The 72089-nt window shown below is 42.0% G+C and overlaps 2 protein-coding genes across 5 annotated transcripts in view; both read left to right on the top strand.

The window, feature by feature from the left end:
• The window catches only part of LOC116972068 (serine/threonine-protein kinase Sgk3), a 124950-nt gene extending 119034 nt beyond the window's left edge, over window positions 1-5916 (top strand). For all 4 annotated transcript variants that reach the window (XM_033019376.1, XM_033019379.1, XM_033019375.1 and 1 more), the window contains exons 16-17: window positions 4693-4782; window positions 4893-5916. In XM_033019376.1, the coding sequence (XP_032875267.1) occupies window positions 4693-4782; window positions 4893-5063 (261 nt within the window). In that variant the 3' untranslated portion in view covers window positions 5064-5916. The remainder of the gene's footprint in view (window positions 1-4692; window positions 4783-4892) is intronic.
• Window positions 5917-23243: 17327 nt separating this feature from the next.
• mcmdc2 (minichromosome maintenance domain containing 2) lies at window positions 23244-57810 on the top strand. Its single transcript, XM_033019374.1, has 14 exons — window positions 23244-23423; window positions 28334-28464; window positions 28607-28666; window positions 34761-34956; window positions 38671-38793; window positions 41326-41433; window positions 44770-44898; window positions 45708-45945; window positions 49991-50196; window positions 50286-50452; window positions 51800-51979; window positions 53478-53620; window positions 57257-57366; window positions 57519-57810. The coding sequence occupies exons 1-14, from the start codon at window positions 23324-23326 to the stop codon at window positions 57683-57685; spliced, it is 2058 nt and encodes a 685-aa protein (XP_032875265.1). The 5' UTR covers window positions 23244-23323; the 3' UTR covers window positions 57686-57810.
• The last annotated feature ends 14279 nt before the right edge of the window (window positions 57811-72089 follow it).

Raw genomic sequence — 72089 nt, 5'->3', positions numbered from 1 at the left:
CCACCTCGTAACTTTGTATCACACAACAATAAGTTGTATTTTCCTTTTTAATGGCCTGGATAAGTGATCGCTATTGAATCCAAGTAGGGTCAAGCCCTACGATAGACTTGACCATCGATTTTGCAGCAGAGAGGAAGTGCAGTATTATATAAATACAATGCTTGTCATTTCTGTTATCTGTTCAGATGCTTTGAATCCCCTTCTATTTTGAAATAATTTCTACATTAAAGTTTCCACCTAAATGCGTTATCTGTTCACTCAGCTGTTTTAGAAATTTTCTTGGAGATATCAATGTCTGGAAACTATGTCTGTTAACTCAACAATTCAAACCACGTCCTGAGCAATATTATTTTTGAAAGTCATAATTGACATTTATCAGGTAAAAGCTATTAATTATCACACTCTAATTAGGATTTCATTTAATGATTCTGAACTAATATGGTCAACATTTATTTATCTTATTTTTTTGACATCGGTTGGAAGCTGCATACTAAATCTCGTTGCACTGATGTGTAATGACAATAAAAGATATTATTATTTTTTTCTTATTTGTTATGGAATATGTGGCTTGGCTCTTCAAAGAAGCACTTTCTGACTGTGTGTGGGGGAATGGGGTGGTTTGTGTGGGGAGGGGGTGTTGTGGGGGGATGGTTGTGTGGGGGAGAAGGGTGTGTGGGCAGGGGGAGGAGGATGTGTGGGCGGGGGGGTTGTGGGAGGTGAGGGGTGTGTGGGAGGGGGGGAGAGAGCTCGGAGAAGGGGGGGAGAGAGCTCAGAGAGACGGGGGACGAGCCATGGGGAGAAGGGGGTATCAAGGGGGAGGGGGGCCAGTAGCTAGTGAGAGGGACCAGAGAGGAAGGGGCTGGAGCTGGCGGTGTGATGGGGACTCACAGCGGTCGCTGGTCGTTCTCCTCCGCCGGGATCAGAGTCTCCGCTTTTCGTTTGGCGACATCTCCGACTGCGCGCCGGGCCAGGCCTGTCTGGGCCGCTTGTGTCCGGTTCATGACCTCCGCCGGCCATCCAGAACTTGCCTCTGTTCCAGTAAAGACACAATGGTGCAGGAAGGGGCGGACCGTCCCGCGGAGTGACAGGAGAATAGACTAATCCGCGCGGCACTGACTGGCAGGCGAAGAGATCGATCTGCGCATGCACGGTTTTATAGATTTTGAAACCTCGATGAATTTTACATTTTGCCACCGATTGGAACAAAACTTGTTGCATTCGCAGCACAGGAGAATGGTGATTCATCGTAGCGCTATCGCATACTGTATTTGCGCAAATAGAAAAACTGTGTAAACCGGAAGATAACAAGATCAGAGTTTTAGTTATTTATAGATAGATAGATGATAGCCATTGGCAGCACCTCGTTTAACATTTTAATATATTTTGCCTTTATTTTCTCATAAAATGTAACTTCTATTATATTTTGTCTTAATGTCAGACATCTATTCCAATTGCCCCATTTCAACTGGAGATATGTTTTTTTATGCAAGGCAAAAAACTATTGAATATAATGGAATATGGGTACATATTTGAGTTCGTCCAGTAAGTTACAAAAAGTTATTGGAATTTGAAAATATAAATAGTTCTATATTGCTATTATAAAAGGGGTTTAAGAATGGATGAGGGAACAGTCTTTGGGAAGAGAATGTTTGCATGCCATAGAGTCATTGTCATAGTCATGCAGCACGAAAATGGGCCCTTCGGCTCAACTTGCCCATGTCGATCAAGATGTCCCATCTATGCTCATGCCACCTGCCCACTTTTAGCAGATATCTTTTTAAACTTGTCCTATCCATGTACCTGCCTAAATGTATTTTAAATGTTGTTATATTACCTGCCTTAACTAACTCCTCTGGTATCTCAGTCAATATACCTACCACCCTCTGTGTGAAAAGTTGCCACTCAGGTTCCAATTAAATATTTCTCCTCTCACCTTAAACCTATGTCCTCTGGTTGTTGATTCCCTTAATCTGGGTTAAAGACTCTGCATCCACCCACTCTAGTCCCCTCATGATTTTGTACATCTCTCTAAGTTCACTCCTCAGCCTCCTGCACTCCAAGGAATGGAGTTGGATTCATGGGAGGTAGTCTGGGAGGGGAAGATGCTCTTCAAACTGCAGAGCATCTTGGACAATGCAGTTCACCCACTCCATGACACACGGACAACCTGAGGAGTACCTTCAGCAACAGACTGGTTCCACCAACATGCAGCACAGAACGCACAGCACAGGTCTCTGGAGCTGTAAGCCAATGTGCTGCTCATATCTGTAATTTTTTTTCCTTTTATATTTGACCATGAATTTCAAGATTTTGATCTTCCAGTGGTGAACAATAATCGTCTTTGAAAGCAAATCTTGGCTAGAATGCTGGAATAACTCCCTATTTAAATACACCCACGGGATCTTTAATGTCGGTCTGAACCAGCAGAACAGCAAAAACGGTCTTGGTTTTAGTTTTATATCTCATCCAAAAATCATTAGATTGGAATTTGTGGTTATAATGACATAAACTCTCAGGTCATGCCATAGTTTGACTAATAGCAACTTCACAGGCATGCAAACATAGTTACACATGGAAAACTACATGTCGCCCTTCAAAGTGATGCTATTTGTGAATTGATAAAACTTGAGGTATTTGGCAAACTTCTCTAAAGCACTAAAATGTTTACACATTGTATGGTTTTTAGTGGTATGCCAAACCATAATTCCTGATCAGCAAACCTTTGTGCCTTTCAAAATAGGGGATGCGTGTGTTAATATTTTGTATATGTTGTAATCCCTATTTCATACCATATAATGCTTCAAAATATTAGTTTAAAACATATATTTTACTTGTTTGACTGCTGTCCTTGACAATTCTTAATTGTGATTAACTGCTCAGCTAGTTGATACCAGAGATGCTCTAGAACTGACACCTGACAACAAGTGAACATTGAAAAAGGGAAATCCACAATATAAAGATTAATAGATCTTTTTAGGCAACATAGTAATTGGCAAATGCTCCCACCCTCCCACTGAAATCAGTATCGAAGTACAGGAACCCTCAACTTGCGTAAAGATTACGTTCCATGAACCCTTGCGTAAGTTAGATTTTACTTGAGTTGGAATCGTATCCCCATCCCTTGGCTGAAGTAACTCGTTATACTATAGACGAGCTGAAGTAACTGAAGTAACTCGTTATAATATAGATATTACGATGACACCACGGTGGTAGGACTGATCAGCGACAACAACGAATCAGCCTATAGGGAGGAGGCCCAGAACCTGGCAGCCTGGTGTGCCAATAATAACCTCGTCCTCAACTCTAAGAAGACGAAATAAATAATTGTTGACTTCAGGAAGAACAGAGGGGGCAGACATACCCCCATCCACATAAATGGGACTGAGGTGGAGCGCGTCTCCAACTACAAATTCCTCGGGGTACACATCTCAGAGGATCTGTCCTGGTCCCTCAATACCACCAAATTGATCAAAAAGGCGCAGCAGCGCCTTTACTTTCTGAGGAGGCTCAAGAAAGCTCACCTGTCCCCCCAGATCCTGTCCAACTTTTACCGCTGTACCATCGAAAGCATCCTGACCACTTGCTTCACGGTATGGTACGGCAGCTGCACCGCAGCTGACAGGAAGGCACTGCAACGGGTGGTGAAAACCGCTCAGCACATCATCGGTGCCCCGCTCCCTGCCATGGATGCCCTCCACCGAAAACGGTGTCTGAGACGGGCCGGGAAAATCATCAAGGACCCCTCTCACCCTAACCATGGACTGTTTGCCCTCCTCCCATCAGGGAGGCAGTACAGGAGCCTCAGGTCTCGCACAAGCAGGCTGAGGAACAGCTTTTTCAACAACACCATTACACTGCTGAACTCGGAGTCCCGACGCTAGCCATCCTTAGACTCTCCCACTTGTATGCAGTTATCTGCCTATGTATCAGTTTTAATTCATCCACAATCCACACATTGTTAACCAGTATTTTTTTAAAAACTTTTATTGTATGCCGACTTTGTATTTTTATTTTTACTTCTACTATCTTGCACTATGACTATGACCAGACGCTAAACTGCATTTCGTTGTACCTATACTTGTATTTGTGCAATGACAATAAAGTTGAATTGAATTGAATATTAACTATCCCAGTAGCGTCCAACTGCATCTGGGGCATTTTTTCTGCTGCGTGCAGTGTTGTGGGTAAGCACTGTCGCTTCGAGTTCCGACTTGCCATTGGGGCACTTTCTGCGGCACGTGGCCTTCTGGGTATATGCCGCCACCATAGGCGGCTTGTTTCTGATGTAAACTTGAAATTCCAAATGCCTTGATTGCACGAGGGACTGAGTATAGAACTGCTTCCATAAATGCGAGCTTACATAAATTACCTATTGTGTAAGTTGGAAATTGCCTATTTCTGCAAGGCTGCACACCCTTTAAACTAAAGTATTGAACAACTACACCCATGGATCCTGAAGAAATGTTTGAATCCACACTATTCTGATTGCACCTTTTGAGCAGGGCGTGCAGCTTCCTTTGGCAAAAATATTTTGCAGACATGCAGGCTTGCTTGCCAGCTGACAAATGAGTTAAGATCTTAAAACTCCAATTGGCCATGGAACTGGATTTATATCATTCTAGTGGTTTAGTGAATGTTTTTCATGTGAGTGTTTAAAATTGCTGATGCATATTTGGGGTTTCACTTTTACAGGCTGAAATCAGATGCCATCCTTTTTTTGATGTTATTAACTGGGAAGATCTAGATCGGAAGGAAATTCCTCCACCTTTTAATCCCAGTGTGGTATGTAACAGTTTTAAATAATTGGTTTATAAAATAATGCAAATACAATGTAACTGAATATTGTAAACTGTTATTTTGCATATGTGACAACATTAGCTTTTGTATTTCAGGCTGGTCCTGAAGACCTGCAAAATTTTGATCCAGAATTCACAGAAGAACAAGTTCCACACTCCGTCTGTCATTCTCCTGACCGCTCTGTAGTTAATGCCAGCGTTATAGAAGCTGATGATGCATTTATTGGTTTTTCTTATGCCCCACCTATAGAAGATTCATTCTTATGAGTGTCATCATCACTGATTAGTTTCTATAGAGAACAAAACACTTAACAGGAAATGAAAATACCTTCATAAGTACACGTGGACTTTTGATTTTACACCATAAGCATCTGCATGTCTTAAATAAATCTTGTAGCGACTCGGTAAAGTTTAGTGCATCTTGAACCCTAAAATTCTAAAAATATATTGTACATTCCTTGTGCAACTTGTAAGTGATCTAATATTTGACTGCCTCGTCACTTTCATGTCTGAAAATTCCAAAGTGATACCTTTTTAACAATTGCTTGTGATTATGTTTTCCTTTAGAGTTTCTGAAATACTGATGAGGTGCTCTACTTTGTATTTTTTTAAGTAACATGGGCACAATTTATCAATGTTGGTAATTAAGGTTGGATTAGTATGTAGTGCAATGCTTCTCTTTGAACTGATATATTGTGGTCTAACTTGGCAACTTACATGTGTTGAAGTCACATTTTCACCCTATGTCCATCTATGTGCTAATAACTTGTCACGGTTTAGATTCTGGTCCATATTTATCACTTTACCAGAAGATCTGCCTGCATTGCCACTCAGTTTAAAACTGCATTTGTGATGTAGGCATTACTTGAATAATGGAGAGAGTAACATGGGCCACTCAGGTCAGATACATGAAAATGTTTTACAAGTTATTTAATGTGCACTGGCCACCAGCTATTAAACATGTCTTATGATTTACTGAAAAACTGGAAATGTACATAACAGAAAAATCTATAACTGAATAAGATGAAACAATACTTTTATTTTATAATGTATTTAACATGGTGCAGTGTGCTTGAGGTGGTATACAGTAAAGCAATTAAATAGCACGTATTTAAAAAGATACACTAACTGTTTTTACCATTGACAGAATTTTTTTTTCAGAGGCATGATTCGAGGATAATTTGAAAGAAAGTGTTATTTTAAAACTCACATTAATATATTTTGTTTTTATCCCATTGGTACAATATGTCTGTTTGCATACTGCCTTGAAGTTTTCATTTATGGTTCTTCCATGTCAGTCTTACAGCAGGGAATCAAGCCCTTCAGCCCAATTTGTCCATGTTGACCACAATGCCCCTTGTAAGCTTGTCCCATTGTTTGCATTTGGCCCATATCCCTCTAAAACTTTCCTATCTATGTACCTGTCCAAATGTCTTGTTAAATGATATTATAATACCTACCTCAAATACCTCCTCTGGCATCTTGTTACCAACTACCCTCTGAGTGAAGCCCCTTGGGTTCTGATTAAATCTTGCTCACTACACCTTAAACCCATGTCCTCTGATTGTTGATTCCCTTACCCTGGCTAAAAGACTCCTGTGCAATCATTGATTGTATCGATTAATTTTTCTTGCTAGATTGATAGAAGAGTTTTAGACCAGCATACCCTTTTTGTTGGCAGAGAACAATATTGTGCAATTCCTCTTCCAGTAATCTTCTATAATAATGACTGACAAAACCCACAGTGCCCCCTACCTATTCTTTTGGGGACAGAATAATGTATCGTGATATGGACTAAACATTATGCCATTATATAAAATAATTCTATACTTTCCTTTTCTATACTGGATCACTGTTAAAAATGTTGGCCAAAAACCTTTGTAACTTGGAGCCGGTATAAATAGAAGTAGTGTTACTCATGAGTAGGAAGACTACCCAGGAGAACTTAACAACTTCCATTCAGTTGATGGTGCAGTGCCTGTCATTTTCATGTGTTGCAAAGAGTTTAGAGTTTTTTTTAGAGATTTACATTTATTTTGTGTAAATGAAAGAGCATCTTCAATATCAAAGGGACAAGCCCTTAATTATATAAATATGTAGAGTAAAATTTTCAATTGAATGATCACCTTGTTGGAATTGTGCTCTGGACCCCAAATAGTCAATGGGAATTAGAGGAACAAATATGATAGGAGATTGCAGATAGCTGCATGACTAATAGGTTTGCCATAATTGGGGATTTTAACTTTCAAAATATAGACTGGACCTGCATAGTGCCAAGGACTTAGATGGGGTGTAATTTGTCAAGTATTTTCAGGAAGGTTTCTTCAAACAATATTTATAAGGCCCTACCACAGAGAAGCAGAAGTTTGATCTACTCTCATAGGGTTGGGCAGGGCAAGTGACTTAAGTGACTTGGGCGAGCCTTTTGCTACCAGTGACCACAGTTCTGTTAGCTTTAAAATAGTGGACACAAATCAATCAATCAATCAATCAATCAATCAATCAACCTTTATTGTCATCTTGCAAGCAACAGTTGTACAGTGCAAAATGAAAAGACATTTCCCAGGGAATAGCGGAGCATCGCACATGAAATTTAAAACATTTCACACATAATAACACTAAAATCAATCCAGTCCCTGAGAAGAACTGCAGATTCAGGAATCTTGTGTAGAACACAACAATGGAGTAACTCAGCGGGTCAGGCAACATCTCTGGATATGTAGATGGTCGACATTTCAGGTCGGGACCCTTCAGACTGATTGTGGTGGTGGAGAAAAAGCTAGAAAAGTGGCGTGGGACAGGACTCTGCTGGTGAGCTACGGGCCTGGCTCCCTGTGACTTGCCGTTGGACGATGGAGGAAGACTACAGGGCACCCTGGCCTGCAGGGAGTTGAGGTGGTTGGGTCGGAGCCACAAGGCAGTGTTGGGACGAGGTCGGGTCGGGCTGAGGACTGGGTCAGGTCGAGATGGACGAGCAGCATCGCCAAGTACGAAGGGGACCCGGCGTGGGGGGGGGCTTCCGAGGACTCCAGTGGGGGGGGGGAAGAATGGGATGTGTACTTTTTGTAACTTTGTCGGTGCCTTTGTAGCGACTTTTTGTGTACTTTGTATGCAAAAACAGAATTTCACTGGACCTAGTTAGGTGCAAGTGACAAAATATTATCATTATCATCAATCTTGCAACTGGATGGATACCAGTGGGTGGGGGGAGGGAGGGGGTGGGGTGATTGATAGATGGATGGGTGAGAAAGGCTAGAGATGAAAATAAAATTAAAAATAGTAATGTATAAGGTCAGGGCTGGCCTATAAGTTAAAGATCTAAATTGGTTCAAGATCAGCTTCGAAGATGTTAGGCAGGAGCTTGCAAAAGTTGAAGATAAACACAAAATGCTGGAGTAACTCGGTGGGACAGGCAGCATCTCTGAATAGAATTAATGGGTATGTGTTGGGTCAAATCTCTTCTTCAGACTGAGAGTCAGGGGAGAGGGAGGCACAGATATGGATGGGTAAGGTGCGAAAAGGAGACATCAAAGAGGACAAAGTTCAAGAAAAATGTAGAATAGATCATTGTTAGCTAGGGGAAGGAGACAATGAAGCATACAAAGATAAAATTTAATCAGGAAGTCAGACTGGTCGGAGAACTAGGAAGGGGAATTGATTGAGAAGGTTGTTAGTGGACAAAGGGACGTACTGAAAGTGGGATGTTTTTAAAAGTACAATAGTGAGAGTTCAAGCTATGCAATATGCCTGTTGGAGTGAAGGGCAAGACGGGTAAGAATAAAGAACCCTAGATGATGAGAGAAATTGAGGCCTAGAGTCAGGGTGAAATGGAGCCATAGGTTAGGTTTAGGCACCTGGGATCATGTACACCTGGAAAAGTGTATGCGATTGAGGAGAATACAAGGAAATCAGAAGGGCAAAAAAGTAGGCATGAGATAACTCTAACAGATAAAGTTAAGGAGAATCCAATGAGATTTTATATGAAGGGGGAAAAGGGTAACTAGAGTGAGAACAGGGCTCCTCAGAAACCAGAGTGATTATCCATGTGCAGAGCCCCAGTGTATTCAATGAATATTTCCCTCAGTTTTACTGCAGAGAAAGACAAGATAAGGCTGAGCAATTTTGGAACGTTAATAGATGTCTTGAGGACAGTATTACAGTCAGGGAGGTGCTGAACATCCAAAGACAGACAAAAATAGATAAATCTTTTGGGCCTGGTAAGATATATCCAAGGACGCTCTGAATCTGGAGAAGAAATTGTAGGAGTCCTGACTGAGACGTATGAATTGGACATGGGTAAAGTGCCGGAAAACTGGAGGCGGCTAATGTCGTGCCTCTATTTAAGAGGGCTGCAAAGAAAAACTTGGGCACTATAGACGAGTAAGCCTAACATCTGTGGTAGGAAAGTTACCGGAGAAGATTCTGCGATAAAATATACATGTGTTTGGAAAGATAGGGTTTCATTAGGAATAGACAGCATAGTTTTGTGCATGGGAGAGCAAGTCCAATAAATATTTTTGAAGTAACCAAGGAAGTTGATGAGGACAGGTTGTAGGCAGAGTCAATGTGGACTGAAAAAGTTCCATGTGGTAGGCTGAAGGTTAAATCAGCGTGGATCCAGGGAGAATTAGCTAACTAGATACAGAATTGTCTTCATGCTTGGAAGAAGGGGTGGTGGTGAAAGGCTTTTTCAGACTGGAGGCTGTGTCTAGTGATGTGCCTCAGGTATTGGTGCTGGCCCATTGCTGTTGTCATCTATATCAATGATATTGATGAGAATATACAAGGCAGTAAGTTTGCTGATGACACTTGAATAGTTGGTAATTGTAGGCAGTAAAGATGGTTATTAGGAATTGAGGAATCTTGATCAGTTGGGCAAATGGGTCGAAGAATGGATAACTGACTTTAGTGTGAGGTGTTGACATTTTGGCTGCCATTGACTTCTGTACCAACTTATAGCCTCCCACTGCCTCACTCCTTCATGGATCTTGTCTCAGCCAGGCCTTGTGCAACAGACCTACCTTCTGTACCTGCTGCTCTCTTCTGACTGATCATCCCCCACCAAAAGTATCCAAAATGTTATACATGTTTTGGAGGGGAATGGCTACATGGGATTCTTACACTCTCTGCATACTCCCTTTCCTGGTGGTATCCCTTGGAGGTGGAGCCTCGCGGGTCAGAACCTCACGGATCTGAGGTGGAGACTTACAGGTCGGAGGTCGAGCCTCGCGGGTCGGAACCTTACGAGTCAGCCCTGGTCTCGCAGGTCAGAGATAGAGCCTCGCGGGTCAGAACCTCGCTGGTCGACGAAACCCACGGCCACTGGTGCCTGGGTCAATGGAGCCTGCGGCTGCGGCCTGGGTAGGCTCCACGATGGCGTACAGAAAGGACCCAGCAGCATTAGTAGAGACGTCAGTGCAGCGGTCGAGGACTGACACGTGGAAGTGAGGACGCCGCTGCCGAGGGAAGGAACAAAGGAGGACCTGGCGTGGGAGATCAATCAATCAGTTTTATTCGTCACTTGCACATAAAGTGCCAGTGAAATGAATTTGCCAGCAGCAGTACAATGAAAAAGAACACACAAAAACGCAACAAAAAAATTTAACACAAACATCCACCACAGCATTCATCACTGTGGTGAAAGGTACAAATTTTGGCCAGTCCTCCTCCATTTTCCCCCGTGGGCGCCTGCGGGCGTCCAAATGAGTAGACAAGGCAAAAGTCCAGGTAAGTCTGGAATCGGTGCCTCCCCACTGGAAACCGCGGCTTCAGGTTGGTGTAAGCTGCAGGCCTGCGGTCGAAGATTTAAAGTTTCCGCCGCAGCCAGAAGCACCGCAGGGCTGGCTGGGGTCCCCATGCGAGGGACCCCGCTGATGGTAAGTCCCCACCGTGCCCGCGGTAGAAGTTGGCCGCGGGCCGGCAGTCGGAGCTCTTCTCCTCCCGGGTCCCCAACGAGGGATCCCAGGCCTAGGACGCAGCGCCGGCTGGAGCTCTGCAGACCCCGGCTTCAGGCTGCCGCGGGCCAGCGATCGGAGCGCTCCCCTCCGCGACGAGAGTCCACGCTGCGCCCGCAGCTGAAGCCCCCGGCGCGTCTCCGGGAGAGACCGCACCGATCCTCGATGTTAGGCCACGGGGGAGGCGACATGGAAAAAGTCGCCTCTCCATGGAAGAGGCAACCAAAATGGTTTCCCCCTTACCCCCCCACACAAGACACACAAAGAAACATCAAAAACATACATTTAAGCACACTAAAAAATTTTTTTTTAAGTTGAAAAAACTAACGTGCTGCTGGCAGGGCTGCCGGCTTGCAGCGCCCCCACCGACCTATGTCCACTGTGAGGGAGGGGGAAGAGCAATGGGGACCCGACTTGGGGGGAATGTTGTGGGGGGGGGGGGGAGGAAGGACAATGGAGCACCCGGCATGTGGAGTCTGCCATGAGGGATGGGGAATAGGGGGGAATAACAAAGGAGGAACTGGCGTGGGGATTTGTAACTTCGCAATCGCCCTTTATGGGCGAATATTTGCATACCTTGGCAAGGTATGCAAGCAAAGAATTTCAGTGACTTGTCACAATAAAGTAACCAATTCATACTCAGTCCAGAAAACAGTGGCAGAGAGAAAGGGTGCTGTACATGAAGGATTGGTGCACATAGGCATAGGTCAGCAACCAATAGCAGAGGGGAAAGATGGTGCTTATGGTAGATTGCTGCAAGAGTTTTAAATGTTCGCATGCCCACTGATGAGTATGACTATCCAGTGAAACTTCCTGCTGCATTGGATTGGACTATTTTTGGAGCCATGCCTTCCCTAGTAGATGTGAAATGACCTCCCATTCAGGACCATTGTGGCCAAGTTCTGTCCCATTTGTTCCCCTGCTTTACTGAACAACTAAACTAAACAATGTCAGCTGCTGGCAGAAGGAGGCATTAATACTGCTAACAAACACATTACTTTTTCAGTTTTGACTGTTGTCTGCAATACAGCATCAATGTTTTGCTCATCCTGTTTTAGGGATTGGGGTAGTAATGATATTAATTGGTTGTATGACAAAACATTGATGCAGATGTAATTTTCAGCAGGAAATGTCTGCACAATTTTTTAAATGGTATGAAATAACCTAGATTTATGTGTAATCAGAGTCTGGGCTGGGAAGCACAGACATGCAGATTTTAAAAACCACGCAATTGAATTTTCTGACCACTGTATGATTTTCAATCAATGAACATGGGAATTTGCAACTGGAGTACAGCAATTAGTCTCGAGCTTATTTTGCCATTTAGCAAAATTATGGCAGACAGATCCAATTGTGGAATTGTACTGGCTGACTCCCAGCTTAATTCTCCTGCACTTTGGGTTCCATCCTTTGATGATAGGTATATCGGACATGAGGAAAATGAGCTCTGAATAATCATGCACCACTATTATGCACGTATTCTTGGGTCCAATCTACTGGATTCCAGTCATTTTTTTCAAAATGGTTGGGGGGTAGTTGTTTGCAGCAGGAATTCAATGAATTGAGGTCAAGGTAGCTTGTTGTTTTTGTCATGATGTATAGTCTTCATCATCTTTCTGATGTTCTTTTCCAATGCCTTTTAACAGAGGAAACGCCTTCAAAACTAGAAAAGATCACAGGCAAATGTGCAGATCACTTTTGGAAAACGGATTTAAATTGTGCTAATCTGACAACTTTTACTTTGGTAGTACTGGATGAGAAGATTTTCTAGACCGTTGGATGTTACTCCCATAAATATCCATACACGTTTATTTACTTTTCATTGCATTGTGCAGTAGATAAATAAATGTTCCTGTAAATTTGGTGTGTTTAAACAAAGTAGGAAATGTACAAGTACTCCCACCACCTAGTGTTCTGAACACCAACCCTGGTTCTTGATGGCAAACTTAATGCTAGAACCCTGGCTATAGCTACACAATCTGGATTGAAGATTGCAATCTGACCACTGGCTCACATCTGGATTAAAGATGATACGGATGCCTAACTATCCCCATACTTGGATGTCAAATAATCATAAGTGGTCCTCGTATTGTTGGGCACAGACAAATGTCATGTATTTTACTGTCTTTAAACAAGCCTTTGCCCCACAAAAAGCCATTAACCATTCATTCCAGTAGTGCAGTGAATTTTACAATTGTGCTGTAGTTTCCTCTGAAAACAAGCACAGCTCCATGGTTTGATGCAAAACCTAAGTGCTGAAGGAACTCAGAAGGTCAAGGTGAACTTCAGTAAGAGCAGGACTGCGGGATGCTGAGGGCTCCATTAACAACAGCATGGCGGAAACTACATTGCCATATGGAGCCCCTATCTGTGTCTCCACTGTCCTGTGGTTCTGCTCTCCCCCCCTTTTTTCAGATGGAACAAGAATAGAGTTCCACTGGTCCTTGCCTTTTAGCCCACCTTACATTCAACACATCATTCGCTATCCTTTTTGCCACCTTCAATGTGATACCACCCTCAGTCACGTCTGCCCGTCCCAACCACTTTGTATTGTGCAAAGACCATTTCCTCACAACTCCCTAGTTTGCTCATCCCTTTTGACCCAACCTGACTCCCACCCGTGTATGTTTCCTTTGCAATTTCAAAAGATACAGTGCCATCTATAATGTTTGGGACAAAGACCCATCATTTATTTATTTGCCTTTGTACTCCACAATTTCAGATTTGTAATACAAAAAAAAATCACATGTGGTTAAAGTGCACATTGTCAGATTTTATTAAAGGCCATTTTTATACATTTTGATTTCACCATGTTGAAATTTCAGCTGTGTTTATACATAGTCCCCCCATTTCAGGGCACCATAATGTTTTGGACACATGGCTTCACAGCTGTTTGTAATTGCTCGGGTGTGTTTAATTGCCACCTTAATGCAATAAGAGAGCTCTCAGCACCTTGTCTTTCCTCCAGTCTTTCCATCACCTTTGGAAACTTTTTTTGCCGTTTATCAACATGAGGACCAAAGTTGTGCCAATGAAAGTCAAAGAAGCCATTGTGAGACTGCGAAACAAGAATAAAACTGTTAGAGACATCAGCCAAACCTTAGGCTTACCAAAATCAACGGTTTGGATCATTAAGAAGAAAGAGAGCAATGGTGAGCTTACCAATCGCAAAGGGACTGGCAGGCCAATGAAGACCTCCACAACTCCTGACAGAATTCTCTCTAATAAAGAAAAATCCCCAAACACCTGTCCGACAGATCAGAAACACTCTTCAGGAGTCAGATGTGGATTTGTCAATGGTCACTGTCCGCAGAAGACTTTATGAACAGAAATACAGAGACTACACTGCAAGATGTAAACCACTGGTTTGCTGCAAAAATAGGATGGCCAGGTTAGTTTGCCAAGAAGTACTTAAAAGAGCAACCACAGTTCTGGAAAAAAGGTCTCGTGGACATATGAGACAAAGATTAACTTATATCAGAGTGATGGCAAGAGCAAAGTATAGAGGAGAGAAGGAACTGTCCAAGATCCAAAGCATACCACCTCATCTGTGAAACACGGTGGTGGGGGTGTTATAGCCTGGGCATGTATCGCTGCTGAAGGTACTGACTCACATCTTCATTGATGATACAATTGCTGATGGTAGTAGCATAATGAATTCTGAAGTGTGTAGACACATTCTATCTGCCCAAGTTCAAACAAATGCCTCAACATTAATTGGCCGGCAGTTCATTCTACAGCAAGTAAATATCTATTCTAAATATCCTCTTTCCTTATCAGACACCCTTTAATGTCCTACGGCTGCCCTCGACTACCTGTAACTAAATAGCAACCCCACTCCCCTGCACTCGAGTTAAAAAGAACCATGCCGACCGATTTTTACTCGCGGAAAATGTTTCAACATGTTGAAAAAATTTGCGCGACCTATCTGAGGCCGCGAGCAGTCGGGAACTTCCCTCGAGCATGAAGGAAAGTTCCAGCGACCTCATAGGACCTCCTAGGACCACGTGTTGACCATGCTGCGAGTTTGAGTCGAGGGCACTTGCTGCTAAGCTCTTACCCAGGGCTGCCAACTCTCACGCTTTAAGCGTGACACTCACGCATTTCAGCCAATTCTCACGCCCTCACGCTGAAGACAGAATTCGCACGCTGACAGGCTGTCTTCAGTCCCTGCACAGCAAAGATTGTCTCTGCGCCACATGACAGCAATCTATCTGCACGGATTGGGGAAGCGCGTCGGTCCGGGGCAGCGGGTGTCAGCGCTTTTGTGCACCGTCTGCGAGCGCTGCGTTGCCGGCTGCCGCTGCAACCTCGCTCCCTCCCTCCCTCCCTCCCTCCTGCCCTTCAACTCACACGGCAGCGCCAACGCCACCAATCCACGCTGCACTGTGCCCGCCAGACTCCCCATTGGGTGGCCGGGGACAGAGAGGGAGGGATGGAGGCAAAGAGAGACGGGGAGGGAATGTAGTAAGGGATTGAAGGAAGGAAAGGAGAAAGGGGAGAAAGAGGAAGCGTGAGAAAAAAGAGGGAGGGTGAGGAAAGAGGGGGAGGAAAGACGGAGGGGGAGGAAAGAGGGAGGGATGGGGGGGGAGGAAAGAGGGAGGGAGGAAGGGGAGGAAAGGGAGGGGGAGGATGGAGGGGGGGAAGGAAAGGTGGGTGTGTGTCTGTTTCCCTGTGTGTGTCTCCGTGTGTGTGTGTGTGTGCCTCCCCGTGTGTGTCTGTGTCTCCCTGTGTGTGTGTGTCTGCCTCCCTGTGCGTGTGTGTGTCTGTCTCCCTGTGTGTGTGTGTGTGGCTGTCTCCCTGTGTGTGTGTGTCTGTCTCCCTGTGTGTGTGTGTGTGTGTCTCCCTGTGTGTGTGTGTGGCTGTCTCCCTGTGTGTGTGTGTGTCTGTCTCCCTGTGTGTGTGTGTGTGGCTGTCTCCCTGTGTGTGTGTGTCTCCCTGTGTGTGCGTGTGTGTGTGTCTGTCTCCCTGTGTGTGTGTGTGTGTGTGTGCGTGTGTGGCTGTCTCCCTGTGTGTTTGTCTGTCTCCCTGTGTGTGTGTGTGTGTGTGTGCGTGTGTGGCTGTCTCCCTGTGTGTGTGTCTGTCTCCCTGTGTGTGTGTGTGTGTGTGTGTGTGTGTCTGTCTCCCTGTGTGTGTGTGTGTCTCCCTGTGTGTGTGTGTGTGTGTGTGTGTGTGTGTGTTCCTTTGTGTATGAGTCTCCCTGTGTGTCTGTTGTCACATCCTGGCCTTAGACAGGGCTGCCAACTCTCACGCTTTGAGTGTGAGAGTCACGCATCTCACGCTGATGACAGAATTCTCACGCTTTCTTCAGTCCCTGCACAGTTTGTCTCTTTTGCGCCACATCACAGTGATCTGTGCGTTCTGTGGAAGAGCGTCAGTTGGCGGCTGTGAGTGACGTGGCATCTCTTCTCTTCACTTCTCTTCGAGCCGATCTGGGAATGGCAGCCAGTCCCTGGGATGGGAGCTGATCTGGGAACGGCAGCCAGTCCCTGGGATGGGAGCTGATCTGGGAACGGCAGCCAGTCCCTGGGATGGAGCTGATCTGGGAACGGCAGCCAGTCCCTGGAATGGGAGCTGATCTGGGAACGGCAGCCAGTCCCTGGGATGGAGCTGATCTGGGAACGGCAGCAAGTCCCTGGGACATGTAGAATGCCCATTATGATCATTATGGACAAATTGGGCCAGCCATGTACATGTTGTATAACTCTGACTATGAAGATCTGAATGGGCTTAGAATGACCATTTAAGTAAAATTGCCCTCACTTTCCCCATTTTGATTCTTGAGATTACCAGCATTAAAGTACTTATGAGGTAGTCATAGATTCATAGACAATAGGTGCAGGAGTAGGCCATTCGGCCCTTCGAGCCTGCACCGCCATTCAATATGATCATGGCTGATCATCCAACTCAGTATCCTGTACCTGCCTTCTCTCCATACCCCCTGATCCCTTTAGCCACAAGGGCCACATCTAACTCCCTCTTAAATATAGCCAATGAACTGGCCTCAACTACCTTCTGCGGCAGAGAATTCCAGAGATTCACCACTCTGTGTGAAAAAGGTTTTTCTCATCTCGGTCCTAAAAGATTTCCCCCTTATCCTTAAACTGTGACCCCTTGTTCTGGACTTCCCCAACATCGGGAACAATCTTCCTGTATCTAGCCTGTCCAACCCCTTAAGAATTTTGTAAGTTTCTATAAGATCCCCCCTCAATCTTCTAAATTCTAGCGAGTACAAACCGAGTCTATCCAGTCTTTCTTCATATGAAAGTCCTGACATCCCAAGAATCAGTCTGGTGAACCTTCTCTATACTCCCTCTATGGCAAGAATGTCTTTCCTCGGATTAGGAGACCTTTAATTTGTTAGTTGATTTTTTGTTGACTGCCATAATTTCTGAAATGGTCTTAAAGTAACTTAACTGTTATAAAGCAGGAATAAGTGATTTTTGTCCAAACAATTGGAACTTGCATAAAATGTTTGCATTATTAGCAGGGCAGCCAACTCTCACGCATTGAGCGTGAGACTCACGAATATCACAAAATTCTCACGCTGATTACAAAATTATATAATGAGAATAGGACCTGTTTTGCTTTACAAATAGTGTAGGAAGGAATTGCAGATGCTGGTTTAAACTGAAGATAGACACTAAAAACTAGAAAAACTCAGCAGGACAGGCAGCATCACTGGAGAGAAAGAATGGGTGATGTTTCGAGTCAAGACCTTCAGCCTGAAGAGGTTGAAAACCAGCCATAAAACACAATGACGGGCATGTGTAAGGGCAGAAATCAGAATCATGTGTTCATCTTTATTCACGTAACACCATAATAAATATATTACAGAAACAATAATTTAATGGGTGGCACAGTGGCGCAGTGGTAGAGTTGCTGCCTTACTACCACATGGGTTTTCTCTGGATATTCCGGTTTCTCCCATATCCCAAAGAAGTGCAGGTTTGTAGGTTAATTGGCTTCTGTAAATTGTCCCTGGCGTGATGGATGGAATTGGTGTATGATAGATTGCTGGTCGGTGTGGACTTGGTGGGCCGAAGGGCCTGGTTCCATATATATTTTTACATATATATCTTAATTTCATTGAACCATATATGATTGAATATGTGGCATTATTTTCATCTTGTTTCTATATTCAAAGGGTAAGGTTGAAACCGTCTGAAGAAGGGTTTCTTAGAAGAAGGGTTTCCCTATTTCCTTCGCTCCATAGATGCTGCCGCACCCGCTGAGTTTCTCCAGCAATTTTGTCTACCTTCGATTCTCCAGCATCTGCAGTTCTTTCTTGAACAAGGTTGATTGATTTATTTGTGCAGAACAGTGATGGAAGTCCAACTTTTGCTTTGTTTCTCTGTGTTTTTCTCTATATATATGCATCAGGAGGGATAGACAGAAAGGGAAAGGAGGTGGGGTAGCGTTGCTGGTTAGAGAGCAGATTAACGCAATAGAAAGGAAGGACATTAGCTTTGAGGATGTGGAATCGATATGGGTAGAGCTGCGAAACACTAAGGGGCAGAAAACGCTAGTGGGAGTTGTGTACAGGCCACCTAACAGTAGTAGTGGAGTTGGGGATGGCATCAAACAGGAAATTAGAAATGCGTGCAACAAAGGTAAAACAGTTATAATGGGTGACTTCAATCTACATATAGATTGGGTGAATCAAATTGGCAAGGGTGCTGAGGAAGAGGATTTCTTGGAATGTATGCGGGATAGTTTTCTAAACCAACATGTAGAGGAACCAACGAGAGAGCAGGCTATTCTAGACTAGGTATTGAGTAATGAGGAAGGGTTAGTTAGCAGTCTTGTTGTGCGTGGCCCCTTGGGCAAGAGTGACCATAATATGGTTGAGTTCTTCATTAGGGTGGAGAGTGACATCGTTAATTCAGAAACAAGGGTCCTGAACTTAAAGAAAGGTAACTTTGAGGGTATGAGACGTGAATTGGCCAAGATAGACTGGCGATTGATTCTTAATGGGTTGACGGTGGATATGCAATGGAAGGCATTTAAAGACTGCATGGATGAACTACAACAATTGTTCATCCCAGTTTGGCAAAAAAATAAATCAGGGAAGGTAGTGCATCCGTGGATAACAAGAGAAATCAGGGATAGTATCAAAACAAAAGATGAAGCGTACAAATTAGCCAGAAAAAGCAGCCTACCAGAGGACTGGGAGAAATTCAAAGACCAGCAGAGGAGGACAAAGGGCTTAATTAGGAAAGGGAAAATAGATTATGAAAGAAAACTGGCAGGGAACATAAAAACTGACTGCAAAAGCTTTTATAGATATGTGAAGAGAAAAAGATTAGTTAAAACAAATGTAGGTCCCTTGCAGTCAGAAACGGGTGAATTGATCATGGGGAACAAGGACATGGCAGACCAATTGAATAACTACTTTGGTTCTGTCTTCACTAAGGAAGACATAAATAATCTGCCGGAAATAGCAGGGGACCGGGGGTCAAATGAGATGGAGGAACTGAGTGAAATCCAGGTTAGCCGGGAAGTGGTGTTAGGTAAATTGAATGCATTAAAGGCCGACAAATCCCCAGGGCCAGATAGGCTGCATCCCAGAGTACTTAAGGAAGTAGCCCCAGAAATAGTGGATGCATTGGTGATAATTTTTCAAAACTCTTTAGATTCTGGAGTAGTTCCTGAGGATTGGAGGGTAGCTAATGTAACACCACTTTTTAAAAAGGGAGGGAGAGAGAAAACGGGGAATTACAGACCAGTTAGTCTAACGTCGGTAGTGGGGAAACTGCTAGAATCAGTTATTAAAGATGGGATAGCAGCACATTTGGAAAGTGGTGACATCATTGGACAAAGTCAGCATGGATTTATGAAGGGTAAATCATGTCTGACGAATCTTATAGAATTTTTCGAGGATATAACTAGTAGAGTGGATAAGGGAGAACCAGTGGATGTGTTATATCTGGACTTTCAGAAGGCTTTCGACAAGGTCCCACATAAGAGATTAGTATACAAACTTAAAGCACACGGTATTGGGGGTTCAGTATTGATGTGGATAGAGAACTGGTTGGCAGACAGGAAGCAAAGAGTAGGAGTAAACGGGTCCTTTTCACAATGGCAGGCAGTGACTAGTGGGGTACCGCAAGGCTCAGTTCTGGGACCCCAGCTATTTACGATATATATTAATGATTTGGACGAGGGAATTGAATGCAACATCTCCAAGTTTGCGGATGACACGAAGCTGGGGGGGCAGTGTTAGCTGTGAGGAGGATGCTAGGAGGCTGCAAGGTGACTTGGATAGGCTGGGTGAGTGGGCAAATGCATGGCAGATGCAGTATAATGTGGATAAATGTGAGGTTATCCACTTTGGTGGCAAAAACAGGAAAGTAGATTATTATCTGAATGGTGGCCGATTAGGAAAGGGGGAGATGCAACGAGACCTGGGTGTCATGGTACACCAGTCATTAAAAGTAGGCATGCAGGTGCAGCAGGCAGTGAAGAAGGCGAATGGTATGTTAGCATTCATAGCAAAAGGATTTGAGTATAGGAGCAGGGAGGTTCTACTGCAGTTGTACAGGGTCTTGGTGAGACCACACCTGGAGTATTGCGTACAGTTTTGGTCTCCTAATCTGAGGAAAGACATTCTTGCCATAGAGGGAGTACAGAGAAGGTTCACCAGACTGATTCCTGGGATGTCAGGACTTTCATATGAAGAAAGACTGGATAGACTCGGTTTGTACTCGCTAGAATTTAGAAGTTTGAGGGGGGATCTTATAGAAACTTACAAAATTCTTAAGGGGTTGGACAGGCTAGATACAGGAAGATTGTTCCCGATGTTGGGGAAGTCCAGAACAAGGGGTCACAGTTTAAGGATAAGGGGGAAATCTTTTAGGACCGAGATGAGAAAAACCTTTTTCACACAGAGTGGTGAATCTCTGGAATTCTCTGCCGCAGAAGGTAGTTGAGGCCAGTTCATTGGCTATATTTAAGAGGGAGTTAGATGTGGCCCTTGTGGCTAAAGGGATCAGGGGGTATGGAGAGAAGGCAGGTACAGGATACTGAGTTGGATGATCAGCCATGATCATATTGAATGGCGGTGCAGGCTCGAAGGGCCGAATGGCCTACTCCTGCACCTATTTTCTATGTTTCTATAACAGCATGAATATAATCTGATTTCCATACATGAATATAGTCATTCATGTAGGTATGTTGCAAAACGTACCTGAAGCGTCGCTGAAAATCTGTCCCAGCCCGTGTGCGCGATTTTGGCGCCGTTTAGAGGGGGGCGGGTTTAAAACGCGAATTTCCCTAGGCTGTTCAAATCGAGGTTTTTCAGCCTAGTTAATTATTAACGAAAAATCACTGGAAGATTCCCTCGCTTGAGCTATTATTAGTTTTAAGGGCTTAATTGTTATAGTAGGTTAAAAATTAACCTCTAAAACCCCGACCGCCGACAACGGGCCAGATCTCATACAGGGGACAACAGGAGGTAGGCTGTTTATTTTTACGTTAAAAAGGGCTTCTTAAGATCCCTTTATACAAAGTTTAATGTTGCGAGTAGCTAATTTTGGGCCCATTATATCCCGCAGTATTTTTCTGGGCATTTGAGGGCACAAATCTAGCGCAATGTGAACGTTCCAAACCAGCGTGTTCACAGAATCCCACTAGAAAGCTGATTTAAATGGACTTTAATTTACAGCAATTAAACACTAAATTCCTTCCATTTGGCCTATAAATTAATGTAAATGAGATTTAAAAATCATGTTTTATTGTGAATTATTTGTGAATATTATTTGGACACTTAGGCTATTTAAAAATGTTAATCATTTATTAAGAAATGGATAGATGTTTAGATCTAGTAATTGAAGTTTGAAATTGGCTACAATTAGGTAACTAACTAATTATATGCTTTAATTTCAGGTCATCCAAGTAAGATTATTTTATATTTGTTTCAGAATGCTTCAATCTATGATAACTGAAAATGTCATTCAGTTCTCTTAATTTTTAAGAAAGTTATGGGCTTTTGACTGTCCACGATCACAGTTATTTTGTTATGTCTGTATAGAAGCTGGGATGTAATGTTAAAATTGTACAAGGCATTGGTGAGACCAAATCTGGAGTATGGTGTACAATTTTGGTCGCCCAATTATAGGAAGGATGTCAACAAAATAGAGAGAGTACAGAGGAGATTTACTAGAATGTTGCCTGGGTTTCAACAACTAAGTTACAGAGATAGGTTGAATAAGTTAGGTCTTTATTCTCTGGAGCGCAGAAGGTTAAGGGGGGACTTGATAGAGGTCTTTAAAATGATGAGAGGGATAGACAGAGTTGATGTGATCAAGCTTTTCCCTTTGAGAATAGGGAAGATTCAAACAAGAGGACATGACTTCAGAATTAAGGGACAGAAGTTTAGGGGTAACATGAGGGGGAACTTCTTTACTCAGAGAGTGGTAGCGGTGTGGAATGAGCTTCCAGTGGAAGTGGTGGCGGCAGGTTTGTTGGTATCATTTAAGAATAAATTGGATAGGCATATGGATGAGAAGGGAATGGAGGGTTATGGTATGCGTGCAGGCAGGTGGGACTAAGGGAAAAAAATTGTTCGGCACGGACTTGTAGGGCCGAGATGGCCTGTTTCCGTGCTGTAATTGTTATATGGTTATATGTCCATAGAAAATCAATAGGGAACAAGATGCTAATTTCCGAGTATGAAAATGGCCATAACTTTTTAAATACTTGAGATATGAAAGTGAATTAGGTGTCAAATTAAACTTATTTTTATGCTTTATCTGATGGGATAAATTGCAGACTTGATTTTTAAAATCTCAAAATTTTGTAACATTGCTAATTCATGTGCTGCACCTGTTGACCGGAGCCTGGCTCTATTGTGGAATGTAATTAGGAATGTAAGTTAGCCTTACCTTATTCATACCTAATCCAATTTAAAGCATAAATGTTGCATTCAAATGCAAGTTAAAAGACTCGCTACAGTATGCACCAGATTGCACAATTTAAAGCTGAAAAATGCAAAAGCTCCCTACCGTGGGAGGGGGAACACCCCCTCACCCCCGGTCGCTACGCTCCCTCGCAATTTCTCACTCTCAACTCTCACCCAATGTTGGCAGCCCTGTCTTACCTCTCATTTCCAGTCCCCCCGCTCCCCACTTACAATTAGTCTGAAATATGGTCTTGACGTGAAACGACGTAGTGTCCAAAGATTATAGAGGAGCTCCTCTATAATCTTTGGTAGTGTCCATTTCCTCCTCAGATGCTGCCTGCCGCGCTGAGTTATAGCAGTACTTTGTATTTTCGCTCAGGATTTCTGCAGCTGCAGTTATCGTGTCCCCGGCTGCAAACATTGCACTGATGCGGGGGGGGGCGCTGGCGAGCGGAATACTACTACGCCTGCGCCAGAATGGGAGGCACGTGGGCGGGACCAAAGATACTAGAGGAGCTCCTATAGGATCATTGGGCGGGGCGAGGTCCGGGCGCGCGCACCAACTGTCACAGGCTCCCGCGCGCGCCAACTGTCAAAGGGAATCTCTCTCTCTCACTCTCTCGCGCGCGCACGCGCACAATCCCCCCGACTGTGACAGGCGCCCGGTCGCGATGGCACCCGAGGATGTGGCGCTGAAGGAGGCGGCTCTCATCTACCTGGACAGGACTGGGGGGCTACACAGGTTCATCAACGACTGCAGGCGCTTCAATGGTAATTTGTCCAAAGGAAAAACACCTCTGATACAAGAGAAGTACACTTGGGGGCATTGGTTTTGTCTTTTTGCACTATTATTGTTTGTTTTTGTGTATGTGTGTGCATGTATGCATATGCGTGTATATGTATTTATTTATATAAATGTGTCTATAGACGCATATATATTTTAAAAAGTGCATGTGTATATGCACATTTTTTTCTCGTTTATTGAGCAACGTTTATTGAGCAATGTTACAAAATTTTGAGATTTAAAAAAATCAAGTCTGCAATTTATCCCATCAGATAAAGGATAAAAATAAGTTTAATTTGACACCTAATTCACTTTCATATCTTCAGTATTAAAAAAGTTATGGCCATTTTCATACTCGGAAATTAGCATCTTGTTCCTATTGCTTTATATTTACTTAACACAAAAGCTGTGATCGAGGACAGTCAAAAGCCCATAACTTTCTTAAAAATTAAGAGAACTGAAATAATTGTTCAGTTATTGTCAAGTCTTTTACTGTTTCTGCAGATTCCCCGCTTGAAAGGGATTTGATTTATCTACCCCGAAATGATGAACTGGATTCACTCAGACCAAACACTTCTTTTCCACCTTTTATTTTCTCCTTCTTTTATTTTGGCAGATTAGTCTTTAGCAGTTTTAGTCTTTACCAGTTTTGGTCTTTATCAGCTGAAAAACCCTGTCATCTTGGTTAACAAACACCACCAATATCAACACGTTAGCCAGACAAGTTTCTCAACTTTTAAAGGGTTAAACAGAGTCTCTGGGTCTGCAGTCTTCGACTCAGTCCATTTAGCGTTCAGTCCTTACCGGCTGCCAATCGGGTCTGTAGAAAATCAGTCCTGCTTGCCTTTTCTGGCTCTCGCGGCAGTCTTTTCGGACAGTCCTTTTGATTTACTGTTCAAGTTCTCTGCTCGCAAGTCTCTTGTCTCTTCTTCCCTGGCTTCTGGTGCTGTGTGCCCTTTTGACCCCCAGGCAGAACTCGGCAGGCTGGGGATCCGCCCACTTTAATCACTGTCTCGTGATTTCAATTTAGCATTTCTCTGCACCTGTTCTTTCATTTCAGTTTGACTTGACAGTTATTATGGATTGAAGCATTCTGAACCAAATATGAAACAATCTTACTTGGATGACCTGAAATTAAAGCATATAATTAGTTACCTAATTGTAGCTAATTACAAAATTCAATTACTAGATCTAAACATCTATCCATTGCTTAAGAAAAGATTAACATTTTAAAATAGTCTAAGTGTCCAAATAACATTCATACAAGAATTCACAATATAACATGATTTTGAAATCTCATTGTCATGAATTTATAGGCCAAATGGAAGGAATTTAGTGTTTAATTCCCATAAATTAATGGCCATTTTAATCATCTTGCGAGTGGAATTTTGTGGAACGTGATCGATTGGAACGTTGCGGTTGCGGTGAATTTAAACCCCATATCGGCCGGAAAAACACTGCCGGTTTGTATGGGGCCTAAATCACCTTTTTGCAACGTAAAATTTGGATTAAGGTAATCCTAAGAAGCACGATTATGTGTAAAATAAACGGCTTACCTTTAGCTGTCCCGTTGTCGGCGTTGACGGCATTAGAAGCGGATTTTCATTTTACTCCAGCGCTGAAATTGTCCCACGGTTTAAAAAAAAATTCACAGAACGGCAGTCGGAACAATTCTTCAGCATTAGCTAGCAGCCCGAGAAAATAAAACTCCGGCATGCAGGAGAAAACCACATTTTAACCCTGCCCCCCCCCCTCTCAAAGGCGCCAAAGTCGCGCACACGGCCAGTGGCAGAACTACAGCGCCGCTGAAGGTAAGTTTTGTAACATACCTATATATTGTTTACAGTGTACTGTGTTGCAGTTTTAATTTATTGTCATGTCTACCGAGGTACAGTGATAAGCCTTTGTTCGTACTAACCATTCACAGTATACAGATACATGATAAGGGAATAGAGGGGTTGCACGTAAGCTCATCGAGTCAAAAGGCGTGATGCACGGAGCAGCTCAATCCTTCCGGAGGACATAGCAACCTCCGGCACACACAACACACGAAACGTGTACTTTCTTACCTGTTAAAAACTGCTGAAATGGTCAATTTTTACGCTGTAAATAATTGTGGAGGGTGACTGAGTGCTCTGAACCAAATGCTCTAGTATCTTTGCACTGAACCCGAGCACCAAGGTGTAAGCGGCCAAAGGAGCACATCTCTTGGGACAGCCCCCCCGGAGTCAGCGCTGTCCGGCCACGGCCGCCCTTCCGCCCACCCTCCCCTTGTGCAGCCGCACTGTCACGGGCTTGGGTCAGCACCGCCCACACACGGGGCCGGGTGGAGTGGGTCCGTGGCTCCGGGCAGTGGACACACTGGTACGAAAACCCGGCAACATCCTCGTCAGCTGCAGCAGAGTTGGGGACAGTCTGATTCCTCTGCCCACCCAGAGTCACTGACCGCGCTGCACCGGCACCCCGACCTCTCCCCAGAACCTCACCCCCCCCTCCGACCACTAACCCCCGTCCCCGTCCACCCAGCAACGTCCCCGTCAGCTGCAGCAGAGTTGGGGCAGTCTGATTCCTCTGCCCACCCAGAGTCACTGACCGCGCTGCACCGGCACCCCGACCTCTCCCCAGAACCTCACCCCCCCCTCCGACCACTAACCCCCGTCCCCGTCCACCCAGCAACGTCCCCGTCAGCTGCAGCAGAGTTGGGGCAGTCTGGTTCCCCTGCCCACCCAGAGTCACTGATCGTGCTGCACCAGCACCGCTACCTCCTCCAGCCCCCACCCCCTTGCTGCGGGGATCGCCGGCCCGGGGTCAACGAGTGTGGAACCAGTCAGCGTGGTGTCCGGATGCTGGGACAGAAGAAGGGCCAGGGTATTGGCAGCTTACCTGACGTTCACCGCGTGTGCACCAGAAGGCGTTGCGTGGCAACAATATGGGTCACGGGTTGTTACCTCGACTGCCCTGCAACCTCCCTATAGCATTTAGTGCAAGATTAAGCCTGTAAAGTCCAATCAAAGATGGTCCGAGGATCTCCAATGAGGTAGATAGCAGTTTAGGTCCGCTCTCTAGTTGTTCAGATGCCTGCTAACAGCTAGGAAGAAACTGTCCCTGAATCTGGAGGTGTGCGTTTTCACCCTTTTCTACCTTTCGCTTGATGGGAGAGGGGAGAAGAGGAAGTGGCCAGTGTGCGACGCGTCCTTGAATAAACTGGTGACCTTGCAGAGGCAGCGTGAGGTGTAAATGGAGTCAGCGGAAGGAAAGTTGGTTTATGCGATGGTCTGTGCTATGTCCACAATTTTCTGGACTGCCTTATTATATAGCTTCCCTTTTTGTTCTCTTCCCATCTTCCTCTTGACACTGCAATGTAAAACTTGTTTTGTTTCTAATCTATACTGTTATAACATCTGATATATCAGATTCTTTCTGCATAGATGCTGCCTGACCTATGATTATTCTAAATATTTTCTTCTATAAGGAATGGGAGGATGCATATATACCCATACAGAAGAATCTGGTGATGTGAACGTGAGATTACCCGATCCATCCTAAACAAGTTTTTCCTAAATCGTGGTTTACCCACTGCCATGGTGGACAGAGCTCTTGACGACCTTTAATCTATTTTGTGCAGCTGTGCTCTCATCTCCTCTCCTGATCCAAGTGGAAACAGTGTTCCCACAGTCCTTATTCCTCCCTACAGTCTCCGCATTTAACAGATCATCCTTCACATCTGCCGTTAGCTCCAACAAGATTCCACCACTGTATGTGTATTCTCGAGTGGCCACGAGTGTGGCAGCCTTGCCTGCAGCTGTTCGTCCTTTCATCCTTTTTTAAATTTTTAGTCTGTCAAAAAGTTTTTGTTTTGGAGGTTTTTTAGTCTTTTTATGTGGGGGATGGAGGGGAAGGGGGAAAACTGTTTTTCTCAGTCGCTACCTGGTCGAGGATGCGTCTTTCCTCTGAGCCGCATCTTCGCCCCCTCCTCGCAGATTACCACCTGGATTGGCGCGGCCTTTCCTGCCGGAGACCGGCTGGAGCTTCAGCAGCGGCGCAGCACTGAAGTACCATTGCGGAGCGGGTGATGCCTCGCCGTGTTGGAGCTCCGGAGTGTTGGGACTGCCGAATTTAACACCGTGGAGTTGTGGTTTGCGGAGCTTCCAACCACGGGCGGCGCTGACTTTAACATCGCGGGGCCCTGGGATCTTTCGCCGTGTTGGAGCTCCGCCCAGCTTGGCCTGTGAAATTTGGGAGCCGTGGTCTCCGGTAGGAAGCGGCCGATTCCGAACTCCAAGCCACCGAGAGTGTTCTTCCGACGCCAGAGTTCCGTTATCCGGCGAGAGGGCCTGAAACATCGGGCCACCGTTGCGGCTACTGCGGAGGCCTCAAAAGGCCCCGACCACGGGTGAACAAGAGGAAGAGGATTGAACTTTTTTGCCTTCCCTCACAGTGGGAAACGTTGATTCCGCTGTGGGGGGATGTTTTTATGTTTAATGTTAAATTCTATAGTGTTGTGTTTATCTTATTTGTGTGCTGCATGGTAACTCAAATTTCACTGCACCAATTGGTGTATGTGACATTAAATGTCCTTTGTCCTCTCCCCTTTCAGCATTGTAAAGGGATTGCTCCCTTCATGAGTCCCTGATCTATTCTTCCATCTCTACTGACCGATCCCAATGCACTTTTATGTGTTTGCATGGGAAAGTGATTGGTAAGGAAGGAAAAGTGGATCAGGGAGTGATCCCTTCTAAATACTGAAAGGGTCAGGTAACAATTGTAGGGATAAAATCTTGTTGGAGCTGGCATTATTGTAACATTTACTAACTGACCAGATTGCATGTACATTTATATTGGGACTCTTGTAGGATCAGAAATTATGTATTTGGTTTAACATTTGTTTATTTTACAGATTCCAAACAGTGTCATGCTGTATATCGCTTCATTATTTATGTGAATCCAGCTGATCTTACAGAGTTGGATGCAAGTCTTGGGAACTGTGTTCTTCATCAGCCAATAAGAGCTACATATTTGTTTCAGTCTGTGAGTAAATATTCCTGAATGATGCCAGTGGTGTATTTTACCGTGATATTTACATTTTACATTTTAATTTCAAGGTTTCCCAGTTTACATCTGATTGATGCCAGTTTACAGAGGTTAAACAGTTTAAGAATGTGTTTTTCAGGTATGCTTTACATCTATCAAGACTTTGTCATTAATTCCACAATTAGAAACAGAAAATCAGGTAAGTAGGCATATTAAGTTCCAATTAAAATTAATGAATGGGTTGCACAGTAATCCTTCATATATAAGATGTAAGTAATAGGCTAGATTGGACTAATGCCAGGCTTGCAGATCCAAAGAGCCAGCTAGCTGGCAGCACACCTGTGCATGGAAATGCAGCATGACCTAGGGTTCAGCTCTGGGCACATCTGAGCCTCCCTGTCACTAGACTTTCCTCTGAATCATGGGGTCCTCATAAGCCATTGAACGGAGGGGCAGGATGCACGTTGTATCTGCCCCCATAACCTTATGCCTTACACAGGGCATAACTGCATCTTGCACTGTCCAAGTAATTTGAGGGGGTAATTGAGCTTTATTCAATAATATTTTTAGACCTGTATGAATATTTTAATTAACTTGTGTCAGTTAAAAAGTATTTTAAAATGATTTATTTGACATTTAAGATATTTTTCTGTATGAGCTATGATAGTTGAGAGGCTTAAGGCAGTCATGCAATACATTTTTTGAAGCTGTTTCACATTGCAGTGTCAGTCAAGGGTCCTACATCAAAAGCCCTGAATGCAGTATAAATATCAGCAAAATAAGTATGTCCCACCAATATTGTAAGATTTCACTTCCACTGATACCTATGAATTCCTCCCCACCCAACCTTCTCTGGAACTTCAAACAACTTGTTTTCTCTCCCAATTCTGATTAAGGATCTGTGACTTATGTTGCCTGGTCTAGCTCTAACAATTTCTTTCAAATCTTTGTGATTATTTGAAGTAGCTTCATATTTATAATTATCCAGTTTATGGTACAGCTATAAATGGTTAAAATAAAATGTTAACAGAATTGAATATTTTCTATTGCACTTTTCCTTTTATTCTCTTCCCACCTCCACTTTAACAGTACGTGCCAGACAGCATCATGTAAGCAAACATGATGCTTGCTCAGACGTGGCAGTCCTGTCCAACTCCTGCTCTCCACACCTGGAACACCTGGTGGTGAAGTGCCGTCCGTTCTACCTCCCAAGGGAATTCACCTCCATCATCCTGACCGCGGTCTACATCCCACCCCAGGCAGACGTCCGTCTGGCACTGGAGGAGCTGCACGCCGTGGTCAACAAACACCAGACGTCTTACCCCGAGGCATTTACCACCATTGCCGGGGGCTTCAATAAGGCAAACCTAAATAAATCACTCCCTGACTTCCACCAACATGTCTCCTGCTGCACCAGAGGACCAAACACCCTCGACCACTGCTACACCACCATCAAGAATTCCTATCGCTCTATCCCTCTCCCTCACTTCGGTAAATCCGACCATACCGTGGTGCTGCTTCTTCCTGCCTAGAGGCAGCAATTAAAGAGCGCACCCCCAGAGGTGAGGACAGTACAGAGCTGGTTGGAGGGTGCAGAGGAACAACTACAGGACTGTTTGGAGTCTGTAGACTGGGCAATGTTCAAGGGCTCGGCAACGGACTTGAACGAATACGCCACAGTTGTTACAGATTTCATTAAGAAATGTGTGGAGGACTGCATCCCCACCAAAACCTTCCTAGTGTTTCCCAATCAGAAACCTTGGATGAACTTTGAGATCCGCACTCTTCTGAAGACCAGACACCGGGCATTCATGTCTGATGATACAGTGGTCTACAAGAAGTCCAGGTACGACCTTGGTAAGGCCATCAAAAAGGCCAAAAGGGACCTGCTTCAAGCTGGAGGATGTTCGGCACCTGTGGCGGGGCCTGAATGCAATCACCTACTACAAGGCGAAATCAGTAGGCAGCTCAATTGTCAGCGAAACATCACTCCCTGATGAGCTCAATGCGTTTTACGCACGCTTTGATAGGGAGAACACCGATGTGCCTTCCCGAGCCCCCATTCGCTGTGATGGTATTTCAGTCTCAGTCACAGAGGCCGACGTCAGGAAATCCTTCAGAGGGGTGAACCCTCGAAAAGCGCCTGGACCTGATGGTATACCTGGTCGTGTTCTAAAAACCTGTGCGGACCAACTGGCTGGAGTTTTTACGGACATTTTCAACCTCTCACTTCTGAGGTTCCTACCTGCTTCAGAAGGGCATCAATTATATCAGTGCCCAAGAAGAGAAAGGTGACGTGCCTCAATGACTATCGACCAGTGGCACTAACGCCAGTGGTGATGAAGTGCTTTGAGAGGTTGATCATGGCGCAAATCAACTCCTACCTTGACAAAAACTGGACCCACTGCAGTTCGCTTACCGCCACAACAAATCAACGGTGGATGTGATCTCGCTGGCCCTCCACTTCGCTCTAGACCACTTGGACAACAAAAACTCATATGTCAGGCGGTTATTCATTGATTACAGCTCGGCATTTAATACTATCATCCCCTCCAAGCTGGTTACCAAACTCGCAGAACTGGGTCTCTGCGCATCCCTCTGCAATTGGATCCTCGACTTCCTCATTCACAGACTAGTCTGTTCATATTGGTGGAAATGTGTCAAACTCGATAACAATCAGCACGGGAGCACCTCAAGACTGTGTGCTCAGCCCCCTGCTGTGCTCACTCTATACTCATGACTGCGTAGCCGGTCATAGTGCGAACTCCATCATCATATGTACGGACATTGCAGATATTAGTAGTAAGCACAAGGTAGTGATTGTGGGAGATTTCAATTTTCCACACATAGACTGGGAAACACATTCTGTAAATGGGCTGGATGGGTTGGAGTTTGTAAAATGTGTGCAGGATAGTTTTTTGCAGCAATACATAGAAGTACCTACTAGAGAAGGAGCGGTGCTGGACCTCCTGTTAGGAAATGAGACAGGTCAGGTGGCAGAGGTATACGTTGGGGAACAGTTCGGGACCAGTGATCACAATACCATTAGTTTCAATATAATTATGGAGAGGGTCAGAACCGGACCTAGGGTTGTGATTTTTGATTGGAGAAAGGCTAACTTTGAGGAGATGCGAAAGGATTTAAAAGGAGTAAATTGGGACATTTTGTTTTATGGGAAAGATGTGGAAGAGAAATGGAGTACATTTAAAGGTGAAATTTTAAGAGTACAGAATCTTTATGTCCCTGTTCGGTTGAAAGGAAATAGTAAAAATCGGAAAGAGCCATGGTTTTCAAGGGAAATTGGACACTTGTTTCGGAAAAAGAGGGAGATCTACAATATTATAGGCAGCATGGAGTAAATGAGGTGCTTGAGGAGTATAAAGAATGTAAAAAGAATCTTAAGAAAGAAATTAGAAAAGCTAAAAGAAGATATGAGGTTGCTTTGGCAAGTAAGGTGAAAGTAAACCCAAAGGATTTCTACAGCTATATTAATAGCAAAAGGATAACGAGGGATAAAATTGGTCCATTAGAGAGTCAGAGTGGACAGCTATCTGCAGAGCCAAAAGAGATGGGGGAGATATTGAACAATTTCTTTTCTTCGGTATTCACCAAGGAGAAGGATATTGAATTATGTGAGGTAAGGGAAACAAGTAGAGTAGCTATGGAAACTATGAGATTCAAAGAAGAGGAAGTACTGACACTTTTGAGAAATATAAAAGTGGATAAGTCTCCAGGTCCGGACAGGATATTCCCTAGGACATTGAGGGAAGTTAGTGTAGAAATAGCAGGGGCTATGACAGAAATATTTCGAATGTCATTAGAAACGGGAATAGTGCCGGAGGATTGGCGTACTGCGCATGTTGTTCCATTGTTTAAAAAGGGGTCTAAGAGTAAACCTAGCAATTATAGACCTGTTAGTTTGACGTCAGTGGTGGGCAAATTAATGGAAAGGATACTTAGAGATAATATATATAAGCATCTGGATAAACAGGGTCTGATTAGGAACAGTCAACATGGATTTGTGCCTGGAAGGTCATGTTTGACTAATCTTCTTGAATTTTTTGAAGAGGTTACTCGGGAAATTGATGAGGGTAAAGCAGTGGATGTTGTATATATATGGACTTCAGTAAGGCCTTTGACAAGGTTCCTCATGGAAGGTTGGTTAAGAAGGTTCAATGGTTGGGTATTAATGGTGGAGTAGCAAGATGGATTCAACAGTGGCTGAATGGGAGATGCCAGAGAGTAATGGTGGATGGTTGTTTGTCAGGTTGGAGGCCAGTGACTAGTGGGGTGCCACAGGGATCTGTGTTGGGTCCACTGTTGTTTGTCACGTACATCAATGATCTGGATGATGGTGTGGTAAATTGGATTAGTAAGTATGCAGATGATACTAAAATAGGTGGGGTTGTGGATAATGAAGTAGATTTTCAAAGTCTACAGAGAGATTTATGCCAGTTGGAAGAGTGGACTGAAAGATGGCAGATGGAGTTTAATGCGGATAAGTGTGAGGTGCTACATCTTGGCAGGACAAATCAAAATAGGACGTACATGGTAAATGGTAGGGAATTGAAGAATGCAGGTGAACAGAGGGATCTGGGAATAACTGTGCACAGTTCCCTGAAAGTGGAATCTCATGTAGATAGGGTGGTAAAAAAAGCTTTTGGTGTGCTGGCCTTTATAAATCAGAGCATTGAGTATAGAAGTTGGGATGTAATGTTAAAATTGTACAAGGCATTGGTGAGGCCAATTCTGGAGTATGGGGTACAATTTTGGTCGCCTAATTATAGGAAGGATGTCAACAAAATAGAGAGTACAGAGGAGATTTACTAGAATGTTGCCTGGGTTTCAGCAACTAAGTTACAGAGAAAGGTTGAACAAGTTAGGGCTTTATTCTTTGGAGCGCAGAAGGTTAAGGGGGGACTTGATAGAGGTCTTTAAAATGATGAGAGGGATAGACAGAGTTGACGTGGATAAGCTTTTCCCACTGAGAGTAGGGAAGATTCAAACAAGGGGACATGACTTGAGAATTAAGGGACAGAAGTTTAGGGGTAACATGAGGGGGAACTTCTTTACTCAGAGAGTGGTGGCTGTGTGGAATGAGCTTCCATGGAAGGTGGTGGAGGCAGGTTCGTTTTTATCATTTAAAAATAAATTGGATAGTTATATGGACGGGAAAGGAATGGAGGGTTATGGGCTGAGCGCAGGTATATGGGACTAGGGGAGAATACGTGTTCGGCACGGACTAGAAGGGTCGAGATGGCCTGTTTCCGTGCTGTAATTGTTATATGGTTATCAAGTTCGCTGACGACACCACTGTTGTGGGACGTATCACTGATGGGGATGAGTCAGAGTATAGAAGAGAGATCGAGCAACTGTCCATATGGTGCCAGCACAATAACCTGGCCCAACACCAGCAAAACCAAGGAACTGTTTGTGGACTTTGGAAGGAGTAGGATGGGGATCCACAGTCCCGTTTATATCAACAGGTCGATGGTTGAAAGGGTCAAGAGCTTCAAATTTCTGGGCGTGCACATCTCTGAAGATCTTTCCTGGTCCAGAACACTGATATAATTATCAAGAAAGCACATCAGCGCCTCTACTTCCTGAGAAGATTACGGAGAGTCAGTTTGTCAAGGAGGACTCTCTAACTTCTACAGGTGCACAGTAGAGAGCATGCTGACCGGTTGCATCGTGGTTTGATTCGGCAACTTGAGCGTCCTGGAGAGGAAAAGGCTACAAAAAGTAGTAAACACTGCCCAGTCCATCATCGGCTCTGACCTTCCTTCCATCGAGGGGATTTATCGCAGTCGCTGCCTCAAAAAGGCTGGCAGTATCATCAAAGACCCACACCATCGTGGCCACACACTCATCTCCCTGCTACCTTCAGGTAGAAGATACAGGAGCCTGAAGACTGCAACGACCAGGTTCAGGAATAGCTACTTCCCCACTGCCATCAGGCTATTAAACTTGGCTCGGACAAAACTGAACATTAATAGCCCATTATCTGTTATTTGCACTTCATCAGTTTATTTATTCATGTGTGTATGTACTTATATAATGGTATATGGACACACTGATCTGTTTTGTAGTCAATGCCTACTATGTTCTGTTGTGCAGAAGCAAAGCAAGAATTTCATTGTCCTATCAGGGACACATGACAATAAACTCACTTGAACTTGAACAATACTGCTGCACAACACTGACACTAAATTATATTAATGAAATTATAGAGTGATTTAAAAATCTAATTGTTAGAAGAAAGCAATCCACTAATCTTCATCTTTATGTTCAAGGTTAATGTTGTGCTAAAGCTTACACACTTACCTTCATTGCCAAATTACTCACTTGACCTTTGTCAATTCCCCCGTGGATATCAGTTACTGAGATATTATACGGTCGAAGGAGTGGTTACTGCACTGACAACTGTGACAAAATACACACAAGGTGCAAGATTCCTATGCTCTGAATCAAACTGCCCCTTTTCAACAGGTAAGAAAAATAGACAACGGGAAACCTAATAAAAACGTGCTTTGCATGTGTTATTTATTTTAGCATTTATTACACTTCTAATTATAATTTGATTTGATATCCTTGGAACATAAATCTGGAAATGTTGAAATATTTACAAGTAATAATTGCAATCTGTTTTATAATTAAGTTAGGAAGTTCTTTCTCAGTATTTTATTCCAAACTTCACATGGTTTAAATGTTTTTCTTCCTGGATTAGTCATAGAATCTTACTCCGTGGAAGCAGGCCCTTCGGCCCAACTTGCCCACACCGGCCAATATGTCCCATTTATACTAGTCCCATCTGCCTGCATTTGGCCCATATTCCTTTAAATGTGCCCTATCCAAGTGCCTGTCTAAATTTTTCTTAAACATTGCAATAATACCTGCTTCAACTACCTCCTCCAGTAGCTCAATTCCTACACCTACCACCCATTGTGTGAAAAAGTTACCCCTCAGGTTCCTATTAAATCTTTCCCTCCCCACTCAAGTTAAACCTACGTCCTCTGGCTCAATTCTCTTACTCTGAGCAAGAGACTGCGTCTACCCAATCTATTCCTCTCATGAATTTGTACACCACTATCAGATCACCCCTCATCCTCCTGTGCTCCAAGGAGTAGAGACCTAGTCTGCTCAACCTCTCCCTATAGCTCAGGCCCACGAGTCCTGGCAAGATCCTCGTAAACCTTCTCTGCACCCTTGCACAGCTTTCCTATAACGCTGTCCAAAACTGAACGCAATACTCTAAATACGGCCTCACCAACGTCTTATACAACTGCAACATGACCTCCCAATTTCTATACTCAATGCTCTGACTGATGAAAGCCAATGTGCCAAAAACCTTTTTGACCACCCTATCTAACAGTGATGTTACTTTCAATGAACTCTGTACCTGTACTCCTACATTTCTCTGCTCTACAACACTCCCCAGAGCCCCACCATTCACTGTGTAGGTTCTGCCCATGTTATTGCTCCCAAAACACAACATCTCTGTATTAAATTCCATCAACCATTCCTCAGCCCACCTGCCCAACTGATCAAGATCATGCTGCAATTTTTGACAACCGTCTTCACCATCTACAATACCTCCCATTTTTATATAATCTGCAAACTTGCTGCCATGTACGTTCTTATCTAAATCATTGATATAAATATATATAACAAACAGCAGTGGGCCCAGTACCGAACCCTGAAGCACACCACTAGTCACAGGCCTCCAGTCTGAAAAGCAACCTTCTACCATCTAATTCATTCCATGAAGCCAATTTTTTATCCATTCAACTATTTCTCCTTGAATCCCATGAGATCTAACCTAAAGCAGCCTTCCATGTGAAACCTTGTCAAATGCCTTACTAAAATCCATGTATACGTCTACAGCTCTGCCTTCAAAAACCTTTTTGGTCACATCTTCAAAAAACTCAATCAGATTCGTGAGACACGACCTCTCACGTACGAAACCATGTTGACTATTCCTAATTAGCCCTTGTCCATCTAAGTGCATGTATATCCTATCCCTCAGAATACTCTCTAGTAACTTTACGATCAGATATTAAGCTCACTTGCCTGTAGTTCCCAGACTTTTCTCTGCAGCCCTTCTTAAATAGAGGCACGTTTGCCTCCCTCCAGTCTTCTGGCACCTCGTCTGTATTTAACCACGACTCATTAATCTTAGCGAGGGCTCCTGCAAATTCCTCTCTAGCTACCCACAGCGTCCTCAGATATATCTAATCAAGCCCGGAAGAATTGTCTATCTTCATGCATGTTGGGATCTGCAGCACATCTGCGTCCATAATATTGACTGCTCTCGAGATACTTGAGAGCAAGATCCCCCGTCTTCCTGTCTTTTTCCACGATAAAAACGGGAGAAATACTTATTGAGGACCTTGTCCATCTCCTGTGGCTCCACAGAGTTGATCGCTTTTATTCCTGGGGTCCCACTCTCTTTCTGGTTACCCTTTTCCTCTTTAGGTGCTTTTAAACGGACTGGAGAGCCCTTCAAAGGGTCATCAACACCACACAAAAAATCAATGCCTACCCACTGCCCTCCCTGAAGGATATCTTCAGTTCTCGCTGCCTTGGCAGGGCAGCCAACATCCTGAAGGACCCTTCCCACCCTGGACACAACCTGTTCCACCTGCTGCCCTCTGGCAGACGGTACAGGTCTTTCAAAACTCGCACAAACAGACTCAGAGACAGCTTCTACCCCATAGCCATACGTGAACTTAACAATGCAAAATAAGAAATAACACTCACATTCAACTGAATGGTTCTACCTCAGCTGCTATTGTTATTTATCTGTAATTTTTTTTAATATGTATATATTTTTACCTTTTCTTATATATTTAAAATTGCTCTTGTGAATCGCACCGTGGGATTGACGTTTAAATTTTGTTGTACCATGTGCAATGACAATAAAGAGATTCATTCATTCATAAAATTGTTGTTTATAAAATGTGATTGTTTGATGACATATTACCGTTGCCATTGCTCTGTGTACAATACTTTAGGCAACTTCAGGGAATCATCTACATTTGCAAAGTGCCTATCACACCCTTAACAAAACCCAGTTAAAATGCAGTCTTTAATTTATTTTTAATGCAAGTGCTGCCACAGATCCAGGCTGTTATTTTAATAAATATTAGCAACCACCTTTATGGAGGCCACCTTTTATCAGTAGGTAATTTTGTTTAAGGTAGCTTATTATCTAATACTAAAGCACTGTACATTCGTATGGTTCCTGAGTCATAGAGCCACAGTACAGAAACAAGCCCCTCGGGCCAACTTGTCCATGCCAACTAACTTGTCTATTTGAGCTAGTCCCATGTGCCTGTGCCTGGTCCTTATCAGTTATACAAGACATTGGTGAGGCCACATTTGCAGTACTGTGATCTGTTTTTGTCACCCTGCTAAAGGAAGGAGACAATTAACCTTGAAAATGTGCAGAGATTTACGAGGATGTTGCTAGGACTCGAGTTATAGGGAAAGATTGGACAGGCTAGGATGTTTTTTCTTGAAGCACAGGAGACTGAGGGGTGATCTTATAGAGGTGTATAAAATCTTGAGGGGAATAGATAGAATGATACACAGTATCTTTCCCCATGTTAGGAGAATCAAGAACCAGGGGACATACTGTAAGTTTAAGGGAGAGGGGCAAGATGTAACCAGAACCTAAGGGGCAACCTTTTTGTTCAGAGGGTGGTGGGTATATGAAATGAGTTGCTAGAGAAGATAGTTGAGGCAAGTACTATAAGAACATTTAAGAAACTTTAGACATTTAAGATACTTAAGATAGATTAAGACGACAGGTGCATGGATTGGAAAGGTTTAGAGGGATATGGGACAAACATGGGCAAATAGGACCAGCTTTGATGGGCCATCTTGTTTAGCATGGAAGAGTTGGGCTGAAGGGCCTGTTTGTGTGCTGTATGATTCAACAACTCTATTTCCCACCAAACTCTTCCTAGCCATGGACCTGTTGAAATGTATTTTAAATATAATAATTGTACCGTCTATAGCTTCTTGTAGCAGCCCATTCCATATATGCACCACCTTGTGTGAAATAGCTTTAAACCTTTGAAATCATTACCCTCTCACCAGACCATACTGCAAGCAAATGTTTGCACTAATGTTAAGAACGCAGATCATAAAAGAAATGTAAATATTATAAATTTAAGATGTATATCGTTATATCCACAGGCTTTCGGTATATTCGGGTTCATATAGTAGGTGCTACAGAATCAGCAACTGTGCGAAATGACTTCACATGCACCTTGTGTGACTCTGCACTCAAGGAAGATGTGAAATTCAGAGTGCTGGGTGGTATGTGCATAATTCTATATATTCCTAATATCTTTCTACATAAAATAATACTTTGCATATAGAACCTAGAGGCAATTCTAAAAAGTGAAAGGGCTTTAGTGTGTGCCTGAAGGACAAAACCTGGTATACTCTGCTCAATGCATATTGAAAGTATAAATGTGGAATAACATTTTTATGATTAGCAACCTTTACCATTAGCAAGGCATTGCAATTAACCTCAGTAGTCTAATGTTAGTGACCAACTTTTCATTGTTTACCAAAGATTCTTTGTGAAGATGTGTGTATTCATTTGATCCGTGGGCGGCGCGACTTTCGTCAGCAGCGGCCTCTGCAGTCCGTCTGCGTTTTTATTATTTTATGTCTTATGTTTTTATGTAGTTTTTGTTATTTTTGTTGGGGTATGTGTGTGGGGGTGACTTTTAAATCTCTCCCTGCATGGGAGACCCGACCTTTTCTTTGTCGGGTCTCCGTTGTCGTTGGGGCTGCAACGAGGAGCGGCCTCCAACAGGAAGACCGGGGGCTGTGGTGCCGACTACTCACCTCACCGTCGCGGAGCTGGCCGAGTCCAGAGCGGGTGGAGCTGTGGTGGACGCTGCTGCGACCCGACCCCCGGAGATCCGGAGGCTGCAACTGCGGGTTTGGCGGGCGGCACCGGGAGCCCGCGGGTCCCTGGAGGGAGACCGCTTTTCAGGGCTTCCGCAACGGCGACTTCTCCCGCCCGAGTTGCGGGGTTGAAGAGCACCTGAGCGGGGCCTTACAGCACCGCCCCGCGCGGCTGGAATGGCTGCGGGACTGCGAGCGCGCGCCGGGGGCTCTAACACCAAGACCCGGTGCGCGACCTTGCATCACCCGGCGTGGCTTTAATGGCCGCGGGACAATTCGCCATCGCCTGCCGGGGGCTTTGACTTTGACTCTGACATGGGGGGGAGAGTGCAGTGGAGAGATAAGTTTTTTTGGCCTTCCATCACAGCAATGTGATGGATGTTTATGTAAATTATGTTGTGTCTTGGGTCTATTTGTTTGTAATGTATGGCTGCAGAAACGACATTTCGTTTGGACCTCAAGGGGTCCAAATGACAATAAATTGAATTGTATTGTATTGTATTGATGAAGATGGGGTCAGACCAGTCTTGGAGATGTTATAATTTGATCGCTTTTGTTGTTTAGTTTAAACGCTACATTGTTTCTGTTATTCTGGCAAACAAGGTGCATGTGACTGAGCTTGGTACTCGATTTTGAATTTGTCTTGTCTCTATGCAAGGGAACATCTATGTAAGTGAAGGGAAGATAGATGGAGTCAGCAGTTTAATTTGAGGTCCAAAAGGATTGCAGGTAATTTCATGGAGGCCATGAAGGAATTATGTTGATTGTGCAAGTATAGGATTTTTGTGAGGCCTAAACAGAAGGCTTTTGATAACTGAAGAAAGTTTCACTTTTATATCATTCCCTTAAATATTATAAAGCAAATGTAGAAAAAATGTTGCTTTCATGTGTTTTGAAAAAAATAATGCTCATTATTTGTGTTGTAATTAATTTTTTTAAATAATGTATTTGTTTTTAAATTCCATATTCACTTGGAAGGTGTAATTGAAGATGACTTCTGACTTGTTAAACGTAAAGATTATAACACTGCCTTAATGTAATCTGTGAAATTTTGATGAGCATGAAAATATTTAACATGTAGTTAAATTTTTTTGAAGGGGGTATGGTGTTCCTTAAGTAATGAAGGATATGTGAAGAATTAGAAGACTATCATGGTGTTAATAAGTAAATATATTTAAATAAAAGCATGGCACAATGTTTGGGGGGCTTCCTGGCCAATTCAGAAGTCCGAAACCTGGTGGCTAAGCTTGGATGTGATTTCCTACTTATTGGGTTACAACACTGGAGCAGGAGCTTGCTAAGGGTCCCAGCATTTACACTGGGAAATTTGTTTACAGATTCTGCACCAGGTATGTCTCAATTTAATGATTAATTCCACACATTATTAACCATAAAGAATTATTTAATTTGTTTAAGTTTATTGAGGAAACCTGTGCAAATTCGATATATATATATATATATACAGTGTATATATATACGGGGGGGGGGGGGGATTTAAAATATAAAACACATGTGCTTCTGAAATTGCACATTTTCCCACCATGCCACTATCATGTAATTTTTATTTTTTTTAAAAGGTCACAATATTCTCATGTTGCATTTAGCTGGAAATTTACATGTATAATTGTTCATACTACAGGAAGATTAAATCATTGAGGTCCTCAAATCTGTTTTGCCATTTAGATTGTTTTGGCTGATTTGTATTACAATTCCAAATATTTTCCTACGCTAATTGCTTCACTTAACAAAAATCTATTGCATTGAGTTTTGACACGTCTTCAGCCTTTTTGGGGAAAGTTCTGAATTATTCTCCCCCTTGGTTTGAAATAAGTACTTCTTGTTTAATCACTTTTAAATGTTTTGATAAAACAATGGGATGTGTCATCCTCATATGCTCTCTAAAGTTTTCTAAAATTGTTTACTTTCAAGACAAACAGCTCGTTGAAATGATTGATGCAGCTGCCCTTGGTGTTATTAAAGGAAGTCAAGTCAACAAATCATGTTCTAGATATCAGTCTTTTACTGTATTTTTAAGGGGTAAGCCTGCATTTTTAATTGCAACATCATAGAAACATAGAAATTAGGTGCAGGAGTAGGCCATTCGGCCCTTCGAGCCTGCACCGCCATTCAATATGATCATGGCTGATCATCCAACTCAGTATCCCGTACCTGCCTTCTCTCCATACCCTCTGATCCCCTTAGCCACAAGGGCCACATCTAACTCCCTCTTAAATATAGCCCATGAACTGGCCTTGACTACCCTCTGTGGCAGGGAGTTCCAGAGATTCACCACTCTCTGTGTGAAAAAAGTTCTTGAAAAGGTCTCAAAACTTTTGAAAAAAGTTCTTCAAAAACATCGGGGGCTAAAGTTTCGGGTTTCATTTTTATTGAAATGACAAGTAATATTTAAGAATAATATTTTAAGAATAAGGAGTAAGCCATTTAGAACGGTGACGAGGAAACACATTTTCTCACAGAGAGTGTTCAAAAGGGAACTGCAGATGCTGGAATATCGAAGGTACACAAATTTGCTGGGGAAACTCAGCAGGTGCAGCAGCATCTATGGAGCGAAGGAAATGGGCAACGTTACGGGCCGAGTCTGAAGAAGGGTTTCGGCCCGAAACGTCGCCCATTTCCTTCGCTCCATAGATGCTGCTGCACCCACTGAGTTTCCCCAGCAATTTTGTGTACCTTCTCACAGAGAGTGGTGAGTCTGTGGAATGCTCTGCCTTAGGAGGCAGGTTCTCTGGATACTTTCAAGAGAGAGCTAGATAGGGCTCTTAAAAATAGCGGAGTCAGGGGATATGGGGAGAAGGCAGGAACAGGGTACTGATTGGGGATGATCAGCCATGATCACATTGAATGGTGGTGCTGGCTCGAAGGGCCTACTCCTGCACCTATTGTCTATTTCAAGATTAGCAATCTCAAATGTTTTAATTTTTAAGTGTCTTTGTTGCCGACTCATTTTGGCCAGCTTATCTCTAAGAATGAATACCACTTCAAACTGTTTTCTTTATTTGTGTACCAGGACCCATAATGTCATCAGTAAAACAAAACTTGGAAAGCAAACTTTAAAAATTAGCACTGGGAAAATCCAACACGTTTCATTTGCACAGTTCTGCCTTCCATTGGTATCTTAGGTTTGGCTTCTGTTATGTCCAAGGTTAAAGACAAACTAAGGCAAGGGATTTGTTCGCACAAAGATGAAGTCATTTTAACTTCTCTGGGCAGGAAGAGACTTTTTTTTAAAAATCAGGTTATCCCGTACTAGCTTTTGTGGAAATGGAGACAGAATTTGAATTCCTCATTGAGGCAGCATGCTTCATGGTGGAAGTGCACTTCACGTATAACACTGGGTAGTTCTGATATGCTATTTTTGTCTTATAGTTCAGTTTTTTCTCTTTTGCATAATGTACATTGTATGCTGACATCACAGAAGCTCTTTCCCTGATTTTCCACAAATTTGTAGCAGTCTAAGTGACGACAGTATTGTTGTCATTTTTTGTTCACTGTTGCATGTGGAGAAAGGACAGCACTAACTGAAATACTGCATAGAAGCTCGAGGTTTTCAATAAAATGATAACTTAAATCAAACAAGAAGTTCCTAATAAATACCGCCAGCAATTTCCTGGTATTTTAATTAAATATTTAATTTTCTTGCATCAAACTGCAAAACAATGTTTAAGTGCACATCAATAAGAATACAGGGCCCAAAAATCAACTTTGTGGTGGAGTGCTCAGGATCACTATTGTTCAGATAACATCCACTTAAAAAGGTCCAAGAAAAGAAATCTGCAGGTGGGTTAGTTCTTTAGGCTAGCAGCAGGTTCTTGATTCTCTTCTATCACCATCAATATCTCATGCTTGAGTGGAAGTGAGCTCCCCGCTTCTTTTGGAACACCAATTGCTTATTTACCTACAGAAATAGAATGTTGAATGTCACCTTCAAAATACCTCCATAAACTGGATCATACAGCTAGTAATATGCTTGAATACATTGGTGGGTGTGGGAGAAAGAGAGGTATGACTGCACCTATTCTCATTTGCACATAATAATTCTAAATCGTGAACACCAGCCATATAATGTGGTAATCCAAGTACTTCATTAGGTCCAATGTCACTGAATCAAGATCATTTGTGCTGTTATGTTGAAAGGATTGTGATGCTCACTTTTTGAAATGGCAATGCAGTAATAGATATGATTTGAAATGGCAGTGAAGGAGTTTGATATATTGGGTGTTCTTGTTACTCTGAAACATATTTACTAAGGACTTAGTTTGCAATCCCTAGTTTAAGTGACTGAAATGAAAATGTTAGAGCAGTGTAGTTCCAAATACAGATATATATTGGTCTAGCAGAATTTTATCAATTTGGAATCTTTGATCTTTGATTTCCCATCACACCCATGGGAAGTGTGACTAGTGGATCCAAATAGGGAAATCTTCCTTTGCGACAAAACCCGCAAAACCTTCTACAAAGCTAAAAATGTAGCTAGGCTATTAATAGTAGTTACAAAAGTTAAAGAACTGTTTCTCTGTCTGATGAATGATTTCCTTACAGTGGGTGCCCGTGGATAAAAATGTGAATGTAAGATCAGCTTGATGGTAAGCTTTTGTGACCAATCTCAAAAAGTGATTAATGAGTGCAGATCATATTTTATTGATTAATATGAAGTAAAAATCTGTACAAAAATCACTGCATTAAAGCTACATGACCACAATTCTGAGATGAGGGCTTCCTGATTATATAGGTGTACAATCACCAACAATTCACACATTACTGCCCGTTAAAATGAACTACGACTATCAAAGACCCATTGTTAAATGAGTGAACTCATTCAGAAAGCCTCCCCATCTCAGAATTGTGGCACTGTACCTTTAATGTAATGATTTTTGTACAGATTTTCACTTCACATTAATTACCAATCTGTAAACATCTGCAAGCATGTACAGGATCAAGTCATTTCAAACCTGATATTTTTTATTCTTCCTATTTCACATATTTTGTTCTAGAATATAATTGTAAATCTTGCAGCCACTAGCAATGCCAATTGTCAGCAGTATTGTTCTGCAGACACCTTTTTCAGGATAATTTGATCTGAACTTAATACAATGACATAGTAAGCAATAGCTGGTACCCTGTAGACCTCCTCTTAATACAGTGAATGAAATGTGATAATATTTGTGCGACTTGAATGAGATTATTATTACCAGCACTTAATTTGTTATTCTGCCCAGGAACTTGATAGAATGAGCTGCGAATAAATTTATCCAGTAAAGACAGGCAGAAATGGTTAAAATAGGCGTATGAAATAAAACCCATGCTTAATATAAAGCATATGTTGATTGTGAAATTATATTTTTTTGATTAAAGATGAACTCCCCAACAGAATGAATATGGGTGACAGATACTATGTAACAGGAATTCCAACTCATGTCTACAGTGGTTCACAACTAACATTATGTATGGAAGCAAACAGTATTCAACCCTGGTTATCAAGTGGTAAGATTTCTGTTAATAAGCAATATTTGGAATAGAAGAAAATTGAAAAGTTTGTGTAAAAGAGTTTAGTTGATATGGTGCAACTGAATGCCCAAATGGATTTAATTCAAAGGGATACAATCCAAGTTAGTTTCAGAAGCAGACTAGAATCACAAAGGAAATTATTGCCAGAAGAGAAAAAGATTTGTCTGGTGATGCAGTCTAGTGGAAATTATGAAGGGTGCCCTGTTGAATGCTGAGGTTGGTCAGGTGGAAAGTTATAAGTAGTGGCATTCTATCCTTACTTAACTGGAATTGGGGGGGGGGGACTGAAAACATGTGTGGAAACAAAGCAGGTCATTTTTGAGGGCTCAGTGACTAGTAGACAGAGAATAATGAAGACATCTTTGAGGCACCACTGTAGAATGGACAAATTGGAAGACGGTAAAGAGTGGGAGGATGTATACCAATAAAGCTGAGAGTGTCAGTGATGAACCATGTGCAAGGATAGAAATTGAAGTATAAACTGTTTCTCTTTACAAATATGCTTTGTGATCTGCACGCTTTCACTATTTTCCATCTTGGACTGAAGCCTGTTGTAGCACTTCCGTTGCCACCCTAGCTGAACTTCTATGGTTCTCCTCTGATTTCAGCACTCATTTATTCCCTGAGCGTACATTCCATCCATGGCAGAAATACAGCACATGTATAAGCGTTTAAAGAACTCAGCATTCTTTACACCGATTTCAATTGTATTAAATGTGCTTAAAACAGTATTTGTTCAACTTCTTAATGTTAGAAAACTATTAATTATTTTTGTTTATATGAAGACCCACCTGTCATCAATGATAACTTCAAATATCTGCTGTCCATCACAATGTCTTCACCCTGGAGATTTACAGCTGTTCTTGCTGACATCTTTGCTGCACAGATTGTCCCTCCAGGCACTTACAACACCCTCAAACTCAGCCTGCTCCTGAATCTGGTTCAGACCTGCAATAATGGAAAACAGTCCATGGAACATTTAGATCTTTTGATTGGGACGAGTGATCCGGTAACAGTGGACAGGTACAGCCTTGTATTATGTGACATCTATGATCTTTACATTAAGGGTGGTATTTATAAAATCAGTTTGAGAAGTTTGCTAAATATTCTAGATCTTTCAAATTATATAATATTTCTATGATATTCACAATTCTGAAAATCTATAGCATCTATTAATCCTGACCCTTGTTTTGTTCCTCAGGGTTTAGTCACCCTGAAGATGATTATGTATCAGTTGTGGGGAACAACCATCAACATCAGTCCTTCAGATGAAATTTAGAAGATATATACGAACAAACTTGGTGGTGGGGGGAGAGATCAAGAAAAATCACAGAGCTATTTACTTAAAGTTCCAGAGGTCCCTTAAATGTTTTTTGCAATCAGTATATTAGGATTTTCATATCGTTATTCAAAATGTAAAGCTCTTGAGAGAAAAATATCCCAAAGACTGGAGATAAATTCCTTAAGAGCTACCTGGCAGAACAACATTTACTTTGTGCATAATCCTATTCAAATAGGTCTTTCTGCCTTGCAGCTTTTGTTTCTCTTTCTACAACATATCACAATCAGGACAATTCCCATTGGAAAGCTGAAAGAATATTCTAATGAAATTCACACCAGAAATTTCTAAATTAAACTAAGCACCTCAAAAACAAAACGCTAAGTATTTTGCAGGAAAAATTGGACCCCCCAAAAAAACAAGCAATTTTAGAGGTTATAAAACCTAAAACTGGATAGCACGCAACAAAAGCTTTTCCTGTACCTCGGTACACGTGACAGTAAACTAAACTAACTAAATTAAGGATCTAAACTGAGAAAATGAAAAGGAAAAGATAAATTAATTTGGATGGACCTAACAAATAATGAAAAATATTGGTGGAAGTTGTATTAAGACTCCCACAGTAGTGATAATGCAGAGCACAATGCAAGTTCTGAGACCAAAGGGTAACAAGGATAATATTATTGCATTTGGTGCTCCCAAATTGGCCTCTTAAATCAGCTAAACTAATCGTAAACTAGGCAACTGTTCTGCCAAACACGTGCACTCTGTCCACCAAGGCTTGCTAACCATTTTAATTCCCATACCAACTTTTCTGTCCTTGGCCTACACTGCCAGAATAGGAACATACACAATTGGAAGAACATCACCTCAAATTCCTTTTGGGTAGCTTACAATACGATGGTATGATCATTGAATTCTCCAATTTCCACTAACAACTTCCTACCCGTATCATGTCCCCTGGCCCAATCCCAGTGAGCACCCATTTCTCTCACCATCTTAGTAACCATGCTCCTTTCCTCTCCTCCATACATTCATATCCTAAAAGCCAGGTATTCCGAAAAACGCAAGGAATCATGGGATTTGGCAAAGGTCATCCGAGAATTAAAAAAGCGAGCGGGGTGTAACAGCAAGCGAAGGATGATAGATGCGAGTGGGAAACAGGAAGAGATGGGGGAAGAGAGATTTCAGTTAGCAGACAACCACTGGTAAAGCTATGGCTCATTGCTTCTAGGAGAGTCGAGAAAATGTCCTCAATTGATAGAATGCAACTTCAGAACCTCCTCATCTCGCCCGTGCAGGAGATTTCCGCGCACAAGGAACAAATGACCTAAAGTTTGCATTGAGCGAACTGAGTGTTTTTACGGTCCTAGTCGTATACCGGCGTTTGGTGAGAGTGGTTGGATCCAGGGATCGAGGAGTCAGCGCCCGACAGGTGAGCGGGCCGCGGTAGCTGGTGCCTCTACGCTCGCCCCAGGAAGAATTGACACCTCTACTCCCGGGTCGGGCACTGCCTCCTCGATCTCGCTGCTTGGCGGCAGCCACTAGGATTCCAGAGCATCACCGATGCCTCACATCAGCCCCTGATCCTCCGCCGCCTGTCTGGATAATGTGACCGACATTGGTTGAGCTGAAGCTGAGCTCCAACCTCTCTCACAAAACGCTGGTGTACAACGAGGACGTTAAGAACACTCAGTTCACTCAACGCAAACTTTAGGTCATTTGTTCCTTGCGCCCATGGAAATCGCCACTCCCATCCATCCCAATCACGGTGCAAAACTCTAATGTGTAGGAAGTCGGAAGGAGGGTCTTCTATCCAGAGGTCCGCGGACGGGAGTGTCGGCCCAGGCCCATTGGTAGTGCGGAGGGGAGTCGCCGGCCCCAGCTCGATTCTGCCTTTTGAGCTGGAATTGGTGCTTCTTTTCCGCGCCGCCTGCGGGCTAAATACATACCCCCCTCCCCCCCCGGCTGGGACACTCGGGAGGGGGCAGAGACGGCCCAGCAGCGGCTGGATAGGGACAAGACACAGGTCTGCACCCATGCAGTGGCATGGCCGCCGCAAGTGTTTAGCCCGAGCGACCTATGACCTGTGCATGCGCAGTCGGAATACCGAACTGGCTTATTCCCGAGTCACATATTTCTCTTCTATCCATCTCTTCCCCTGCCCCTTCCACCTTTACATCCCTCCCCCCCAGCATTACATTTCACTCCTCCTTATCTTGACAGCTTTTCACTGTACCTTAGTACACACGACAATAATAAACCTAAACGACTGTCCCTTTTTACCTCTCACCTTAGTCACTTACTCCACCCACTTACCAATCTCCTCACCTGTATCCACCTATCACATGCCAGGCTTTGCTCCACTCCCACCTCCCTTTAAAAAAAAAAACTTTGCTTCCCCCACTCCTTTAGTTTGGAGGAAGAGAATGGTAGCGGTGTGGAATGAGCTTCCAGTGGAAGTGGTGGCGGCAGGTTCGTTGGTATCATTTAAGAATAAATTGGATAGGCATATGGATGAGAAGGGAATGGAGGGTTAGGGTATGAGTGCAGGCAGGTGGGACTAAGGGAAAAAAATTGTTCGGCGCGGACTTGTAGGGCCGAGATGGCCTGTTTCCGTGCTGTAATTGTTATATGGTTATATGAAGGTCCCGACCCGAAAGGTTGTCTGTCCGTTCCCATCACAGATGCTACCTGACTCACTGAGTTCCTCCAGCCTTTTGTTTCACTCACGATTTCAGTATCTGTGGTTTCTTGTCTCTCCAATATAATCATGGATGGCTTTAATCTACATTCGGACTAGGAAAACCCAGTAAGCAATAATGGTGGCGGAATATAGTTTATGGGATAGTTTTCGTAATTAATTATCTTGTTGAACCAAAGGGGGAATAGGCTATTATTGTGTGATGTGAAAATAATAATCTGGTAGTTAAGGGAACCATAGTCACAATAAGAATTTTGTATAAAAATGTATAAATTATTTAGTTCAACCTGAAACTATGGTCATAATTCTGAATAAACAAACTATGAAGCCAAGGATTACGAGTTAGCTATAATAGATTGGGAAAGTATATTAAAAGGAACGATAAACATGTAATGGCTAACATTTAGAGAATGATACATAGTTTACAAGTAATATAAATCCATTTTGTGGTTTAAAAATGTGGTTAAGCCACAGCTAACAAGAAGAATCTAAGGAACACAAAAATGCTGAAGAAACTCAGCGGGTGCAGCAGCATCTACGGAGCGAAGGAAATAGGTGACGTTTCGGGCCAAAACCCTTCCTCAGACCCTTCTTCCAATATTGCTTAAGATTAGAGGAAATAACAGTGCCACAAAAGCAGCACATTTTAAGATGGAGAAAGTTAAGAATTTAGCAAAAGAGGACCAAGATATCGATAAGAAAACAGAGTATGTGAACACACTAGCAGGAAACATGAAAACCAGTGAAAAACTGTTGTGGATTAGTTAAAATAAGTTAATGTGGTTCCTTAATAGATAGAGGCAGGAGTAATTATATTGGTGTATAAGGAAATTGCAGAAACATTTTTAAAAAATCGCCTTCACAGAAAACCTCCTGTGAATAGAACTATGTCTAGAGAATCCCAAATAAACTGGCAATTATAAATATTAGTGGAAATTAATGGAAAGTGGGAAAAGGAAACGTATATATGTAACCTCAGACCCTTCTTAAACTTGTATGTGCATGGTCTCTATGTTGCCAATATTTTCAGGGATCAAATTCCCTCTTGGATATTTTTTTATGAATGTGTCTGTGCTTTTTTGCAGGCTGTTAATATATAGTCTAAACCTTCTGCCTTTTGGAGTGAGACATTTGCCGTCATATGAACTTTTTGCAACAGTCTCCAAAGATGAACATGGAACTGGCACTGCTAAAGTGCAAGCTGGGTCTGCACTTCTGGCCAAGGGGGGTATCTGCTACATAGGAGACATTCTTTCTCTCAAAAAAGAGGCATTTAAATTACTTCAGACAGGTACAGTGAGTATTTTAACACCATGTTCACTGTATAGCAAATTCTTAAAAGAATATTGCATTTTAATTTCTTCCATTTCCTGTGTTAAGTTTTAGAAACTAGGAGTATCACAGTATTTATTTCTGGAAAAAAGTTTGGAGAAGATGTTGATCAGCAAATGAGCTTCCCGATTCAGTGCAACTTCTGGGCTCTAGCTGATGCTAACGTGCACCTAAAGAAAGTTGGCCAACAAGAAGATCCAGTAATTGGGTCAGTGGTAAGGCAAATTTGATTGTGAGGAGACTTGATAGAAGTTTATAAAATTCTTTGATGCATAAATAGGGTAGACAGTCAGAGCCGTGTAAAAGACTAGAGAACATAGCTTTAAGGTGAGAGGGGTAAAGTTTAAAGGAGATGTGCAGGGCAATTTTTTTAAATTTACAGTGGTGGGTGCCTGGAATGCACGTGTGATTGTTAAATTCTCTTGCCCATTTTCCCAGTTGATCTATATCCTGTTGAAACCTCAGATAACCTTTGTCACTGTTCAGTATACTCCCACACTACAGCAGTTCAGATTAGGAGATTTATCCTTACAGAAATCATGTCACTACCAAAAAACTCAGATATGGACTAAAAATCACCCTTCAAATTTGTGGTTGAGGGGGAGGGGGAATTAGAAAATAAGGCAAAATATATACAGCGAACTTTACCAAAGACAGTGATCACAGGCTCTCTGTTCATAGCAAGAGGCCTCTTAACAGATTAAATTTGGAAATTGACACGGCCATCTCTTCTATTGATATCTGTGCATTGATATAATATCAACAAGTTCATTAAAAGAACAATCTTGCTCTTCTGCCTACAATACAATCAGAATTACCTTGCATTTTGATCGCACCTCCACATCCCATGGGAATGCATCTCCACCTATAAAATAGGATTCAATAGGAATATTGAAAATTCAATAGAAAACAGGTTTTACATTCCAGGGCACAACACCTCTGTAACAAGGTAGTTGTGCCCTGTAGCACAATTTGTTTTATGCCATTCGCAAACTATCCATACATGCCACCTACGTTCTTATCCAAATTATTGGTATATATGATAATATATGTATATAGTTTTGGTTGGCAGGAGTAGAAATAGGGATTGATGGTAATTCACCAGACAGAGGTGAAGTTGTATGTCTAAAGAATTGCAGATGTTGGTTCATACCACAGGTAGACAAAATGCTGGAGTAACTCCACAGATCAGACAGCATCTATGGTGAAAATAGATAGGTGACGTTTCACGTCAGACCTCTTCAGACTGAAGAACTCTCCAGCATTTTGTGTCTATCTGAAATGAAGTTAGTGTTGGAAATCCCTATGTACTTTGACCTCAATAAATATTTATTCATTAAGTCCTCACTCATTGCCATGATTGTTGAAATAATAAACAACTAGAATGATTGTGAAACATGGAATCATGGTGTTTCAAGCAAGCATGTTACTTTGGGCCTGTTGCAACTACATTTTGAGATTGAACTGAGATTATATGGGCATAAAAGAAATACCTGCTTATATCTAATACAATTTTCTTTGTTTAACAAAGCAATTATTTTTTTTTGGTTTCCATACTTCAGGATGTCAGTTCAGTACCAGCTAATCTGGCTGATGGCTTTGGTCTAATGATTTACTGCAATGAATCTTCCAATTACAATTCTCCCATGCATCTAATACTGCATAAACTGAATGAAGCTATGCACCAAAGCAAACATCTTTATCCAGCACTACAGCAGTTTACAACACAAGACTATGAAGAGGTAAAAATGAGAAGTTAGTCAAGTTGCTCAAATATAGAAAAAATGTAAGCCTGGCTATTCCACGTATATTTAAAATAGTTTAGTTTAGTTTATTGTCACGTGTACAGGCGTACATTGAAAAGCTTTTTTGTTGCAAGCTATGCAGTTAACGAAAATTACAATGATTACATAGAAACATAGAAAATAGGTGCAGGAGTAGGCCATTCGGCCCTTCGAGCCTGCACCGCCATTCAATATGATCATGGCTGATCACCCAACTCCGTATCCTGTACCTGCCTTCTCTCCATACCCCCTGATCCCTTTAGCCACAAGGGCCACATCTAACTCCCTCATGATTACAATCAAGTGTGTACAGATACAGGATAAGGGAAAGATGCTTAGTGCATGATAAAGTCCAGTAAAGTCTGATAAAAGAATGCAAAGGTATCTAATTAAGTAGATTGTAGGTCAGGACTGCTTTCTAGTTGGTGATAGGAAGACTTTCTGTTTCATAACAGCTGGGAAGAAACTGTCCCTGAATCTGAAGGTATGAAGACAGTCAGAAAAATTCCTACCAAGGGTCGACAGATGCTGCTACCATGAAAGTGTTTCCTATTTTCTGTTTACACTTCAAATCTGTGAAAATTACTTTGAAAATTTGTAAATGTATAAAATGTGACCAGGTATTGTAAATTAATAACAAAAATTGTTAAGATCATTCTGCGCCAACTTGGGAGTCTGAACAAATTGAATATAGGCTGAATATTATAAATGTAAAGACTAAGGTACAAAACAAAAGAACACCAATTTTACTGCTTTGCAATCCAAACTGGTTGGAATCAGGTTAGTAATATTTGTTACAAACAGCTCATCTTCGGCAGGCATCTTGAAAAGGACTGCGATGATTAGTTTTTGTTCTTTTCAAATAGAATTTCAAATGACGAATTTTCTCCAGCATTTTTGTGTATGAACATTGAATTCTCCCAATTTTGTTCGTCCTTGCTGTCTCCTCCCCTTCCTCAGCCCTCGGGCTATCAGCCTTCCTCAGCCTTCGGGCTCCTCCTCCTCCTTTTTCCTTTCTTCTCCCCAACCCCCCCACCAGTCTGAAGAAGGGTTTCGGCCCGAAATGTTGCCTATTTCCTTCGCTCCATAGATGCTGCTGCACCCGCTGAGTTTCTCCAGCATTTTTGTGTACCTTCAAATGATGAATACTTTGTTTGCTGCTATAAACCATCTAATTGATAAATATATTTTTGGTTTTAATTTCATGGATCCACTTGCAACTATAAAAATGAGGAATGTAATCATTTTTATTGAAAGTCTGTTATTTACTCCCAGGGCAAGGCGGCAATGCAGAAATGTATGTATATATCATTAGCTTTTGGTATACTGTTTCTAAATGAATAATTATACATCAACTTAAAAGTTTTGATGTGTATATTGGGATCAGTTCATATACATTCCTCTTTGAGCAGTCTGTGAATGGCTGCAAACTCTAATTTAATATATATTTGATTAGTTTATAGCATTTGCCAGAAACCAGGAAGCTGCACTTACTATGAAAGCAGAGAGGATTATACAGGGATATTACACTGCAAGTAGGAGAGTTCGAACTGATCCCGTTCATGGATCTAAAATTTCTCCAATTGCACTGAAGACTTTGTGAGTGTTTTATTTTATTCAAACTTGTATCTATTAATATTGAGCACAATAATCTATCTGCATTGTCTTTTCTGCATGGGTTAATATAGAATCAATTCATCATTAAAGCAAATTTATATTGCAGGTGTGTATATTTAAAGTAAACAGAAAAACACATTTATATAGTGCCTTTTAATAGTCCTTTTGGAACCGCTAAATGCTGTGCAACCATGTAGTGCTTTTTTTTATGCAGTGGTAAAGTAGTCACAAGAAAAACTTCCATATATCATGTTTGTTAATCCAAAAACAAAATAGCCTAAATGGCGAAAATATGAAATTAAATACTAGATGTCAGAAATATAAAGCTGGTCTTACAAGATACATTTCAGGCCACAGAATCACACAGCTTTAGAGCACGGAAACAGGCCTATCGCCCAACACATCTGTGACGCCCAAGTTGCCTAAAATATGGGTCCTGCTTTTCTGCACCAAACCAATATTCTTCAAAACCTTTCCCCATGTACTTGTCCATAGGTCTTTAAAATATTGTTTTTGTATCTGCCTCAACTACCTCATCTGGCAGCATACCACATCACCATTCGACTTACCTTTACCCATTACGTTATTATACACTTCTATAAAACCACCCCTAACTTCCTGCGCCCCAAGGAATAAAGTGCTTGCCTGCCCAACCTCTCCCCACATCTCAGGGCATTGAGGCCTGGCGACATCCTCATGATGACTTTTCTCTACACTCTTTCCAGATTAATGGTGCCTTTCCTGCAGCACGGTGACCAAAACTGAACACATAATTCAAGTGCAGCCTCACACAGTACACAGTGACATGTGATCATATCTTCAATATTTAATTCCCTGACTAATGAAGGCCAACATGCCAAAAGCCTCCCTCACCACTATCTACCAGTGCCGCCAATTTCAGGGAACTTTGTGCTTGTGCTCCTAGATCCCTTTGTTCAACAACACTCCCCAGGGCCCTACTGTTGACTAGTATTCCCTATCAAAATGCAACACCTCACAATTACCTCAATTAGACTCCAACTGCCATGTCCATTGACCCATATAATCAAGATCCCATTGTAACAGTACACTACACCACCAATTTTAGCACCATCCGCAACATACTGACCATGACACCTACATTCAAATCCAAATTGTTAATGTAGATAACGGACAGTGGACCCAGCACCGATCACTGTGGTACCCCAATTTATACAGGCCTCCAGTCTGAAGAATAACCCACTACCACCACCCTCCATTTCCCATCTCCAAGTGCTCAACTCACCCTGGATCCCATGCATTCTACCCTTCCAGATTAACCTACTATGCGCTACCCTGTTAAAGGCCTTCCTAAAGACTATGCGGGTAACATTCACAACACCTCCCTCATCAATCATTTTGGTCACCTTTTCAAAAAGCTCAAATTGAGGAGACGCAATTTTCCACAAACAAAGCCATGATGAGTATCCCTAATCAGTTCTTGCACATAGATCCTTTCCCTTAGAATCCCCTACAAAAACTTACCCCACCAATAATGTGAAGCTCATTAGTCGGTGGTTCCCAGGCTTTTTAGTCATACAGTGTGCAAAGAAGCCCATCTGCCCAACTTGCCCACACCGACCAACATGTCCCCTCTACTTGTACCACCTGCCAGCGTTTGGCCCATATCCCTCTAAACCTATCCTATCCATGCACTTGTCTAAATGTTTCTTAAAGGTTGCGATAACACCTGCCTCAGCTCGTTCCATATACCCATCACTCTGTTTAAAAAAAGTTACCCCTCAGGTTCCTATTAAATCTTTCCCCCATCATCTTAAACCTGTGTCCTCTGGTTCTCTCTTCCCCATCTCAAGCCAAGAGACTATGCATTCACCCGATCTGTTCCTCTCATGATTTTGTATACTTATAAGATCGCCCCATCTTCCTGCGCTCCAAGGAATATAGTCCTAGACTGCTCAACCGCTCCCTATAGCTCAGGCCCTTAAATCCTGACAGCATCCTCGTAAATCTTCCCAGCACCCTTTCCAGCTTGACAGCATCTTTCCAAACTTAAAACAATACTCTAAATGTCGCCTCATCAACATCTTATATAACTGCAACATGACCCCCCCCCCCCCCCCCCCCCCCCCAACTTCTATACTCAATATTCTTATTGATGAAGGCCAAAGTGCCAAAAGCTTTTTAACCACCCTATCTACCCACGGTTACTTTCAAAGAATTATATACCTGCACTCTTGGATCCCTCTGCTCTAAAACACTTCCCAGAATCCTACCATGTAGGTCCTGCCCATGTTGGACTTCCCAAAATGCAACACCTCACATTTCTCTATTAAATTTCAACCTTTTCTTACAGCCTTTCTTAAATAGAGACACAGCATTAGCCACTCTCCAGTCTCTGGCACCTCACTTGTAACTAGCAATGATGCAAAATATCACTGTAAGTGGCGCTGCAATTTCTTCCCTGGCTTCCCACAATCTCTTTGTACACACTTGATCAGGAATTTATCCATTGTAATGCATTTTAAGCCTTCCAGATCACTACTATATTCATCTTAATATTCCCAATTCACTAGTAAAACTCTGATAATCCTGCACCCTCCATACCTTCAAACTAGCAAATTATCTGGATATTGGGTGCTACGCCTATCAATAAACCAACACACTTTAAATAAAAATATTATGTAATAAAGAATGAAAACGGACTTGAAAAGGAGCACAAAACTGAACCAATGAATTTAAAGGGAAGAGGAAATGTAACCTGGTGATTTCAGGTTAGGTTTCACCTTGTCAAAACATACACGCATTCCAGATGCCGGCTCCGAACCGTATTCACATTCCTGACCTCATGCTCACAACCCACCATTTCAGTCGCACATCTGGCTCACTGTCCAGTGCCACGCATGCTCCAGTCCACGTCTCACATTGCAGACCGAGCAAGCCAGGCGCCAAAATCTCAGGGCATTTGACAATCAGATACAGATTATTGGAGTTTTACTGTAAATTAGATTTCTTACTGCCTATTTAAGAAACCACTGACCTTTCACCTCTGATAGTCAACCAATCATCACATCCTTGGGTCTGTGGTATCTCGAAATAATATTACCCAATGGCAAAATGTAGATCCATGGCTCGTTGAGACTGTAAAACATGTATTAAAAATGAAGGGATTAAACTCATGATGTCATTAAATGTATATGTACTTTAACATAGATGTGATTCCTGTAGCTGAGGTCACAAACATAGTGGACATTTTGCTGTATTTTAGTTTAGAATCATTTGAATAAATAGTGGTTGTATTAGAGGTGCTTTATTCGACAACTATCTGGATCTCAGCTCGAAATGATTTATGAGATGAGATGTCTTGCCAGTCTTTCTCTAATAAGCACACAGAAAAGTGACAATATCTGGAACTAAATCTTAGTATGCCCACACTAACTGTGGCAGCAGATTAGACAAAATCTGTTTTAAATATAGATAAGTTTAATGTTTTTTCTTGCAGTTATTCATTCCGTAATTAAAATTAGTTGTACTAAGTAGTTCATTCTGTATCAGTGGGAGAATCACATTATAAATATGCAGATACTTTCACATTTATTGGAGCAACAGTTAGATAATTCTTAATTTTTTTCAACTTGCAAGAATGTCTTTATCTGAAGCACATGCCAAACTCAGCCTGAGACATAAAATACTGGAACAAGATGCCGTCATTGCAATTTTACTGTATGAGATTTCCACGACTGCAAGATACGGTAAAGATAGCAGAGTGCCTTTGAATAAAAATATTAATTTTATATTATGATATACAAAGAATAATATGATTTATAAGTTTGGATAAAGCCCTGTTTTTATTGAAAATAGCAGGATATGAATCGTAACAATGGATTTATGTTAATTTCTGCAGGCGCTTCTGTACTCTGTGTGGCTCCAAATGCAGTATTTCCATTTGATCAGTGTGATGAGCACAGCTTAAATCAAAGGGATATATACTTGACACAATTCCATCAACAACTCGTACAGTTCTGCTCGACATATGCCCCTGGGATGTCTGCGCTTTTTGTTGAAGAATAACTTTGAACAAAAATTTAGATCGGCATTGTGCTAGGAATCTGCTTATTGTAATATTGCATTTTACTGAAACATTTGAAAAATAATCAAATTTAATAAATGCCAAAACACTAATATGTCTGCACAAATAATATGGTAACAAAGGTCTTATTAGACAAATAGCAATATTTATTACATCATATTGAATAGATTGGCATTGCTATCTCATTTTAAAATTATTCAAACAAAATAAATAAACTGCAAAAACAAACATGAGATGCTTAATTTATTTGCTAATGCAATTTTCTGCCACAGAAAGGCAGGTTCAAATGTGGATATCTCCTTGGGTTCAGCAGCAATCAGTCCTACAAATGGTGACCTCTACTTTTGTGGCAGTTAACTTGCACTCTACGATAGTCGAAGGACTGGGAGGCTAATAAAGATATTTCCTGCAGTTTGTAGGATATTGTTGCTTGAGTTTCCATATGCCAGGCTTATTAGGGTTAATTTGCATGGCAAAGTCCCCAGTGGAGTTGATTCCTTTTTCTTCCAAAATCGTCAGTGACGCCGATGCACAAGGTCCAACGGGCATCCGAAAATATTTCATTTTCTCAATATTGGGGCAGTTAGTTTTGGAACTGGTATCTTAATAAATAAACAAGACTAATTAGCAATACCTCCAACTGTGACATTAACTTAGCCCTGCCGTTCATTTCATTCTAAATTGTATTATAACCTTCCAGCTATCCCCATTAACTAACTGACCATTAATTAACTGTTATTCATTCTCCAAGATTCTCCTACCTCTGGTTCTTTTTCAAGTTTTTTGCTAAAAATTTTTTGTAAGACAGTAGGAAAATCAGTCTCCACTTAACTACCAGAATACCCTCTGAAAGTCACTCTAGAGGAAAATAAATAAGAATAAAACTGCCACATTGAATGTTACCGTTCACGTCCTCTCAATTCAACAGGATGGCTGATCTGTCCGATCACTTTCAAAACTCATTTAATGCCTTAAAACAGTGTAGATCTCTCTCTCTCACATTGTACACTTCTCCTAATGTAGCAATGTTTCAAGTCTTTTCAAAACACGTGAATTATTTTATTTTTGAGGCAAATTTAGCCTTCTCTCCTTTTGAACATTAGCCAAGTGGTTCATTACTTTTTGAATCAGGAACTTGGAAGATACGTAGAGCATGTTTCCCCTCAAACTGCTAAACATGTATCAGAGAACTGCTCATGGTACCATTTTTCTTTTAGCCATTCTTTCCATCATGTTTTATGTCCATTATTTTTTTCTTGTATCAAAATATTTCTGATATGTGGGTCGTTACTGAAATGGTTACGGAAATGTTTCTTTGTATAAATATAGCTTATAGGCATCTGCAGAATTCTTGATTATTATGTTATTAGCAAATCTTCTTGAGATGTTTCAGCCGGAAATAAGCCTCCCACCTCAGAGAAGGTGGCCATTGAAAACACCCACCCAAAGATCAGTGATCTAAAATCATTGATGGCAACTAGTGAGAAAGGCAAGGCATTAATTCTTGTTGTCCTACGCATTTATGTCTGAACAAGTGTATGCTGGGAAGTGAACTAAAGAAATTCCACTGACAATTTGAGTCACTAATTGATACAAACTTTAAGTTTGTATCTAAAAGCTGTCAAATGAACATGATTGATGATGTTCTGATTTACAATTTTGACAGCTTATTAACATTAACTAAATTTCAAAGCATAGTGAAGCTAAAATAAAGATCAATATAGCACAGTGGCAGTTTCAGTGCAATAAAATATATAATTAAAAGGCTGTCCAGCTGCATGTATTGATGATAACTGGGAGTTTAAGTGCAAATTAATTCAGGGCCACGTCCAGCAAACAGAATATTGCCTGCAGTAATTTTGTGCCCAAACCATTAATTTGATGGTACTTACATTTAATTCTTCAAATATACAAATCACACACTCTTCATTAAATTAAAATGTTGATCTCAATACAAAATCATATATAAAACATAGAGCAGTACTGCACAAACGGGGTTTTCAACCCATAATATCTGATTGCAATGTCCTGATGGCAAGACATCTTTCTGCCTGCACATAATCCATATCCCTCTATTCCAAACATATCCATGTGCATAACCATAATCATTTTAAACTCCACAATCGTATCTGCCTCCACCACCATTCCCGACAGCACATTCCAGGTACCCACCACCCTCCGGGTTAAAAATGTTCCCCATGCGTCTTTAAACTTTGCCCCTCTCACCTTAAACATATGCTCTCTAGTATTTGACATTTCCATCCTGGGAAGTATGTTCTTACTATCTACCCTATCAATGTCCCTCAATTTTATGTACTTCCAGGAAGACTCTCCACAACCTCTGTATTCTAAAGAAAACAATTCAAGTATGTCCAACCTCACCTTGTAGCTAATACAGGTGCACAACCTTTTATCCGAAGATCCAAATAACGAAAACCTCCGAATAGCGGCCATTTTTTCGGTCCTTGAAGAAAGGTCCTTGAAAACGTTCACCGAGGGCGGCCCGCAGAGGTGACAGCGGAACCTCCGGTCGGTCCTCGAAGAAAGGGGAACTAAATCCCCATTCATAAAAGAGAAGATGAGGGTATATTGCGCGGGAGGGTTAATAATTGACAATATGCTGCTGCCTGCCCGCTGAGTTAAAAAGTTCCCACGGTAGACTCACGATACACAGTGCAGATTGTCGCTCCCTTCAGTTTCACCCCACCTACGCCCCTCTGCTTCCCGGCCATGTGTGTGACCCCTTCCCTCCCCTCTCCAGCTCCCCGCCCATTGCACCGGCGCGGGGGCTTTGCACTGTCTTCACGTCGGCGATTGCAGCAGGACTGTGCCAGTCACCGGAGACGTCAGGACCAATTGGACACCAACCACCAGGCCCACCGCAAGCACGGAGAACCCAGAGACCCACAGCCAACAGCAGCCCAGCCCAGCCCCACTCCAACTACAGAGGAACCTGGGTTGCGGATGACGGGGCACAGCTCGGGGCGTCGTAGGGGCCCATCGGGGAGCGGGTTCCTGTTGGTCCTGACGTCTCCGGCCACCTGCCATCCTCCGGGAACTGTACCGCCCTTGCAGGAGAGTGGGGTTGTTTGCAGTTGCAGAGGGAGGGGGCAAGGACGGTACAGTTCCCAGTCTCAGCTCCAGTCCAGGGGGGTGGCCAGCCATACAAAAAAAGAACCAAGACACACACCAAGACAATTCAATTCACATAAACATCCATTACAGCGAGTCCTCCTCACTGTGATGGAAGGCAAAGACTTGTCTCTCCCCTGCTCTCCATTCCTCTCCCGAAGTCGAGGTCAAAGCCCCCGGCGGGCGCTAGCAAGTCCGCGGCCACTCAAAGCCACGCCGGACGATGTAGGGCCCTGCCCCGAGTCTTGATGTTGGAGCCCCCGGCGGGCGCTAGCAAGTCCGCGGCAATTTACAGCCGCGCCGGGCGTTGTAAGGCCCCCCTCCAGGTCACTCTCAACCCCGTAATTCGGGCGGGAGAAGTCGCCGCTGCCGGTGCCGCGCAAAGCGATCTCCCACCTGGGACCCGCGAGCTCCCGGTGTCACCATCCACCGGAGTCGGGTCGCAGCAGCTCGCCCCCGCAGCTCTCCACGCTCCGAAGCTGGCTAGCTCCACGGAGGTAGGTCCGTAGGTCCACAGCTCCCACCGCCGCCCACCGACCCCCAGGCCCACTGCAAGCACGGAGATCCCAGAGACCCACAGCCAGCAGCAACTCCAGAGGAACACGTAGGGGCAGAAGCTGATGGTGTGCAAGGTACGTCTTGTTCTTGGGGTGGCGGATGAGGGGGCACAGCTCGGGCTGTGGGCAAACTGCCACTTGTCGCCGTAGCGGCCCATCGGGGAGCGGGTTCCTCTGGAGTTGGAGGGGGGTATTGTGCTGTTTGATCGCCCCCTGCTATCCCAGGGACAGGGAGACACAGCGTCTTTTTAGACTGGTGGGCAATCACTTCCAAAGTTCTGCCCACACAGTCAGTACACCTCTCCTACACTGCATTTCATACAAACATTTATTCTGCAAGAAAAAACGACATTGAAGACTCAAACTCGCGATCGAGTAACTGCCAGGATCAAGGCGCAAACTCGCGACCTTGCGGATATGATCCGAGCACTCTACCACTGAGCCAGCCATTAAAATCTACGCTAAAAAATTTCCATTCCGAAGACCGACAAATTCTGAATTACGAAAAGTGTCTGGTCCCAAGGCTTTCGGATAAAAGGTTGTGCACCTGTACCCCCTAAACCAGGCATCATTCTGGTAAACTACCTCTGTATCCTTCTCAAGACCACACATCCTTCCTGTAATGGGACAACTAGAATTGCACACAATCCTCCAAATTTGACCAATGAAGGCAAGCCTACCATATGCCTTTTTTTTTTTAACCACTCTACCACCATCTACTTGAATGAACAGCTGAACATGATAGGTGATCTCATTGCGATGTACAAGATACTTGAGGTACATCAATACATTAAATCTGTGAGGATGTTTTCCCTGATGGGAAGAGTGTAGAAATAGCAATTGTAGCCCAAGTATAAACGGTTCAGCCACTGAAGATTGATGTTGGGAGGAATTTCATCATTTTAAATCTTTGGGATTCACAATCACAGGGGGTTGTGCAATATCGTAATATGTTCACTTGAGACTGAGATAAAACATCTTTGGACTGCAGTGGAATCAGTCAAGGGAATCAGGATTGGTTTACTGGTCATGAAAGGGAATGACAGCCAAAGATCTTATATAATGACAGTGGTAGACCAAATGGCTGATTTCTCTTCATTAATCAGTTCAAAGACCATAAACTTGGCATTTTGGTATCGGTTTATTAGTGGATTGATATTTTATTTTTGGATGTCTGCTCCTTAAGTGCTTATGATAAAGGGCCTGCTATTGGTATATGTTAATTATTTATCACTCCACAATAAAATTGTATGATTCACTAATGTTGATTAAGTTGTGAAAAGAGGAGGTAAATTAATTCCAAAATTATTGGCATCTCAAAGGGGAAAATACTAGCTTATCAAAGTATTCACTGAATTAAAAACTAACTAATCAGTAGTGGGATGAGAAGTTTAAAACACAGGATGCGAAAGGCTACTTACATATTTAGTACAGCTCTGGGATTATAATTTTGATGCAACTTGAAACATTTTGTAACCACACTACTAATACCACATTACCACAACTAATACCACAATATTTTAAAATTATGAGACATCTAGAGACGGTGAAAATGAGTACAATTTATCTAGAAGACATCTAGAGACGGTGAAGAGGAAGAACAATTTCTCTAGAAGACATCTAGGGACGGTAATTAGAAGAAAGTTAGAACAGTGCAGCAGAAGAACAGGTCCTTCAGTTCACAATGTCTGTGCCAAACCTGATGCCAAGACTATCCCCCATCGGCCTGAACGTAATAGATATCCCTCCATTCCCTGTGTAGTAGCCATTTAGCTTAACTCAGTATGTTATAACTATAACCAGTTATCTTTAAATTTTATCTGCCTGTAATTATGTGGGTGTGATTTATACGTAATCTGAGGCGTGTTTGCGACTGGGATTCTGGCGCAGAGGAGTTTAGTTGAGTAGGAATGTGCTCTTTTCATTAGAGTAGGTATGTTGCAAAGCGTACCTGAAGCGTCGCTGAAAATCTGTCACTGCGGGTGTGCGCGATTTTGGCGCCGTTTAGAGGGGGGCGGGTTTAAAACGCGATTTTCTCTAGGCTGTTCAAATCGAAGATGTTCAGCCTAGTTAATTATTAACGCAAAATCGCTGGAAGACCCCGTCGCAAAAGCTATTATTAGTTTTAAAGGCCTCGTATAATAGTTATAGTAGTTTAAAAATCAATCTCTAAACCCGTGACCACCGGCAGCTGTCAGGGTCGCATAGAGCAAATAACAGAAGGTAGGCTGCTTATTTTTACATTAAAAAGGGCTTCTTAAGATCCCTTTATACAAAGTTTAATATTGCGAGTAGCTAATTTTGGGCCCATTATATCCCGCAGTATTTTTCTGGGCATTTGAGGGCACAAATATACCGCAATGTGAACGTTCTAAACCAGCGCGTTCACAGGATCCCACTAGAAAGCTGATTTAAAATGGACTTTAATGTACAGCAATTGAACACTAAATTCCTTCCATTTGGCCTATAAATTAATGTAAATGAGATTTAAAAATCATGTTTTATTGTGAATTATTTATGAATATTATTTGGACACTTAGGCTATTTAAAAATGTTAATCATTTATTAAGAAATGGATAGATGTTTAGATCTAGTAATTGAAGTTTGAAATTAGCTACACTTGGGTAACTAACTAATTATATGCTTTAATTTCAGGTCATCCAAGTAAGATTATTTTATATTTGTTTCAGAATGGTTCAATCTAAGATAACTGAAAATTTCATTCAGTTCTCTTAATTTTTAAGAAGGTTATGGGCTTTTGACTGCACACGATCACAGCTTTTTTGTTATGTCCATAGAAAATCAATAGGGAACAAGATGCTAATTTCCGAGTATGAAAATGGCCATAACTTTTTAAATACTTGAGATATGAAAGTGAATTAGGTGTCAAATTAAACTTCTTTTTATGCTTTATCTGATGGGATAAATTACAGACTTGATTTTTTAAATCTCAAAATTTTGTAACATTGCTAATTAGAGGTTTGATGTGACTTGGTCCAGTGGAAAAAAATGGACATGATGGAGGGATGGAAAGTAACTGCCCGGAAACATACAAAATACATTGAGAACCCATGCTTGCAGAAATCTTTGAAAGGCGAGACATTTGCATACTGCAAAATTTGTAGGCTTCACATTAGCATTACATGTTCTCAGATTTTCCCTAATGTTTCCTGACAGCAAGATCGCACAAAAGTACTCCTGCGCTAGGACAAAGACAAAACATATTCTCAAATCTTTGGCTAATGAAGATGCCAGAAATCTAGCTCAAAGTATGAAACAAAGTGTCTTCAGTGTTGCCACGGATGGGAGCACACCACTACTTTAAAAAACCCTTAAAATCATGGAGCTAAGGCGGGGCCCCTGGACCCCACTCGGCGCTCGCACTCCGTCACTCAGAGTAAGATTTTTCATTTTCAAATGTTGGCAGGTATGCAATTAAGAATTTGCTCATTCCTGGTTATTGTGTTTTGCCCTGCAACCGAATTAGGGTTATAAAAAAGGAAAATTGAGATATCCTAACTTTACGAAAGCAGTTTGCTTATGTCTCATTCATGCACTATCGCACAGGTTACCCACAGATGAGGAGATGTACATTGGGTTATTCAGCACTGCTTTCTGTAACAAACATTCCCCTGCTTCTGTGTCCAGTCAGGCTGTCGCTATAGCAATCATCAGGGCACAGGAAACGGCATCTGGTACAAACGTGCTGCTAACCGTTAGTGCAATACAGCTCATCAAAAATCAATATTTGGTACTCAATGAATGTTAAAACAATTTCTCAAGGGAAACCTCTAATTCACATACAGATGTGGTTTCTGCCATGCTGGATGATTTACATTTTTTAATATCTAGATGACATTCCTTAGAAAGAATACTTATGCAGCAGCCAACATTAACTTGTTTGAAGCTTTGATCAAGCAAATTGAATTTACTCTTGAGATTACGACTTCATTTTAAAAGAAGTGTCAGAATCTGCTCCAATATGTCAGCTAGTTTCATTTGATCAAAGATTTAAATTAGTACCCAATGTCTAAATTTGCATTTCATCACTAATCTTCGAGCAGGATACTTCCCTTGCATTGTAAGCATTTCCCACCTCCAACACTATAAAAAAAGTTAATGTGTTAGATAAGTGTTATTGCCAGTTATTTTAAGACTTTGGAAAGTAATCTTTAATCTATTCAATCCATCTTTAATTTGAAATGTACAGTTATAATATTTGACAAGAAATTCAATTACATTTCACTGTTTTGCCTCATATAGACTGCTTCACTATCTAACAAGTTACAAAAGGAACTGATCCTCATTCAATCAATGAACATCCCACATTTTTGATTCAGAAAAGATCAATTGACTGAAGACTGTGATGCTGCACCCTGCAAATAATGCAGTATGAAATCGAGTCATCAGGCCAAGAAATGGGGAAAAAATAAACCATAAGTTGATCCCTTCCCAATCAACCGAAAATCAAAAAATAATTCTTACTAAGCAAATGAGTACAGACAAATAAAATCCACTCATTTGTACACTCAATAAACAAAGTCTTCTTCAGATTACAATCGTATCTACAAAATGTCATGAACTCACCAGCATGAGAAATGATTTTTTCATCGCGTCCTCATTTCCACCAAGAGCACTTGTTAATAAATAGCAATACAGCACCTACAGAATAGAGTTAATCCATCAAATGTTTCCTATCTAAAGGACTGTGTGACATAATGCCCATACAAATTAAGGCTTGTATTCCAACACTGCAAATATATCAATATTGGAGAAATTGGTCGTATATCCGTAGATTAATTATCCGTAGCTGTCACTTCCAGAGATTCATGGGTTAAGCAGATTATTCTCATTTAATTTTAAATACACTATGTACTGAATGGAGACTATCAATAACTTATTACACCATTTGACCCATTTTAGCTTAAAAATATATTTTGAGTTACGAGGTTTAATGCTGGAAACTCAGAGTTAATAAGGTTTCCTCATCACATTATCGGATGGGTAAACGGCATTGGTAGTGATCATGGTTCCAGCAAAAACTTAATCTAACTCAACTAACTACTTTTAATACATTAAATTTTATAAAAATCATTTAAACACTAGTTTAGGACATTCCCCAATAGAATTCTTTGTCAACTAACTTTTACAAATCACAATAAATAAATACATAATTTTTACCTTCATATTCTTCAAAACGGGCACAACAGTAGATATCAACATCCAATCCATTCATGTTGCATTTCTTATGGTTTGTAAGACGTCTGTTGAAAATATCTGCCATGCCCAATAGCTAATATTGACAAAGAAAATAATCAATCCATTATTTTAATTTCCCAAGTTAACACGAACAGATTCAAACTTTTCTCTTCAGATGCTGATTTTCTATCTATTAAAATCTGAAAAATAGATTTTCTATCTACTTGTTTTCCATCACATTTTATTATATTACTTATTCTTTTCAACACCAAATTATTTGGATACATATACCAAAAAGAAAAATGAGCTTAAAAAGTGCTTTATGAACAGTTTGTGGACCAGCTTGAGAAGGTCATACAAAGATCAAAATATTCAACTGTGATGTTCACAGAGCAGTATTGCCTACTTTATTTGTGTAATTCTGTGATGAAATTGACAAGACTGGATCTACCATATGTTTTTGTAACTCCCAGCATTTACCTCACAGGTGTGATATCTGCAGCCTGCTCTTAAAGTATCATTCTCCCAGCTATAGAATGGATCCATAATGATTGGGCTGGGGAAAGGGGGAAGAAAGTGCACCATGGAATATGGATAGGCAAGAAGAACAGTACCCATGGGAACAATGTTCAAGAGACGGGGAGGGCAAAGCAAACCTACACCCACCAGCAGGCACGCTAGACAAGAAAAATGCTTCTAGAAACAAACTTATTCTTATTGGATCACACTTTAAAAGTAGCAGGCTATAAACAATTCCATATAACTCTCAGAATACAAGTACTAGTGATGCCAGCTCAAAGTATAGAATGCAGGAATTAAGTTGATGGACTAAAAAAAAGATATTGAATACACAGTATAAAGTAGTGAATAAAGGAAGGGAAGATGAGTTACATCATTGCTTATCAAAGCTTGATAAAGCTGGTGAAAATTAACTACAGATGAAGAAGAAAAAAACGTTACAATCTTAGATTAAATAATGAAATAACTTAGAATAGCAATCAACAAAATGCTCCTCAAGTATACTATAGTTCTCTCCAGAACAAGAAACATATTCTATGGCTGTAAAAGTAATGGATAATAGCCATGAGATTAAATATTGATGTAAAAGATAAAATATAGAGAACTTTCTGTCAAAAAAAGAATCTGTTGGTCATGCAGAACGGGAAAAAGTTAAATATGAAAATTATAGACAAAAGGTTCAAATTAGGCTGTATATTTAAATTACTTTCTCATACAACTGTATTTATAACAAACAAAATTAAAATTAATTTATTTTCTATCAAAAATAAACATTGATTTGGTTGTGGTCTGAAAGGGGATTTACTTAAATAATCTTCCAACCAATAGAAATCTAACCTGTAATATGGCTCACAAAATATGTTTAACGATTAATAATTATGGTATAAGGTTCATAGTTCCATTACATAGGAACACATATTCCAACACAACAAATCTGATACATCCACTGTAAGACTTTTGACTCAAAATAAAGTTCACAATACCGCAGAGGCAACCAAACAAAGATCTATTGAAATCTCAGCAGAAATAAATCACTGACCATTACTTTTTTCTCTTCTGTAGAGAATAGTGGCATGGTCAGATACACTGGACAGCTATGAGCATGATGGCCCTGTGGCAAGGGGCAATTTATCATCCAAATTAGAACAAACAGCTGCTACCATGATTTATGATGACACCTTCACTAGCTAGACTATAAAAGTTGCATGTCTTTTTGTAGCCTAATTTATCATTTATGGAGAATTTTTGTGGCAGTGATGAAAATTAGTTTCTACAATCAGCTCTACGTGGCCATATTTAGGACAGCTCCCCGTCTATGAAGTAACAATACGACTTTGACACACTCTACACCCCCCTCCCCCCACCCCAGAACAACCATAACGGGGGAGGGGGCAGGGGTTGCCTATGACCTGCTTCTCTGTTCAACATCATGGCAATACTTGGCCTCAGAGCTACCTTCCTGTCCAACCCTCACATCTTTCACTTTTTTACTAACTGACCCTACCCACAGCAATAAATACTCCAGCCTCAACTATACTTAAAACTCAGTGTCTACACCAAATTGGCTACAGAATTCCAAAGATTCACACTCACAAAAGGTTTTTCATTTGCAACCTCAATGGTGGGTCCCATATCCTGAGTCTCTGGACCCTTGTTCCAAACATTCCACCAGGAGAAATATCTTCTTGCCACCTACCATGTCAAGTCTCCTCAAATTTTCACACCTATATATTAAAACAGTACACGATAGCGCTACAATTTTTGGACCACCTTACTCACAATTGTCTTGTGGTGTGTTTTTATCAAGTTTCGTTCAGATTGACATTATATTTTACAAGTCATTCACATTTTTAACTTTACAAAACCCCACTTTGAGAAAAATGTCTTCCATCTGCACACTGGCAGTTACAGCTATGACGTCACAATGGGATCCAAATCCGTGCTGGCCCTCCCCGCAACAATGTTGCAATCACAGAACACCGAGTCCTACCAGCAAGTTTTTAAAGTTTAAAAACAGGGAGCCTGAAGAGGAGGGGGAACAAGTGCTGGGGAAGTGCAATTGGATTATTTTTTAAAGTGCTGCCAGCAAGTGCAATTGTGAGGCTGAAGAGCAAGGATAAGGGGAAATACACCGCCCCTGTGCAGTTGGGGGCTATGGGTGAGTGGCGGAATATTGCGTTGGGGGAAAGGGTGAGTGGTGGAATATTGCGTTGGGGGAATGGGTTGCGTTGGAGGACGAGGCCCCCCGTGTGACAGGGACCCGTGGGTCCCACTTGGTCTAGTTTCAATTAAAACACTTCTCATTCTACTAAACTTTAGAGTAAACAGTGCACCTTCCTCATACTTTCTTCAAAGAATAAACCATTAATTCCAAGAACATATCAAGCAACATATCCACATACAATCCTTTGATGCAAGGAGTAGAGGGGTTTAGTAAGGAAATCCTAGAGTTTAGGATCTAAATCATTTGAAGCTAGTGATCAAGGCATCTTTTTACAGTAATAATACATTCAACACAGAAAGCAAAAGGTTGTACAGCTTGTAGAGCTGCTGCCCTACATGTCCAATTACCCAGACCCAATCCTGCCCTCCGGTGCCATCTGTGTAGAGTTTGCACATTCTTCCTTTGACCATATCCCTAATACTCTGTTTTCCTTCCACGTCCCAAAGACATGGGGAAAGGTTGCTTAATAAGTCACTGTGAACTGCCCCTAGAGCATGTACAAGTGGAAGATTCTGGGGGAAATTAACTAGGATATGGGGAGAATTGGTCACAGGGAAAATTAGTGGAATGTTCTATGAGATTCATTGGGTTAAAATGATCTTAGAATTAGATTCCTTTATTGTCATTCAGACCTTTTGGTCTGAACGAAATTATGTTGTCTGCAGTCATACACAGAACCAATAAAACAAAACATACAATAAACACAAATTAAACATCCACCACAGTGAGTTCACCAAGCACATCCTCACTGTGATGGAGGCAAAGTCTTAGTCTCCGTCTCTTCCCTCCTTGTTCTCCCTCTGCGCTTTATGTACTTTGTAAGGAAACATAATATGAAGACAAAGCTTGCAATTTGTTTATCTTTGTAGAATCTGGGCATTGCTAGCAAAGCCAACATTCGGTAGCCTTCTCTAAATGTCCTTGAAAAGAGATGAACTCGTACCGAGTCTTCTCAATCTTCTGAGTAAAGGCACTGATAGGCTTTCCTTATGATTACATCAATGTGCTGGGCCACAGGATAGATCTTCAGAGAAAAACATGGCCAGGAACATGAAGTTGTTGACTCTCTCATCGCTGACATGTCGATGAAGACAAGTTCCTGGATTTTCTGCCTCCCTCTTCTAAAGTCAACAATCAGTTCCTTGGTTTGCTGACTGTGAACAAGGTTGTTGTTCTGGCACCAGTCAGACGATCAATTTCCCTACTATACTCTTACTCGTCATTACCCAAAATTCATCCAATAGTAGGTGTGGTCAGTGAATTTAAAGATAGTTTGAATTGTGTTTGGTTAGTCATGGGTATCGAGTGAGTGGAGCAGGGGACGGAGCACACCGCCCTAAGGCGCTCCTGTGCTGATGGTTATTGAGGAGGAAGTGTTGTTGCCAATTTGTACTGATTATGCCTGTTGATGAGGAAGTAGAGGATCCAAATACATAGGGATTTACCAAGACTCAGTTCCCCAAGATTGATGTTTGGAGAGTATGATGGCGTTGAACGCCGACACATATGTATTCCGCCTTTTGAAGCATGTGTAGAATGCATTGAGCTCGTCCAGGAGTGATGCATCGCTTTAGTTAGGTTTTGCCTAGTTGGAAGATTCAGCGTTCAAGCCGTGCCACAGCTGCTGAACATCCATCTCGCCCTCTAATTTAGAGGCCATGTATTAAAGGTACTTTGATACAATGAAATGTAGGGAGTTTACAAATGTTGTCTCTTGTAGATTAGTGTCACTCATAACATGAGTCATGCTTCTGTAGTTACGCCCACTAGCTTTTCAGTCATCACTGCTTGCTGGATTCCCTTAGTGTAAGTAGAACGTGCAAGTGTGAAGTCGTGCTTGCAATGTAGTTAATAAAGTCTTTGGATCTTTATCTTGGTGTAAGGCTTCTGTTATTGTATGGTCAACACTCAACATGGTGTCAGAGTGTACGGACTTACTCCTCGATTAATTATATTGTTTTTTTCTTAGTTTGTTATTTTTCTACTGTGTACAATGGCTTTTGCTCTCAAGAAACCAGAGATCTTGGTGTTTGATGCAGATCTTGCAGAACGATGGCGTGTGTTTGAAGAAGATTTTTCAATCTACATTGATGCTGCATACCCTACGGCTGATCCTGCTCTTGACACATTTTAGCTTAAAAATATATATTTTGAGTTACGAGGTTTAATGCTGGAAACTCAGAGCTAATGAGGTTTCCTCATCACATTATCAGATGGGTAAACGGCATTGGTAGTCATCATGGTTCCAGCAGTCAGGTGATTGTGAATTGAAAGGGATAAACAAGTGATGATGTTTCCATACAATTGCTGCCCTTGTCACTTGACATGGTGGATGTTACAGCTCGAGAAGTACTATAAAAAAAACTTAAGTGACTGGGTGACTGCAGACCATCATGTAGATGCTGCATATGAAACAGTGAGCAGGGCAGAAGGGGTGAACATTCAAGGTGATCAATCAAACAGATTGTATTGCATTGAATGAGGGAGATGATTGTTGCAGCTGTACTCATTTAAGCATGTAGAATGTGTACCGCTACATTGCTATATTGTTAGTGGAAAGTCAAAGGTGAATCTTTGAATGCAGAAAATCCAATGCCTGGTATGTTCAGTGCCATGGTAATTATGTATCTAGTTTGTGATCAATGATGAAACCCAAGATGTTGCCGATGGAGGATTTGGCAATCACAATGTCATCAAATAGCAATAGAGGTGGAAGATTACCTGTGTTGGGGATGGCCGATGCCTTCTTCAACT

The sequence above is a fragment of the Amblyraja radiata genome, chromosome 4 (assembly GCF_010909765.2).
Source record: "Amblyraja radiata isolate CabotCenter1 chromosome 4, sAmbRad1.1.pri, whole genome shotgun sequence".
NCBI lineage: Eukaryota > Metazoa > Chordata > Chondrichthyes > Rajiformes > Rajidae > Amblyraja > Amblyraja radiata.
The sequence above is the reverse complement of the archived record's forward strand: the minus strand, read 5'-3'. Positions and strand labels throughout refer to the sequence as shown.

Bases quoted from the DNA above. Each gene is read 5' to 3' on its own strand.
- mcmdc2 (XM_033019374.1), top strand. From the start codon at position 23,324: ATGGCACCCGAGGATGTGGCGCTGAAGGAGGCGGCTCTCATCTACCTG. The intron at 38,794-41,325 runs GTATGTGCATAA...TTTACTTTCAAG, and splicing joins GAAATTCAGAGTGCTGGGTG to ACAAACAGCTCGTTGAAATG. The intron at 50,197-50,285 runs GTACAGTGAGTA...TCCTGTGTTAAG, and splicing joins ATTTAAATTACTTCAGACAG to TTTTAGAAACTAGGAGTATC.